The 72,089-nt window shown below is 44.9% G+C and overlaps 2 protein-coding genes and 1 long non-coding RNA gene across 3 annotated transcripts; 1 reads left to right on the top strand and 2 right to left on the bottom strand.

Moving 5' to 3' along the window:
- Positions 1–31,708: 31,708 nt before the first annotated feature.
- Positions 31,709–33,516, bottom strand: LOC123411397 (exopolygalacturonase-like). Its single transcript, XM_045104335.1, has 3 exons — positions 33,242–33,516; positions 32,838–33,146; positions 31,709–32,732 (listed from the first exon to the last, which is right to left on the bottom strand). The coding sequence occupies exons 1-3, from the start codon at positions 33,437–33,439 to the stop codon at positions 31,980–31,982; spliced, it is 1,260 nt and encodes a 419-aa protein (XP_044960270.1). The 5' UTR covers positions 33,440–33,516; the 3' UTR covers positions 31,709–31,979.
- A 5,973-nt stretch (positions 33,517–39,489) lies between these two features.
- On the top strand, positions 39,490–46,238 carry LOC123412099. The gene is made up of 3 exons (XM_045105047.1): positions 39,490–39,915; positions 40,001–40,263; positions 45,906–46,238. The coding sequence occupies exons 1-3, from the start codon at positions 39,810–39,812 to the stop codon at positions 45,909–45,911; spliced, it is 375 nt and encodes a 124-aa protein (XP_044960982.1). The 5' UTR covers positions 39,490–39,809; the 3' UTR covers positions 45,912–46,238.
- A 21,122-nt stretch (positions 46,239–67,360) lies between these two features.
- LOC123412828 lies at positions 67,361–68,142 on the bottom strand. The gene is made up of 3 exons (XR_006613615.1): positions 68,100–68,142; positions 67,690–67,756; positions 67,361–67,478 (listed from the first exon to the last, which is right to left on the bottom strand). It is a non-coding gene; the product is annotated as an uncharacterized LOC123412828 (long non-coding RNA).
- Between the last annotated feature and the right edge of the window lie 3,947 nt (positions 68,143–72,089).

Genomic DNA, 72,089 nt, shown 5'->3' on the forward strand with positions numbered 1-72,089 from the left:
TTGTGGCAGCGTCGGTTGGGGCGGGGAGGCGAGTGGTGGCGCGGGGGTGGCGAGGTGTTTTCCTACTGGAGCTTTCTCCGGCGAGGCAGTGGTGGGCGAGGCGGCATGGGGAGGAGGGGCCGAGGGGGGGGGGGGCTGGGGCGACAACTTATATAGGGGGGGGGGGGAGGGGCTCGAGAGGGGAAAGGAGGGATGGAGATCGGGGAAGCATCCCGTGATGCAGGGGGCTCGCCATGAAAGGGGTAGTGGCGCTGGGAAGGAAAGTCCCGTGGGCAGAAAGAAGGAAGGAAGAAGAAAGAAGGAAAAAAAGGAAAGAAAAGAAAGAAAAAAAATAAAGAAAGGAAGAGGGGTGCGCTCGAGGGGCTGGTTCGTGGAGATAAGTGGCGGTTTGCGAGGGATCTCGCTCCGAGCGATGAGGATCTGGCCCCAAAAATCTCCCTTTTTTTGTATTTCTTTTAAAATAGCAAGAAAAGAATAAAAGGAAATAATTTATATGGAGTATTATATACCAAATCGATCAGAAAAATATTTCCTAATTGATTACCATTTTTCCAAAACCAAAATAAAAACGTTTTAAAAATGTTTTTTCCGAAAAATCCCTAAGGCTTTATTTTCTTTTTGGCAATTAATTTCTCCATAAAACTTGGGCTCAAAATATTTAAGAAATTCCTCACATTTTGGAGGGTCATTTTCCTCCGCTCTTTCTTGCGTGCAAGAATTTTGTCGGGGGCATTTTCTCGGGAAAGATAAATATAGAGAAGCAAAAGGAATTTTTTTGAAAGAATTCAAATGCAAACTCCATTCAAATTATTTATAGTTGAAGAAGTCATGTCATCTTCTCTCATTGCTTTTAATTGCATAAATTTGAATTTACCGGAGAAGGGGAAAGTCATTTTATTCCCTCTCATTCAAAAGTTTTGAAAAGTTTCAAATTTCACTCAAGTTTCAATCACTCAAGCAAACAAACAAACAATATAATAATTATATTAACATTCCAAAATTTGGGATGTTACAAACCTACCACACTGAAAATGAATCTCGTCCTCGAGATTCGAAGAGGCTAGAAAGAAAGGTTAGGGTTTGGGGGTCTTCTAACAAATCCAACTTCCGGCAAAGTGGGATGCTACCACACTTAAAATGAAGATTACTGGTCCCTCAAAATGTTTTAACGATCCTCTCGGGTTTTGGCAACTAACTTCGCACAGTCTTCATATTAAATCCTTTGGTGATGCTCTCCCGTTATATTCATAACGTTTCCATCAAAATCGAGGGTTCGTCTGTGGATATAAGCTGCTTCCGTTACTGGGTCTTCTTTAACTCACAGTCTCGTGATCAATTCTAAATAACCTATCGATGATTCTCATGGTGGTCTACCATTTGTGGCTATCCTGTAGAGAGAGGGGTCTTGTCTTCATCCTCACCGTAAAATTTCCTACGCGTGACAACAATTGCCATGTACATTGGGCTTTCATCATACCATTCTAAGGCTTAAACAAAAGCTTCAAAGAACGTCGTCTCTCACTATGGGTAAGTCTTTCAGATTTACCATTCCGAATAGCAAGAGAATGATAATAGTAAGTCGTCATGGTGGCCAAGCCATGTCGCACTGAAATCATTACCTTGTATAAGGCTTAGTGAATCTCGTATTCGAACACTTGGGCATCCTCACAAGCGTTGCAGAGTTCTCTTGTCCACGGACGAAGTTCGGATAAATCCAATGATTCTGCAAGCTGAACAAACGTCTATCATTTCTTCACAACTCTCAGGTTTTGGTATGCTCCTAAGAAAACATTTGCTGAAACAAGTTTCCTTCTCCAAAAAGATAGTACTTGATCCTTGTTAGTCCCGGGTTCTGTGGGTTTCACGCATACTTGGAATCACTACGCCTTAAATCCTATAGTGTTTCCTCCATCATACTCTTGGGGTAACCATCATATAATAAAAATCCTCAGACCTATTTTTGGTACACACCCCACTCTGTGGGATACTCAGTGTTTCTCTCCATTGGTCTGTTTACCATGAAAAGGTATTGGTTCATCCAAAAATCATATTCATTTCATAATAAATCCTTTATTACATCCTTACTTTCTTCAAAATTCCAACTCAAAAGTAATTTATTACAAATGCTGCCATCCACATTGTTCGGTATGGTCGAGCATTTCTGCCAACATTATTCATTCATCTCTCTTGGAGGTACTTTAGTTCCACACGAAATTTCCAATGTGCTCCTTGAAATCATCCATCTTTTGCTTCATCATGGTGGTCATGAGCTTCATCTCCATCATCTCCGCATGTACCTCACTCAGGTATTCCTGGGTATGACGGAGTCTTGCTTCAAGTATTTCTCCAATCTGACGTATGGCTTCCATGGCTGCTTCACGAACAACATCAAAGAAGGTTGCTCGTGGTACACGTGAAATGAAAAAGTATTGCTCCATAGTCTTTGGACAAACTCCTTTCACATGGTGGAGGTGTACTTCCACATACCAAAGTTCCGCTCCATTTTCCATGAATGGGTAGCCTTTGTAGACTGCATCTCCTTCAAGGTGAATGTGCTTCATCATGTCCTTCAGGATTTTCGGGTAATCATGATCACTGGTCAGGGTCATGATCGTTTCTGGGCCCTTGAGGAATGACTTGTAGAGAGTTGTCATCTGCAGGTGTCAGTAAATAGGTACTCAGAGGAATGTATGTGTCTCCTTGGTAATCATGGTACATTCCTACTTAGTGGATCCTGTGGGTTTACCGATTACTACCACACTTAAATGAATTATACTCATGCCTGCATAGACCATATTTTCTCATATCCTCATAATTGTTCAGACATCTTTGTTCGAAGAGAAACAACACATACATTTTTAACATAGGCAATCATGAGACAATAAATTCCATTTATTCATGATGTTATTACAATCTCGGGGACTTGTGTTACAAAAAATTTCACTCCATGATCTCATGAAAAACAAGAGTTCTTCACATTACACTAATTGACGCGGTCAAAACTTAACTACTCCTTTTTAGCTTTCTTCCTTTGTGGACAATCGCTAGCGAAATGTCCTGCTTCCTTGCAACGAAAGCAAATGAGTTCTGACAAGTATAGAGGCGTCTTAGTGTTTTCTTTTGCTCCTTGGGTTTCCGGCTTCCTTCCTGAGCACATGTACTTGTGGTCGCCAAATTCCATGCACTTGTAACATCTGACATGACTCAGGTCTATATCTACAGAGATTTGGCTCTTCCGAGGGTACTTTTTCTTCTTTCCGGACTCCTTTATTTTGGCCAGTTCTTCTATTTCAAGTGGATCAAACTCCACTTTTTCCGTCGGGAAGTTTCCCAGATACTCTTGGCTTCTCTTCTTGCAATCCTGTGAATAATGTCCTTCTTCTCCACAAGAGTAGCATGCATTGGAGAAAAATCTGGTCAGATCTTGTCCATCAGGGTCTTCAATATTTCCGTTCATCACCGGTTCTTCTAGAATCTTCTTCTTGAGGGTTTCCTTCACTGCATCTTTCTGCTGCTTGACAACTTGTTGCACCTTGGGGTAAATGTGACACTGAGCTGGGTAGTGGGTGGTTCCTTCACAAAGGAAACAAGTAACCTCACTAGTTGGGCATTCCTCAGCTGGGTGATTTTCTTCACAATGAGTGCATCCATCCTTGTGTTCTTCCTGGGTGTGTCCTATTTCTCCACAGATCTTGCATGCACAAGTCTTCTCCTTCGGATTATCATAGCACTTCTGAATAAGTCAGGATCTTAACAGATTGTTCTTGAATTCGTCCCAAGTTTTTGCTCCACTAAATCCATGTATGGCATGGTGCATTTTCCACCAGATAGCAGCACTTTGGGTAATGTACTGGAGAGCGTGTTCCACTTCATACTTCCTTGAGATCAAGTTGCTCCCGAAGTGGTTCTCCATGTTCTGAATCCATGTTTCAGCCTCCAGCCGGGTCATTGGTCCAGAGACTACAAGTCCAGCTTCATACTCCATCTGGTAGGGTTGAGGTTTTGGGGATGAGACGGGTAAGAGAGGGAGGAAGATACACACAATACAAGCAATATTTTTTAGAATAGGTTTTATTTGTGGCCGTCGGAAAACACACACCAATGACGGCTCACAAATCATCGTATCTAACGTGAGTATATAAAAGGGGTTTGGACTACTAATGGTCATATAATTATTCGAACACTTCAGGGTCTTAGAGTTCTTCGGGTCTTGAGAGACTTCAATGGGTGTAGCTTCCATTCTTCAAATGCATGGTGAAATCCTCTTTACTTTGAAGTAGAACTCCGTTGATTCTTCATGAGGTCAAAGGGGTAAGGGGATTGTATAACTATTTGAGGTGAGAGGGAACATTTGATGAAATCAGAAGAGATGAGAAGTGAAAGGTGTTCTCGAAAATAAGATTTTTTGAGAGATCCTATCCTAAGAAATTCCAGTTTCTAGGGTCACGTCCTACAGTCAACATGTGCTCTCATACCATTTCTGTAGCGACCCGAGTCAAAACGAGTCAAGCCTCTGTGTTTCTGTGCCATCACTGGATCAGTATGTTGGCACACACAGTACATCAATGTATATATCAAAGTGCAATCACATGTAAAATAGCGTAAAACTGATATATACCTTAATATCTCAGCGGAAGCTGTCAAGGGAGTGGAGTCCCAATAAATACCAACGGCAAGTTGAGTGTAGACCATAACCCTGAATCGTACTCTTACTCATCGAAGAAAAATATCTGCAACATAAGACGTTGCAGCCGTGTAGGTCAGCATATTGAATATGCCGGCAAGTCACATAAGAGAGGGGTGAAAAGTAATCATCTATACTATATGCATATATGGCAGGTGGGGCTATAAGTTTTTAGCGAAAAGCAAGTTTTCTCCTACATCAAGAGAGGCTTAAAAGCAAAATGTTACTACGTTGTTCGTTGTTAACGAGATGGTTCCGCCAACCAATTCTCGTACCCGAGTTGTCAATAATCCCCACATCAATATTATTATTTGTGTTGAGAATTTCAGATAACTTCAGTTCCTTTGGCTCAAGTTGTCCATGACCGTGGACACGGCTAATCGATTAGGTTTGAGTACTCTGCAGAGTTTTGCACACGTTCCCCACAAGATTTGATCGCCTCCGAGTATGTCCTCGCACTTCAGGGTGTTTGAAGACCGGATGATCAAAACATGGTCTTTCAACGGGTCCCTCTGAATCCCTGTCGGTGCCCATCCAATCCTACCGTTCTTCGACATCTGCGAGCACCGCCTGTCCAGAGTCGCCGCGTTGTCCAACCAAGCCAGAGCCCATAATGACTTGTGACTGTGCAGGTAAGCCTTGGGTCTTGAAAATATCCGTCCATCTCTTTGAGCCTGGGTGAAGCTTTCCGTAAGATGTCATGGCCTCTCCAGCATCCCGAGTCATCCACTGGTTTCTCCATGGAGCCGATCAACCGTCCTTCACCCAGAGTTGCATTGCATCACGAGGTCTTGAAAAGTCTTGACTTAACCGGTCTTGGTTATTAAACTATCCTCGCATCACTCGTGATAAATTCTCAACCAGAATCCCGTCTACTCAAGCATAGCAATATAAAATTTGTCATCCCGGGCCTAGTAACGGGGTTGTTGGGTGCCTACCACATGATACTACAACATGTAACCATAATTTCCAAGTACCTAGTGAGCATGCAAATGGGCATAGGATGGTAGAACTACGATGCATAAAACATAAGTGATACATGATCAAATGACTTGCCTGGCGATGTTGACGAAGAAGAATTTCTCGAGAAATAACTTGATAGACTACTCGTCACTCTCCGATGAAATCTATATAACAAACATATCATTCACATAAGCACTCATACTAGCAATCATTCTAGCAATCAAAACAAAAGAGAGAGTGAATAAGAATCCGAAGGAAACTTCAAATAAGACTAGGGAGTCTTCTACTACATCAAACACTAAATAGTTTTTTGTCCAACGGAAAATAATAACAGGGAACTAAAATATAAATTTAACTAAGATAAAATAAAGTATTTTTCACAAAACTATTTGAAATTATTTCCAAACGGGATTTGAAACAGTGGAGAAACCAATTGCAAGTTATTAGAGAATCAGAATTGATTTCATGATAACATATAAAAATAAAAATCAAAACTTGTTGCAAACCTACTGTAAACTAACAGAAACAAAACATAATCTTTCTGAAATATAAAATAAAAATAATTTAAAAACAACTAAAGAAAGGAAATTAGTCACAATCCTAAGAGAGGTGAAACAGAAATTGTTTCACAAGAAACAAATAGCTAAATTACTCAAATAATTCTGAACTTTTAACCACTGATAACTAAGACCACTAGTGATCAGTAGCAAAAAGAATCAAATTAAAAGCTATTTTTAAACTCCTGGAATAGGCAAAACAAGGTTTAAACAAAATCGGATCTAATTCAAATTTGAAAATTGTGTGTGCTGCGGGGCTATCTAGCAAACGACCAGTATGTAAGCAAAAGCACCGGCTAACTAATAAGTGACGGAAAAACCATTCGGTTTTAACTAGAAGACCGAAGGGGTACTCGGGTTATATTCTCGGGCGTTGATCTTTGATCTAACGGCTACAGGAAAGTTGGGGGTCTCACCGTGAGTTGTTGGGGCTCCTTCTTCTCAGGCGAGACAGAGAAGAGGTGCTCGTCGTCGGCGTCGCGGCGGTGGTCGGTGACGGTGTCCGAGGTGTTGGGGAGGTGGCGGCGGGTGTCCTCCGTCGAACGACGTCGTCGGCGAAGCGAAGGGGAGTCGGGGCGGTCGGGGAAGCACCCGGGGAGTTCCTATCCGGCCGAACTCCGGCGAGGCGAGGGAGTGGCGAGGAGCGGCGAAAGCTTGGGCTAGGGGCAAAAATGAGTTGCGGTGGACGAGGGGGTGCTTGTGGCGGCGTCGGTTGGGGCGTGGAGGCGAGTGGTGGCGTGGGGGTGGCGAGGTGCTTTCCTACTGGAGCTTTCTCCGGCGAGGCAGTGGCTGGGCGAGGCGGCGTGGGGAGGAGGGGCCGACGGGGGGGGGGGGGGGGGGGTGGGGCGGCAGCTTATATAGGGGGGCAGAGGCTCGAGAGGGGAAAGGAGGGAGGGAGATCGGGGAAGGATCCCGTGATGTAGGGGGCTCGCCATGGAAGGGGCAGTGGCGCTGGGAAGGAAAGTCCCGTGGGAAGAAAGAAGGAAGGAAGAAGAAAGAAGGAAAAAAAAGGAAAGAAAAAAAATAAAGAAAGGAAGAGGGGTGCGCTGGAGGGGCTGGTGCGTGGAGGTAAGTGGCGGTTTGCGAGGGATCTGGCTCCCAGCGATGGGGATCTCGCCCCAAAAATCTCCCGTTTTTTTTGTATTTCTTTTCAAACAGCAAGAAAAGAATAAAAGGAAATAATTTATATGGAGTACTATATACCAAATCGATCAGAAAAATATTTCCTAATTGATTATCATTTTTCCAAAACCAAAATAAATACGTTTTAAAAATGTTTTTTCAGAAAAATCCCTAAGGCTTTATTTTCTTTTTGGCAATTAATTTCTCCATAAAACTTTGGCTCAAAATATTTCAGAAATGCCTCACATTTTGGAGGGTCATTTTCCTCCGCTCTTTCTTGCGTGCAAGAATTTTGTCGGGGGCATTTTCTCGGGGAAGAAAAATATAGAAAAGCCAAAGGATATTTTTTGAAAGAATTCAAATGCAAAGTCCATTCAAATTCTTTATAGTTGAAGAAGTCATGTCATCTTCTCTCATTGCTTTTAATTGCATAAATTTGAATTTACCGGAGAAGGGGAAAGTCATTTTATTCCCTCTCATTCAAAAGTTTTGAAAAGTTTCAAATTTCACTCAAGTTTGAATCACTCAAGCAAACAAACAAACAATATAATAATTATATTAACATTCCAAAATTTGGGATGTTACATTCACTTATATCATTTGAAGTTTGGATTGCTTGTTTCCCTACACGTAGAAAACTGCCATTTGTAGAATGCTCTTTTGCTTCACTTATATTTGTTAGAGCGGGGCATATCTTTTGTAGAAAGAATCAAACTCTCATGCTTCACTTATACCTATTTAGAGAGTTAACAGGAGTTGGTCATTCACATGGTTAGTCATTAAATCCTACATAAAACTTGTAGATCACTGAATATGATATGTTTGATTCCTTGCAATAGTTTTGTGACATGAATATGTCATATTAGAGTCATGCTAAGTGAGTAATTGTGTATTCGTAGAAATACTTGTGTTAAGATTTGTGATTCCCGTAGCATGCACGTATGGTGAACCATTATGTGACGAAGTCGGAGGATGATTTATTTATTGATTGTCATCCTTTGTGTGGAAGTAGGGATCGCGCGATGGTTAACTCCTACCTACCCTTCCCTTAGGAGAATGCGTGTAGTACCTTGTTTCGATGACTAATAGACTTTTGCAATAAGTATGTGAGTTCTTAATGACTAATGTTGAGTCCATGGATTATACACACTCTCACCCTTCCACCATTGCTATCCTCTCTAGTACCGCGCAACTTTCACCGGTGCATTACACCCACCATATACCCTTCCTCAAAACAGCCACCATACCTACCTATTATGGCATTTCCATAGCCATTCCGAGATATATTGCCATGCAACTTCCATCATTCCATTTATTATGACACGCACCATCATTATCATATTGCTTTGCATGATCGTAAGATAGCTAGCATGATGTTTTCATGGCTTGTCCATATTTTGATGTCATTGCTGCGCTAGATCATTGCACATCCCGGTACACCGCTGGAGGCATTCATATACAGTCATATTTTGTTCTAATTATCAAGTTGTAAGTAAATAAAAGTGTGATGATCATCATTATTAGAGCATTGTCCCATGTGAGGAAGTAATAGAAGAGGCCAATGAAGCCCAAATAAAAAAAGAGGTCAAAGAAGCCCACCAAAAAAAAGAGAGAAAAGAGACAAGGGACAATGCTACTATCCTTTACCACACTTATGCTTCAAAGTAGCACTATGATCTTCATGATAGAGAGTCTCCTATGTTGCCACTTTCGTATACTAGTGGGAAATTTTCATTATAGAACTTGGCTTGTATATTCCAATGATGGGCTTCCTCAAATTGCCCTAAGTCTTTGTGAGCAAGCGAGTTGGATGCACACCCACTAGTTTCTTTTTGAGCTTTCATACACTTATAGCTCTTGTGCATCTGTTGCATGGCAGTCCCTACTCACTCACATTGATATCTATTGATGGGCATCTCCATAGCCTATTGATACGCCTAGTTGATGTGAGACTATCTCCTCCTTTTTGTCTTCTCCACAACCACCATATTCTATTCACCTATAGTGCTATGTCCATGGCCCACGCTCATGTATTGCGTGAAAGTTGAAAAAGTTTGAGAACACTAAAGTATGAAACGAATTGATTGTCTAAAACCGGGGTTGTGCATGATTTAAATACGTTGTGTGGGGAAGATGGAGCATAGCCAGACTATATGATTTTGTAGGGATAACTTTCTTTTGCCATGATATTTTGAGAAGACATGATTGCTTTCTTAGTATGCTTGAAATATTATTGTCTTTATGTCAAATGATAGACTATTGCTTCGAATCCATCGTGTTTTAGTATTCATGCCATGATTAGATTATATGATCAACATTATGCTACGTAGCATTCCACATCAAAAATTATCTTTTTTTTATCATTTACCTACTCGAGGACGAGCAGGAATTAAGCTTGGGGATGCTGATACGTCTCCATCGTATCTATAATTTTTGATTGTTTCATGTCAATATTCTACAACTTTCATATACTTTTGGCAACTTTTTATATGATTTTTGGGACTAACATATTGATCCAGTGCCCAGTGCCAGTTCCTGTTTGTTGCATGTTTTTTGTTTCACAGATTATCCATACCAAACAAAGTCCAAACGCAATAAAAAACCTACGGGATTTGTTTTGTATATTTATGATTTTTGGAAGAAGAATCTACGTGAATCGATGCCCGAGGAGGTCACAAGCCCAGGAGGCGCGCCCCCTAGGCCGCGGCTGGTAGGCTTGTGACCAATTCATAAGGCGGTTGGGGCCCTTCTTTCTCCGCAAGAAAGATGATATCCGGAGGAAAATTGTGTTAAAATTTCAGCCCAATCGGAGTTACGGATCTCCGGGAATTTAAGAAACGGTGAAAGGAAAAATCTGGGAGCACAGAAACAGAAGGACACAGAGAGAGAGAGAGAGATCCAATCTCGGAGGGGCTCTCGCCCCTCCGCCACCATCAAGACCATGGACCAGAGGGGAAACCCTTCTCCCATCTAGGGAGGAGGTCAAGGAGGAAGAAGAAGAAGAAGGGGGTTTCTCCCCCTCTCTCCCGGCGGCGTCGGAACGCCGCCCAGGACATCATCGTGTGACGGCGATCTACACCAACACCTCCGTCATCTTCACTAACACCTCGATCACCTTCGCCCATCTATATTCAGCGGTCCACTCTCCCGCAATCCTCTGTACCCTGTACTTGAACATGGTGCCTTATGCTTCATATTATTATCCAATGATGTGTTGCCATCCAATGATGTCTGAGTAGATTTTCATTGTCCTATCGGTGATTGATGAATTGCTATGATTGGTTTAATTTGCTTGTGGTTATGTTGCTGTCCTTTGGTGCCCATCATCTGAGCGCGCGCGTGGATCACACCATAGGGTTAGTAGTATGTTAATAGGACTATGTATTGGAGGGCAAGGATGACAGAAGCTTCAGCCTAGCATATAAATTGATGCATACGGGATTGAAGGGGGACTAATATATCTTATTGCTATGGTTGAGTTTTACCTTTATGAACGTTAGTAGTTGCGGATGCTTGCTAATAGTTCCAATCATAAGTGCATAGAATTCCAAGTAAGGGATGACATGCTAGCAGTGGCCTCTCCCACATAAAACTTGATATCTTTCTAGTAACGGAGCCAATTGCTTAGGGACAATTCTGCAACTCCTACCACCACTTTTCCACACTCGTTAGACTAACGTAGTTGTTCCTTTATCTAGCCAGCCCCTAGTTTTTAGTTACGTGTTCTTTACTTTCTTGCAAGCCTATCCTATCACTCCTACAAAGTACTTCTAGTTCCATTCTTGTTATAGGAAAAGTGAACGTAAAGTGTGCGTAGAGTTGTATCAGTCGTCGATAGAACTTGATGGAATATTTGTCCTACCTTTAGCTCCTCGTTGGGTTCGACACTCTTACTTATCGAGAAAGGCTACAATTGATCCCCTATACTTGTGGGTTATCAATGTTATAGTTCAACACAAAGCTCTTGTAGCTAGGTGGCAGTGATTGAAGAATTCTGTCAGTGATAGCCTCTTGCGGGAGTTGAATCCCGAGCTCAGCTAAACGGTTTTAGTACGCAGACATTTTGAGCACATGTTCACTGACAGACGAATTCTCCTCCATTTTGCAAGCATAGAATTTATCGGAGTTCTCATACCTCTCGATCTGGGCATTCTTCTCAAAGATAAACTTCTACTCCTGGAACATGTCAGATGCTCCATGATGTTCAAAGCGTCGTTGAAGTCCCATTTCTAAGCCATACAAAAACTGCACATTGAACTACTCAGTAGTCCTCCTTACGCGCTTGCCAAACGTTCGAAACATCTTGATCAGCCGTAGCGGGTGGTTCATCTCCTAGCGTTGCATCAAGGATATAATTCTTTTGACCAGCTTGCAGGATAAGCCTTAGATTACGAGCCCAGTCTACAAAGTTGCTACCATCATCTTTCAGCTTAGCTTTCTCTAGGAACGTACTGAAATTCAGGGTTGCTACTTCAAGAGCCATTGATCTACAACATAAAATATTGCAAGGTTTACTTAGACTATGTTCAAAACAATTAGAGTTTAGCTAATCATTTTACTAATAAACTCTCACTAAAATAGACATCCCTCTAGTTATTTGAGTGTGGCACGATCCAAATTCACTAACTCAAGTCCGATCATCACGTGAGTTGAGTGTAGTTTCATTGGTAAACATCTCTATGTTAATCATATCAACCATACGATTCATGCTCGACCTTTCGGTCTCTTGTGTTCCGAGGCCATGTCTGTACATGCTAGGCTCGTCAAGTTTAACCCGAGTGTTCCGCGTGTGCAACTGTTTTGCACCCGTTGTATGTGCACGTTGAGTCTATCACACCTGATCATCACGTGGTGTCTCAAAACGACGAACTGTCGCAACGGTGCATAGTCGGGGAGAACACAATTTTATCTTGAAATTTAAGTGAGGGGTCACCTTATAATTCTACCGTCATTCTAAGCAAGATAAGGTGCATAAAAGGATTAACATAACATGCAATTCATAAGTGACATGATATGGCCATGATCTTGTGCTTCTTGATCTCCATCACCAAAGAACCCACATGATCTTCATCTTCACCGGCACCACACCATGATCTCCATCATCGTGTCCCCATCGAGGTTGTCGTGCTTTCTATTCTATTACTACTAAAGCTACAATGTAGCAGTATAGTAAAAGCATCTGTAGACACAAACATTAGTTTAAAGACAAGCCTATGGCTCCTGCCAGTTGCCGTAGAATCGACGTGCAAGTCGATATTAACTATTACAACATGATCATCTCATACATCCAATATATCACATCATGTCTTTGGCCATATCACATCACAAGCATACCCTACAAAAACAAGTTAGACATCCTCTAATTTGTTGTTGCATATTTTACGTGGCTGCTATGGGTATCTAGTATGATAGCATCTTACTTACGAAAAGCCACAATGGTGATGTGCAAATTGCTATTTAACCTCTCTCCAAGGACCGCCTCGGTCAAATCCGATTCAACTAAAGTTGAAGAAAGAGACACCCGCCAGTCATCTTTATGCAACAAGTTGCATGTTAGTCGATGAAACCGGTCTCTCGTAAGCGTACGAGTAAGGTTGGTAGGGCCGCTTCAATCCAGCAATACCGCCAAATCGAGAAAAGACTAAGGAGGGCAGCAAATCAAACATGAACGCCCACAAAAACATTTGTGTTCTACTCGAGATTCCATCTACGCATGAACCTAGCTCTGATGCCACTGTTGGGGAACGTTGCATGGGAAACAAAAAATTTCCTGCGCACACAAAAACCTATCATGGTGATGTTCATCTACGAGAGGGAGATCGGATCCACATACCCTTGTAGATCGCTAAGCGGGAAGCGTTAGGAAACGTGGTTGATGTAGTGGAACATCTTCGTGATTCAAATCACCGTCGTCCCATGATACGTCCCGATGTAGCACCGAACGGACGACACCTCCGCGTTCAGCACACGTACAGCTCGATGACTATCTCCGCCTTCTTGATCCAGCAAGAGAGAAGGGGAATTAGATGAGTTCTCCGGCAGCGTGACGGCGCGCCAGTGATGGTGATGATCTATTCCTGCACGGCTCCGCCCGAGCTCCGTAGAAATCCGATCTAGAGGAAGAACTACGAAGTAGAGGTTTAGGGTTGCACGTGGCAAAGTTGTGTCTCAAAAACCCTAAAACCTAGAGTATATATAGGAGGAGGGGAGGGGCTAGCCTTGAGGCTCAAGGGAGCCCCAAGGGCGTCCGCCGAAGGGAGGAGGAGGGACTGCTACTCCAATTCGGTTTGGAAGGTGGAGTCCCTTCCTTCCTTCCCACCTCCTTCTTTTTTTTCTCCTTTGATTTTTTCCCTTGGCTGAAATAGCCCTATTGGGCTGGCCTCACCAGCCCACCAAGGGCTGGTGTGCCAACCATGGGCTATTAGGTTCTCTCCCGGGTGGGTGGCCCCTCCCGGTAAAACCCGGAACCCATTCGTAACTCCCGGTACACTGCCGGTAATGCCCGAAATCTTTCCAGAAACCAAATGAAACAAACCTATATAACAATCTTTGTTTCCAGACCATTCCGTAAACCCTCATGATGTCCGTGACCTCATCCGGGACTCTGAACAAAACTTCGGTCACCAACACCTATAACTCAACTATACCGAAAACGTCACCGAACCTTAAGTGTGCAAACCCTGCGGGTTCGAGAACTATGCAGACATGACGTGAGACACTCCCCGATCAATATCCAATAGAGGGACCTAGATGTCCATATTTGATCCTACGTATTCTACAAAGATCTTATTGGTTTAACCTCCGTGCAAAGCATTCATATAACCCCGTATACCATTCCCTTTGTCCTTCGGTATGTTACTTGCCCGAGATTTGATTGTCGGTATCCCTATACCTATTTCAATCTCGTTACCGGCAAGTCTCTTTACTCATTCCGTAATACAAGATCATGTGACTAACACTTTAGTCACATTGCTTGCAAGGCTTATATGTGATATTTTATTACCGAGTGGGCCCCGAGATACCTCTCCATCACAAGGAGTGACAAATCCCAGTCTTGATCCATGCTAACTCAACGAACACCTTCGGAGATACCTGTAGAGCACCTTTATAGTCACCCAGTAACGTTGCGACATTTGAGACACACAAGGTATTCCTCCGGTGTCAGTGAGTTACATGATCTCATGGACGTAGAAATGAATACTTGACACGTAGAAAACAATAGCAACAAAATGACACGATCACATGCTACGTTTATAGTTTGGGTCTTGTCCATCACATCATTCTCCCAATGATGTGATCCAGTCATCAAGTGACAACACTTGTATATGGTCAAAAAACCTTAACCATCCTTGATCAACTGGCTAGTCAACTAGAGGCTTACTAGGCACATAGTTTTGTCTATATATCCACACATGCATTTATGTTTTTCATTTAATATAATTATAGCATGGATAATAAACGGTTATCTTGAAACAAGAAATATAATAAGAACTATTTATGATTGCCTGTAGGGAATATTTCCAGCATAAATATAGTAGTTTTCAAGGAAAGGAGTATGACATAGTTAATACTAAACTAGTTGGAGCTACTGAAAGATGTCCTAGACGCTCACGGTGAAGGCGTCGTCGTGCCGCATGCACTTGGTTATCACTTCAATTCCATCGTGGTTGAAGACGACGATATTGAGCGTGCCGGGAGTCGGGAACTTGAAGGTCACCGTGTACCCGATCTTGATCCGGTGGAAAGCGTGGAAGGTGGCCCAACCCTGATAAAGGGTGACCCTGCCGTTCATCATCCAGATAGTGCCCCTCCATGAGAAACTGTCGGGAAGTGCTTTTTGTGAAGTCTTGGGGCATTGGTATGGCCTCGAGCTTCGGGGCCATGATCACCTTGCAAAAGTGATTTGGCCCATCATCCTCAAGGTACTGCATGTAGTTGCAGCGCTTGCCACTTGGGGGGTTCGTCCAACATGACATCGCCGTCTATGAGTGACACGTGAACGAGCGTTTGCGGATCCACATCCAAGGGTGACACCTGAACGGGCGTGTGCAGCACCACTTCCAAGGGTGACACCTGAACGGGCGTGTGCATCACCACCTCGTTGCCCATGTCCATGGGCTGCACCACATCTTTGCTCCTCTCCATGGGCGCCACCACCTCCTTTCCCTTGTCCTCCATGTCGGTCTGCATTACTGAAAGAAACATATGCTCCCTTAGAGGTTTTTACAATTCATGACACCATACATTATCTCTTGGAGTAGTAATTCTACCTAGCTTGTTTCAGATTAAGTCCAAAGAATATAGGGGTTGGGGATTGTGAGGAGGATCCCCAAGAAGGAAAGGAACATCATTGGCAAAAGCTTAAAGACTCTAAATTTGCTTTATGTGAGAAATGACACTTGAGTCCATAGGAAAGCTAATACTATTAAGATGGGATGATGTATCTATCATGATGTGGCTGCTCAAAGTGCTTAGAGATCATCCACAAAAACCTCAACATTTCTCGAACAAATCATTTTCTTGAAAACCCTAAAGATCAAATTCGGTGCCACCAACATTTCACATATCGGCCACACCAACTTTTCCTTAAACAAAACCCAAGCCAAACCCTAGCAACTCGGTACAACTGAGATTCGCTTTAGTACATCAAAAAGTAGTGACCAACTTGTTGTTGCCCATTTGTAAAAATCGGAACTTCCTACTTTTTCATATCGGTGCCAATGAATCACTGGAACTGCCTAGGCCAACCCACTCGGTCTCACGGAGATGCTTTGTATCGGTCTCACCGAGAACCCAAAAGATAGAGCATTTTGCACTAGTCGGTGCAACCAAGTTTTTACTTTGGTTCCACGTAGTTGGGCAATAATGTTGTAATGGTTGGATTTTAGGAGAAGGCTATATACAACTCTACACCTCCCTCTCATTTGTAGAGGGATCACTCAGAACAAGCAAACAATTCCACCATTCATTTTCTAAGAGAGAACCACATACTCATGTGTTGATATCAAGATCTTCCACTCCAACCATATGAATCTTGATTTGTAGCCTGGTCAAGTTGCTTTCCACCTCTCTTCTACCAAGCCAAATTCCGTGAAAGAGTGGTTGAGTGTTGAGGAGACTATTTTTTCAAGCACTAGAGCAAGGAGTCCATCATCCATACTACATCTATTACCTTTTGGAGAGTGATGTCTCATAGATTCGTTAGGCGTCGCTTGGGATTCTCCAAATCATGTGGAGTAACCAAGAAGTTTGTAAGGGCAAGGAGATCGCCTACTTCATGAAGATCTACCCTGAGTGAAGCTAGTCTTTCGTGGATGTAAGCCATGGTGGAATAGTCAAGGTTGCTTCTTCATGGACCACTTGTGGGTGGAGCTCCCCGTGGACACCCGTAGCCGTTACCCTCCGTGGGTTGAAATCTCCATCAACGTAGACGTACATTAGCAGCACCTATCGGAACCACGTCAAAAGCTCCATGTCTTCATTGAGCTTCATATTCCTACCTCTACTCCTTACTTACGCTTGGACGTGATTACTTTCCGCTGCTATACTCGTAGACTTGCATATGTAGGGTGTGCTAGACTTGGTAGAATTGTTAAAACTTGCCAACCATTAATTTTGGAAAAATGTTAGGCTTTTATTTGTTCAAGTAATCTATTCACCCCCCTCTATACGCCTTAGCTCGATACCACAATTGGTATGAGAGCCTTGGTCTCCATTGCTTTGTTTTTATCACCATTGGAGGAATATGGATGTGCCTAGTTTGGTGAATCTTAGTTGTAGAGTGCCTATTCTCAATGGGGAGTACTATAGTAGATGGAAATACGAAATTCTTGATCACTTTGATGAATTCCTTTTGAGCAAATATGTTGATAATCTCTATGTGCCTCCCATTGATCCCACACAAGGAAGAAGTTGACATGCTTCGTAATCTTAGAACGGTTAATCTTATCATTAGAGGATTACCAAGAATATATTTTTATCAAATGAATTTTTTTAGTGTGCCTACACTTTGTGGAAATTTTTTGAGGAAAGATATCCACACTATTCTTTGAAAAACCTTGATGCTATGCTCCATAAAACTATTGTCTTTCACAAAATTAAGCCCGTTGATCCTAACTTTGATAAATACCTATTTGAGCTTAGTGACCTCATGCATGCTAAAGGAGATGCCATTACTATCAATAACATCACTGTTGAAGCCATTCACATTCATAATCTAAAACACTATCATGGTCACAATTCTAACGACAATCTTGATCTTTGTGACAAGGACATTCCATTCGATGATGACAATGTGGAACATGGATACTAAGATGAAGATGAGGAGTTTGGCATTGAATGTGAGAAGACTATGAAGAATCTGATTCTCATTCGAAACTTCAAACACTACATGTCCAGAGGAAAGGAATGGATTCTCGATAGTGGATGCACCAATCATATGACTAGAGATAGAGACATATTTCATCAGATCACACCAAGCCATGGACCATGTAGGTATGTTACCTTTGGGGACAATTCCACAGGTAAGATACTTGGTCTTGGTAAGGTGGACATATCTCATGATAGTTCTATTCAAAATGCCATGCTCGTAGAATCTCTTAGCTACAATCTTCCTTCCGTATCTAGACTTGCCGATTTTGGTTTCAATGTCCCATTGACTAAAATTAGATTGCCAAGTGTTTCGTAGAGACAATCGTAACATAGTATTTACGGTTTCCATAAAGGTGATGTATATATTGTTGACTTCACTAAGAGATCTCAACCTCGCACTTGTCTTATTGCAAAATCTTCTAATGGTTGGCTATGACGTAGAAGGTTAGGACATGTTGGTATGCATAATCTAGACAAGCTCATTAAAGGTGATCATATACTTTGTGTTAAAGATGTTATCCTTGTCAAAGATAGACTTTGTAGTGCTTGTCAAGCATGAAAACAAGTTGGGGGAACTCATCCCGTAAAGAACATCATGACTACTAGGAGACCACTCAAATTGTTTCATATGGAAGTCTATTTGTTCCCAATGCTTACAAGAGCCTCGGTGGAAATTCTTTTGGTGTAGTAATAGTTGATCAATTTTCCATATTTATGTGGGTATTACTTCTTGATGACAAGTCGAAGGTACAAAAGATCATCAAGACTTTGCTCGGAAGGCCCAAATCAATTTGAAGTGAAGATCAAGAAATTTCGGAGCAACAACACATCGGATCTCAAGAACACTAATATGGATACCATTCTTGACGAAGAAGGACTCTCACATGAGTTCTCAACTATGTACATGCCTCAACAAAATGGAGTTGTTGAGAGGAAGAATCGAACTCTCATAGAGATGGCTAGATCGATACTCGATAAGTACATAATTCCAATACACTTTTGGGAAGAAGCCTTGGAAACATCTTGTCATGCAACAAACCGACTCTATCTAGACAAGCTTCTCGGTAAAACGACATATGAGCTACTCACCAGTAACAAACCCCAAGTTGTAGAATTTTGGATATTTGGCTCAAAGTACTACATTCTTGATAATCATCGTCGTTCTAAATTTTCTCCTAAATCTCAAGAAGTCTTCTTACTTGGCTAAGGATCAAACTCTCATACTTACCGTGTATACAACAACTTCACTCAAAAAGTTGAAGATACTGTAGATGTGAGTTTTGATGAGTCTGATGGTTCGCAAGTCGAAAATTTTCCTAATGATGTAGGAGATAAGGAACCTTTGGAAGCCATCCAAGACTTGTCCACTAGCAAGATTCGTCCCATGGAGGTGAACGAAAGTACTTCATCGACACAAGTGGAAGCTCCGACCTTGTGTCAAGGCAAACCACACAATGACATAAAGGCATCCATAAGTGATACACACCAAGATTAAGAGGAAGAAGAAGTACATCAAGATGATCCACCTCAACCTCCTTCATCACCTCCACAAGGAAACGACACCGTCAACAACAACAAAGAAGAAGATGATGATGAGGAAGCTCCTCCTCCCAACAAGCAAAGGCTACCTCAAGTTCGAGTAAGAGGGAGAAGAATCATCGAGTAGAGCAAATTCTTGGTGACATAAGAATGGGAGAATCACTTGCTCTAAAACTCATATAGCTAAAATTTGTGAGCATTACTCATTTATATCTAATATTGAGCTGATGAAGGTGGAAGAAGCACTTGAAGACCAGGATGGGGCGAATGCCATCAAGAGGAGCTACACAACTTCAAGAGGAATGAAGTGTGGACACTGGTGGAGAAAACCAAGGATGAGCACAAGATTATTGGAACAAAATGGGTGTTTCGCCACAAGCAAGATGATGATGGAAAAATAGTATGCGACAAGGCTCGTATTGTGGCTCAAGGCTACACACAAGTTGAAGGTGCGGACTATGGTGATACTTACGCCCATGTTGCTAGAGTTGAGTCCATTCGCATACTTCTTGCTTATGCCAATCCACATGATATCACTCTTTACCAAATGGATAATTACGAAATCGAGGAGTAAGTCTATGTTAAACAACCTCCTCTTCGTGAACCCTAATAAACCTAATCATGTTTATGAACTTTGCAAAGCTCTTTATGGTCTTAATCAAGCCCCTCAAGCTTGGTAAAACTTCTTAATGAAGTTTGTCTTATACAAGGATTTTGAAATTGGTAAAATTGATGCAACCATGCTCACTAAAATAGTTGATGGTGAATTATTTGTGTTCCTAATTCATGTAGATGATATTATATTTGGATCTACTAACCCACATTCTAGGGAGAAATTTGAAAGGTTGATGTGTGAGAAATATGAGATATCTATGATGTGTGAACTGAAATTTTTCCTTGGTTTGCAAATCAAGCAAACGAGAGACGGTACACTTATCTCTCAAACCAAATACATGTGGACTTTTTCAAGAAGTTCAACATGCAAGAGTGCAAAGGTATGAAAACTCCCATACCAAAAACTAGACATGTTGACCTCACCAAGGAGGAAAAACCGGTTAATCAAAAGGTTTATCGATCAATGCTTGGTTCATTGTTATATCTTTATGCCTCTCATCCCGATATCATGCTAAGTGTGTGCATGTGTGACCAACATCAAGGGTCACCCAAAGAGTGTCATCTTAAGGCCATGAAAGTAATTTCGAGATACTTGATACATACACCAAACTTTGACATTTTGTTTCCCAAGGGATCTTCTTTTAATGTTATGGGCTATTCGAGAGATAAGGTTGATAGAAAATCCTCCTTGGGTACTTGTCAATTTCTCTAGAGATCTCTTGTGTCAAGGTCATCGAAGAAACAAAATTCAATATCTCTATCTACTTCCAAAGTGGAATACATTGCCACCGGATAATGTTGTGTGTTATTCCTATGGATGACTCAAACTCTTACAGATTATGGAATAGATGTGAAACGTGTTCCATTTTTTTGTGACAATGAGAGTGTTATTAAGGTTTCTCTCAACCCCGTGCGATATTCTCGAACTACGAATATTCAAGTTCATCATCATTTCATTCATGATCATGTTGCCAAAGGAGATATTAATATCAAACATGTTCATATAGAGCAATTGGCAGGTATCTTTACTAAGACACTTGATGATAAAGTGTTTTGTCATTTGAGGAGTGAGTTGAATATCATATATGCTTCAAACTTGTTCTAGGGACTCACTCTGATACATGTTAGGTCATAAGCTTGCATGGTATTCCTTCATACTATTGACATAATACCATTTCATATATTGGAAAACTATGCTCCCTTTTATTGCATCTAATCTTTAGTAGGTACTAGGATGAACTATACTCCACAAGATTTCCATCAACTCAAATTATAAGTGATCTTGTCATAACCGAGTATTAACAATCACCCTTTGAGATGAACGAAGAAGACAATACCAACCATATCCTTGACAAACATTTGATGAAATCTTCACTCTTGTTATTTGGATATATTCATATTATTCATTGCTTGACTAACCCATGTAGGAAGACCTACTTCAAAAGAAAGAAGGCATGCTCCAAACTGCAACCATTGAGCATCCACAACAAGTCCACCTACATGCCATGTCATCTACATCATTCAAAGGTATGTAATCATATCGTTAAAGAATCTTTACTCCAATCCATGAGATAAAGAAATTCCAAGTGATATGAAAACATTAACATGCTTAAACAAAAAATGGTAACCCCCTTTTGAGATAACGATGAGTATGACGTATGATCAAGCATTCTTCCTTGGCTTGTTAAGTCAATATACTCTAATATAGGTGATTGATGACCCGCAAATATAGGGGATCAATCGTAGTACTTTTGATACGTAAGAGTGTCAAACCTAACGAGGAGCAGAAGAAAATGACAAGCGGTTTTCAACAAGGTATTCTCTAAAAGTGTTGTAAGTAACAGTAATAGATAGTTTTGTAGCAAGATAACTCGTAACAAGTGACAATTAACAATAGTAGCAACGATGCAGCAAGGTATCCCAATCCTTTTTTATCAAAGGATAGGCATGCAAGTACTCTTATATTAAGAAAGTGCTCCCGAGGACACATGGGAATTTTTGCCTAGTCATGTTCATCATGTTGAGTTCATTCGCGTTCGCTACTTTGATAATTTGATATGTGTGTGGACGAGTGCTAAGGTGTTGTTCTTAAATGAACAAACAACCAACTTAAGATTACCCTCTCTCGCAAGATTCCGCAACTACGAAAGAACAATTAAGATAAATCTAACCATAACATTATACATGTGTATCCAAATCAGCCCTCATGAAGCACCGCATAAACTAGGGTTTAAGCTTCTGGAACGCTCGCAATGCACATATACTTGTTACTCCATAATGACTTCCCTTAATTAGGCCCATAACATGGTGAAGTGTCATGTAGTCGACATTCACATGACACCACTAAGAGAAGTAACAGCATACATATCCTCAAAATATCAAATGAATACCAACTTTACATGATTACTTGCAAGAAGACTTCTCCCATTTCCTCATACAAAATAGTTAGTACTCACACCTCATCAACATGTTAAAGATCATAGGTATAATAAAAATTATTAAGGATCTGAACATAAAATGTTCCACCAAGTAATCCAATAAGCATCAACTACAAGGTGTAATCAACACAACTAGTAACCCGCAGGTACCAATTTGAGGTTTTGAGAAAAAGATTGAATACAAGATATGAACTAGGGTTGGACATGAGATGGTGTTGATGAAGATTGGTCCTCCCATGAAGGAGGAAGCATCGGTGATGACGATGGCTTCGATTTCCCCCTCCCGGAGGGGAATTCCCCTGGTAGAATCTCTCTATCGGAGAGCAAAAGGGCCTCTTCCTAGGTTTCTGCCTCGAGACGGCGACATTTCATACCAAAAGGTTGCTTGATTTTTTTCTTGTTCAAAACACACCATATATATAGGAGAAGAGGGGGGTTGGGAGACCTGCAAGGGGTCCACAAGCCATCAGGGTGCGCCCAGGGGGGTGGGCTTGCCATGTTGGCTTGTGGCCAGCAGGTCGCCCCCCTCTGGTATTTATTTTCCAAATAATTCTTAAATATTCCATAAAAAATCTGAGTGAAGTTTTACATCATCTGGAATCTGGTGATTTTTCTGCCTTTTTCTCGGTTTTCCGGTCTAGAAATCCAGTTTCCATATATTTTTGTCTTTGTAATGTACCATGCTTATTCAGAGATTAAATGCATAAGAATTGTATGATAATAGGGGATAATGGAAAAGGATAACAAAAATATCAATAAATAATCATGATGAAAATGGACGTATCAGTGACCGAGTCGCCGACCAAAATCTAGATAAGGGAAATGAATGGATGGTCTTTTATCCATGTTTTGTTGCCACCATTCAATCCACACCTAGATCAAAATTCCTTGCAAATCTTATTGCAAATTACTTGAAAATTTTGTTGAATATTATTTGCAAAGCCGTTAAGTCTTTATGAAATTTCATTAACAAAATTGGCGAAAAATGCCTTTGCCAAATTTTTGTTTGCATCTCGGACACTTTGACATTGGAGAATCGGCATCACTCATGTAGCGGAAAATCTTCTCATAGCTTCTTCGATGCAACCTACATGAGATTTCTCGGCAACACCGATTTTACCAAGAACCCTAACTTCCTTATGGGTTTCATTGATCAAGCTTATCTCGGAGCCTCCAACTTTGCTGCCACTTGTGTTCTTTGCCAAATTATTGACATTTTCAGACAAAGCTCTCCATGAAACTTACTCTATAGGATCCCTTACTCTCTGACCCTTCCTGGAAATTGATGCCAAAGGGGGAGAAAATACCAAAGCTTAAATTCAAAGCTTTAGGGGGAGAATCATCAAAGCTCAAGGCCAATCATTAAGGGGGCAGATCAATTCATATCATATAAGGGGGTGAGTTCAATTCATATCATATCAATATCTTTAAAATGGAAAGGGTGAGACCAAGTATCATGGATTTGACTTATATTACTGATGATCAGGAGTTGATATTGTGTTTACATTCTAGATTTGTTGCACCCTACCTACTCCCAATATATACATGCTAAAAGATTCAGGGGGATATGAAAACTCATATTCTAGGAGAAAGTTCTACAACTATTCTTGGAGACATGTCAATCTTAAGATAATACTATTTTCAACATGTCATTCAAATCTTGGTATATTTGAAATCTTTTTCATTAGTGTGAAACAAACATTCTTGTGTCATCTAACCGTGTTTTCTCAAGTGTGTTTCTCCAGTTAAGATGCTCCAACATTTCAAGGCAAGTATATGCATCATACCCATGCTCAGGATGATCTCTTGTTTCTTGCACATACTATTCGCAATAGCGAGTCTTGAACATTCATACACTTCACTCTCATATATCTGACGTATATAGACAAGGTACATATGACTTGTCATTTCTTCTCTATTGTGTGCATGATCATGCATTCCAAAAGAAGATCATGCATTCCAAAAGAAACCTTTCCCTAAGGGATTGCACACATGTATGGGGAGCTTGCGTTAGTCATATGTCTCTCAAAGCTATTATATATCACTGCTTATTTCAATTGAAAGCTTTGATTGTATCTTGCCATCAATTACCAAAAAGGGGGAGACTAAAACCACATGTGCTCCCTTGGAGGTTTTGATAATTCATGACAACATACATTATCTCTTGGACTAACAATTCTACTTAGTTTGTTTTACATGAAGTCCAAAGATTATAGGGGCCAGCAATTGTGAGGAGGATTCCCAAGAAGTAAAGGAACATCATTGGAAAAAGCTTCAAGACTCTAAATTTTGGTTTATGTGAGAAAACAAATTTGAGTCCATAGGAAAGATAATACACTAAGAGGGGATGAGGTATCTATGATAATGTGGTTGCTCAAACTACTTAGAGATTAGCCACCAAGAACCTCAACATTTCTCCCATAAATCATTCATTCCAAAACCCTAAAGCTCAAATGCGGTGCCACCAACAATTCACATATCGGCCACACAGAGTTTTCCATACACAAAATCCAAGCCAAATCCTAACAACTCAGTACAACTGAGATTCACTTTGGTACATCCGAAAAGAAGTGACCACCTAGTTGTTGCCCATTTACAAAAATCAAAATTTTTGAGTTTTTCATATCAGTGCCACCTACTCACTGGAACTGCCTAAATCAACTGAATTGGTCTCATCGAGATGCTTTGTATTGGTCTCACACAGAACCCAAAAGTTAGGCATTTTGCACTAGTCGGTTCAACCGAGTTTTTACTACGGTTCCATCAAGTTGGGCAATATTTTGTAATGGTTAGATTTTTCGAGAAGTCTATATATACCCCTACACCCCCTCTCATTTGTAGAGAGAGCAGTTAGAACAAGCAAAGAATTCCGTCATTCATTTTCTGAGAGACAACCACCTACTCATGTGTTGAGATCAAGACCTTCCACTCCAACCATATGAATCCTGATTTGTAGCCTCCCCAAGTTGCTTTTCACCTAATCAATCTCTTGTACCAAGCCAAATTATGTGAGAGAGTGATTGAGTGTACTGGAGACTATCTTTTGAAGCATTAGATCAAGGAGTTAATCATCCATACCACATCTGTTACCTTTTGGAGAGTGGTGTCTCCTAGATTGGTTAGGTGTCTCTTGGGAGCCTCCAAATGGTGTGGAATTGAACCAAGAAGTATGTAAAGGCAAGGTGATCACCTACTTCGTGAAGATACCGAGTGAGGCTAGTCCTTTGTGGACGTAAGCCATGGTGTAATAGACAAGGTTGCTTCTTCATGGACCCCTTGTGGGTGGAGCCCTCCATGGACTCGCGCAAACGTTACCCTAAGTGGGTTGAAGTCTCCATCAACGTGGACGTATGATAGAACCACCTATTGAAACCACGCCTAAAATCTCCGTGTCTTCATAGCATTTGATTACTCATATCTCTACTCCTTACTTACACTTGCATGTGATTACTTTTTGGTGCTATACTTGTAGACCTGTATGTGTATGGTGTGCTAGACTTGATAAAATTGCTAAAACATGCCCACCTTTAAATTTGTGAAAATGTGAGGTTTTTCTTTGGTCGAGTAGTCTATTCACCCCCCTCTAGATGCCTCTTCTAAATCCCACAATTATGAAGGGCACAAAGTTCATAGGTTGATCTCCATTAAAACCTATCGTCCAGAACCCCTATTTTTACCCAGTCCGACTGCCACTACTCACCCATCACCTACCTCTGTTAATCATATATGTCTCTCACTTTTTCTCCTATCCATCGCCATGAACTTCAACATCAACTCCAACCCCATCCCCTTCCCTTGGGGCATTGGATGGAGTGATTTCTTCCGGGCGTGCTCGCTCGATCATTGCACCAAGTTTGAGAACACTATGAAAGTGTGCTCGAACTTCAGCAGCATGGAATACATGTACAAGGAGGCACACACTGTCGTGAAGAAGTCGACAACATAGGAGTTGAAGACGTTGATTCCTGACCCAACGAAGTGTGCTATGTCAGCCGACATCCTTCGCTTGGCCATGAACCAGGCCGACTCCGGCAACGCCGGACAGAGCGCAAGGTGGGCCAAGTACATGGATTGCATGCGTCCTTGTGACCAGCGTGCCACAACTTACTAGATGAAACGGACTATGATGAAGCCAGAGGAGGAATAAGAAGCGGTGCCAATGGTTGTTAGGACGTTGTTGCCACGACACCTTAGTTTGCCAAACAATCTGAACTCTCACGAGGAAGAAGAGACAATGGTCCAACACAAGGACAAGAACAAGGCCAAGGGAAACTGCCGCTCCAACAACCTCCAGGGATGTCAGGGCTAAGATTTGGTACTACCGTGTAAGATTCACCCCCAATCCCCGTTCCCCTTGCACTCAATCCAGATCGAAACCCTCAAATTCATCGCTACTATGAATTCATGGTGGTGTTATGATCAGTCCCATGGCTATCTACCCGATTCCTCATTCCCCTAGAACGTGGATCTAATCTAAACATGTATCGAATGTGAAATGGTAAGTGGGGAAGTGGAAAAAGTGTTTATCACCATTTCCGAAGTGATGCGGGTGTTGCTGCAGATGCCACTGATGGAGGCCAGTGGTCGCCTTGCTATTTTTGACCCCCCGAATGGTGTCGCCGCCCGTGGGAGTTGGAGAGTGGAGAGAGAGAGAGAGAGAGAGAGGTGCGATAAGGTGAATGTAATTATTGTCGATTCTTTGGGAAGCAACACATATTCTTGATTGTGGATCCTCGCATGCACCCACCACCGCCCATGTGCATCGCGCGGACTTGGTGTTGAAAAAACTGCTGATTCCAGCATTCCCGACCGGCCTGCTTGGGAGGTGCTTTGAGGTCCATGCAATGCGGGCCAAACAATGAACGACGGGTAAACAAACAACCCTTTTTTTCATGTGCCGTCTGGTTGGCCTATATACACGCTAGCAAATATGCCCCTAATGTGTGACGTGTGTGCTCGTGTGCGTGAAGGGGTGTGTGTATGCTATAATTTAGTTTCCAGGAATCAAGGGGCTTTTTTGTGAATCGTCAGCATTCTTATTGCATTGTTTCAACATAGAGTATAATATGGAAGTATATATGTGTAAATTATACAACTATAACATTATTCTTGCATATTCTGGATTAGTGTAAATTTTATAAATTTGTGTGTGAGTATGTTGTTATTATATTTAAATATTCCTTTTTCATTTTCTTTCTTCTGACAGGGTAATATCAATGCCCTTAATTTATTCTTTCTTATAATAATTTTATTTTATTATTTTTCTATATATTTTTTATTTCTGTTTATGTAAAACAATGGCTCAAAGAGAAAAAGGCATAGTACCATATGCATGGTTTTTGCACATTATGGAATGCTGCTACTTCAATGAAATGTGTATGCATATTTTTGTCATCATTTGGTTTAAAGTCTTTTCCTTTGGTTTTACAATTTATCGAGCAACTGAAATTTCTTTTTAGTTTCACTCTAATTTGTGACCATCTGTTTAGTTACACCGTGATTCGTGCTGGCCTTATTTCTACGCTAACCTTTTTTTCATATATGTATTTTTTTATTAATATTAAAATGTGGTTGTTGTGATTTTTTTCTCAGTTGTACTATTTCATTTCTTCTAGTTTTTGTTGTTGTTGTTGTTGTTGTTGTTGTTGCTCTATTTACAATTGTTAAATTTTCTTCTATGTTTTTGCATGCGATAACGGTTTGATCCTGCTAATCATGTGAGCTACTTAATTTTGAAGGACTTCAAATTTTGTAGAATATCTATTTAATCATGATAATTAATATTCAACATGAAAACTTTATAACCAAACATATATGTACTCAAGTTTTAAGCACCCAATATGTGAAACTTGCACTACTATATACTTATTTTGCATATTATGAGATACTGCAATTTCTGTATAATTTGTGTGCAATTTTTGTCAAATTTGTTTTTGATTCTTCTTTATGGTAATACCATTTCCCTTAATTCATTCTTCCTTAAAACAATTTATGATTTTTTTTCTAGTTTTGGATCTGGTTTAGTTTTAACTTTAATCACTCTTTACTTAAAGTTTTCTTGCTTCGTTTTCTTTCTTATTTAGGGTAATACAATTGCCATTAATTTCTTATATTTTAGATATCATTTTTTTATTTTATATTCTCATCTTTCTTATTTATGCCAATTTTTTTTGCTCTAATTGTTATGGCTCAGTCGCTTTTTGGTTGTTAGGTCTTCTCCTATATTTGCGCATGTGACAATGTTTCCATGTTGTAGTGGTGTGACACTATATCATTTTCTATTGAGAAATTAAAATGAATTTTTGTAATTCAAGTAATTACTTTTATTCCTTCATTTTCTTTCTTTTTTAAGGATAATAGAAATTTTCATATTTCATTCTATCTTATAAAAAAATGTTTTCTCGCTAGTGCTAATGCTTGTATCATGAGTTTTTGCTTTTGTTTTTGTTGCTTAGTTGTCTGTTTTTTCTTATAGGTTATCTATTTTATTTTTGCATATTGTGTAATTTAGGTACTTTTTTGTTTTTATAGTATTGCCTTGGTCCTGCCAAAGCTGTCTTTGGGCCTAATAAATCCGTACGGAGGGAGTAGAATACAACACAATACAACACAATATGAATATTGTAGCCATCCTAAAATTTATGCATTGCATATTCCATGTCTTGTTGTCGTCCTATAGACATATTCGACACAATTGTAACACATCAGTCGCAAAAAACCATAGATTCTCAACTAGTGATTTATCACGCTTTATGTATTCTGATCCGGAATGATTATGATAGCATCTATTACATATAAGGAACCGAAACGCCATCATCAATTAAATGGGGTATGACCACATGAATCTGGCCACACACTGCAGAGCTCACTTACTAATAACTGCAAGCATATCCACCGAGGTGTTGAACAACAATGGAACAACAATGGTCTCAATTGCGTATGAGCGTGGAAAAAAAATCCTACAAATCATTGTTCAGTTTCACACAAACAAGTTCAATTATTGAGTATTAGGGTAGTTTTTGGAGTCACAATGATGATGGCCCAACAGAGTGGAAACAATGTGTTGTTTCCCGCGGGGTTTAGCGATACAAGATTCAACAAGACAAATAAAATCCAAAAACTACACTAAAAAAATAAAAAAATAAAAATCCAAAAACTACCCTAAAATAATAAAAATAATAATTCGTGTTAGCTTTTTTTTCGAGAATCGTTCATGTTAGCTACATGAAGGCAGGAGAGAATAACCCAGAAGGAAAACTAATGTACGATCTCCTGGCGTGGTCTGTATCTTCTATTCACATAGAAACGACCAGGATCGCAAAAATAAGAAGAAAAGAACAAAGAGGATTAGTACACTAGGTGGATTCAAAAATCGAAATATCGAGAAAAGAAATCACACCGCGTTGATTCGTTTAAAGATAGATAGATAGATATAACAGATAGATAGATAGATAGATAGAACTAGCACAAGGACCCGCGCGTTGCAACGGAGAATACAAATTTTAGTTATTTTTACTTATTTTTTGTATGAAATGCATGGACAGTTTTTTATTTAGCAAACATGTTTTGAATCGATGAACTTTTTTGAAATTAGAGAACAAATCTTGAAATTAATGATTTTTTTAGTTTCTATGAACATTTTTTTAAAATTTCAAAGAAATTTTCTTCGAACTCATGAATATGTTTTTAATGCATGATCATTTTCCGAGTTATCAATGTTTTATATTTGCTAAATATATTTTTGAACATCATGAATTATTTTATAATATGCGAACAATTTTTAAAAATCGTCCACATTTTTTTGAATCCGTAAACATTTAATGATTTCCCAAAGCATTTTTTGAATTATAGAACAATTTATGGTTTCATGATTTTTTTTTTCAAATTTTGCAACTTTTAAAAATTGGGTTTCTGAAAATTCCCTATTTAATTTATAAAGAAAAATCAAATTGAAAAAAATAAAATATGGACGGCCTCATGAACTTTTTTTTGAATCCGTAAACATTTAATGATTTTCCCAAAGCATTTTTTGAATTATAGAACAATTTATGGTTTCATGATTTTTTTTTTCAAATTTCGCAACTTCTAAAAATTGGGTTTCTGAAAATTCCCTATTTAATTTATAAAGAAAAATCAAATTGAAAAAATAAAATATGAACGGCCTCATGAACTGGTGCTAGGACAAAGGAGGTGCATGCTGCTATTAAAGAGAAAAAAAGAAGGGAGAAGAAATTGTAAGTAAGGGGGATCGAACCCAGCTTTCCTGGGTGCACAAGAGCTGCTCGAGCCACTACACCAAACGGAAGGTAATGATAGATTCGGGTCTCAGTCCTTAAGAAGGATAGCTTTGACAGGAAAAAAATATGAACTGTTTTTTTTATTATGGGTGGCATAGTGGGTAATTTAAGCCAACTTCGAGAACAATTTTAATGATGTACCACAAAAGCAATATGTGCTTTATTAATAGGTATAGATAGATAGAAGATAGATATTCATGTTCCACAGAAGTAAGTGTGATCTAAACATATCGCAAACAAGCTCATTATGTCTTGATCTAGGCTGTGAATTATCTCATACGGACACAAAGTTGTACAAAAGATCGGAGATAGTACCAATTTTCATGCCACCGCCTCCACTCAATTCATGCCTATTTCTTTTTTTTCCTCGAATATGCATGAGTGTGCATATCATATATTGATAGAAGAAAGGCGAAGAACGCCTTCACCAGTTATTTACATCACATCGTGATAAACCACACGAAAACACAAACAATTCATGCCTATTTCTGAATATCTTAAGGGAAATACTTACCTTCAGCCGGCAGATCACACACGAGCGAATCTGCCGCCTCCTCTGTACATGTACGTACTTTATACCTATTTTTTCGTAACATCATGTGTGCTACAAATTTATCCTTTACAACAACACCTATGTTGCAAAAAAAGAAAACAAAGAAAAACTGCAGATATTTTTTTGCAAGATTGCCTCTGTTTTTTTCGAAACAATGCTCATGTTGCAAAAAAAACCGCAACTCAGTCATTGTTGCAAAAAAAAAATCCGCAACACAACCTTTGTTGCATAAAAATTCTGTAACAAAACCTTTGTTACAAAAATTTCTGCAACAAAGTTCGTGTTGCAAAGTAAAAAGATGTGCACCCTGTTGAATCTGACGGCTCGCAAGACGGCGGATCTTTTAAAAAGATCCGTCGACCGACGCGTAGCAATCTATCTTAAAGGTAAATGAGAGATAGGAAATGAGGTGATACTGTTGAATTTGAGTAGAACACTTTTGGAATAGAGTAATGACTTCTCAAGGAAGGCCAAATAGAGGCAACACCTGGAAACGCAATAAATCTCAAGATCATAAAAGAACTTTGTTGATACCGGCCGGTGACAATACATGCACAAGAATCAACGAGACAAAGAAAATCGTCACAACTAGATCAATCAAATGGCTCTAAGCCGACACATACATGTATTTTCGTTCACTAGACTAGAGGTAAGCGATCAACTCAGGAAGAAAACTAAAGGATGATCTCCGAGTCTTCTCTTGACAAAGAAACGACCAGGATCTCAAAATTGGAGAAGAAGAAGTAACGGAGAGACATTAGTACACTTGGTGAATCCGAAATACCGAGAAAAGAAATCACGCCGCGCAGGATCTCTTCAACCGTGGAGGTAATGGGTCGCTCAGGCGGCGCATGCGTTGGCCTTGTCGACCCCCGTGGCGGTGACTTTGACGTTGGTGCAGACAGCCATGGTCTTGTTGTTCTTGCCGGAGTACTCGATCTTGACGTCGGACATTGTGACGCCTTCGCAGGGCTTTTTGTCGGAGCAGAGCAGGCTGACGGCCTCAGGGGTGGAGGAGGTGCCGGTGATGTTTTTGAAGGTAACGTCCTTGACGGTGACCCTGGAGGAGTCGCCCTTGGCGGTGCAGAGTTTGTTGGGGCAGTACTTCTGATCGATGATGATGGGGTAGCCCGAGTCGTCCATCTTGATGTTCTCGTAGCTGATCTTGGACGCGACGAGGGGGGACTTGGAGTCCTCGTACGACTTGATGCGGAGGCCGTTGGTGGATCCCTTGAACACGCAGTTCTTGACGTGGACGTCGGTCACGTCCTTCTCGTCCTTGTACCTCCCGAGGCTGCCAATACTGATGCCGTGGCCTGGGCCGCAGGTCACGCCGCTGATGTTGACTTGTTTGGAGCCGGGGCCGATGGAGATGCAATCGTCGCCAACGGCGATGGTGGTGTCGATGATGTTGACATTGGACGAGTCGCCCATGTGGATGCCGTCGGTGTTGGGGCTGTCCCCGGGCGCGCTCACCTTCACGTCCTTGACGGTCACGCCCTTGCACTCGTAGATGTTCATGTGGAAGAACTTGGAATTGATGATAGAGATGCCTTCGATGAGCGCGTCATCACAGAAGTCCAGCACCAAGGACTGCATTGCATGCATGCACCATGTACGTAAGAACAGCATTTCCTTGATACGGAGTACTAAGTAAAATTGATTATTATGTTATGTTATATATGCACGCGTACGTACGTTTGGCAAGATCTTGCAGTTGTAGTTCTTTTGGCAACTGTTCTTGGTCCAGACGGCCTTGCCTTGACCGTCGATCGATCCTTTGCCGGTGATGACGAGGTTCTTGATGCGCATGATCTCGATCCAGTTAGACGGGAACTTGGACAGGTCGTTGGAAGCAAGCAAGTTGCCTTCCAGCTTGATGGTGACGCCGTCGCCCTTGCATGGCCCCGTGAAATTTAGAGCTCCAGTCAGGAAATCACCCTTGGGGATGACGATCGTCTGCTTGCCTGTGCCGCCGCACGCCGAAGCCCATGCCTCCTCCACCGCCTGCATGCATGCAATACAAACCCATGACATTATTGATCGATTAGCGTGCCAAACCCATCATCATTCATACATTCTCCTTCAAGTATACGTAGTACCTTGGTGCTGTCCGTCTTGCCGTCGGGTTTCGCGCCGAGCTTGGTGATGTCGTACTCCCCGCCCGGACCGGAAGCCGCCGGACCGGAAGCCGCCGGACCATCTGCGCTCTCCTTCTTCTCCTCCTTGCCTTTGGCGTACGCTGCGCTCACCACCACCATGAGCAACAGGACTCTCATCGCAACGTTCCTGAACGCCATTCTGTCTTTGTGGAATCCTCCTCGATCTTTGATTCTTGCAGGCCAGGAGCTTCAGAGTCCAACCTTATATACACATTGGTTCACGGGGGACAAGTGTTCGGCTTAATTATTCGCTATGGTCATGGCATGCTCATTTGCTATTTTCAGGTTGTGGTTGCTGGTTAAAACGGGTTGTTGTCCACTGGTTATTTTTGGATCACCTTACTAATTTGATTCCAAGTTGCTCGTGTCTGAAAATTCAGCTCCAGCTCTTTCATAACGATCTATCTCGTATTCCATTCCATCCGTTCCAAAATATATAAGTCCTTTAGAAACTAGTGAAATCACTAAAAATACCTATATTTAAAAATGGAGGAAGTACATGGGACATTGGAGCATCTTCAACAACTCCCAAGTACTTCATCTGAAATATAGTGTGTTTTAAGCATGGAAAAATGAAAATAAAAAGGTGGAGAAAAAACAAACTCATGCATATTGATCACGTGCATCGTCTATGAAACACGCAGTTCCCGACAGCCAGACTACAAAACGCTCGTCGACACCCCTAGTTTGCAGCACGACGACGGGGCAACGCCGTGTAAGCTAACTGCTCTTTCTAAAAGCAATTAACAGACCCTGCATCCCGTCCTGATTCCGAAAATAACCGTCAAAATGCGGGTCGGGGTGGGAAAACCTATCCGATCAGAGACCCCGCATCCCGCCCTGGCCTGCAAATATTTTTGCGGGGCACGACAAAATCTCGCCCCCAACCCGCGTATTCGCGGGTTTCCACCTCGCCGTTGCGGTGCCCCGCATATGAGCGAAAACGGTTGGTGGGGGAACATTTCAGCCCGCGCTTTCTTCCACCAAAGCATATTCTGCAAATATGCTCTTTTACGAGTCCGTTTGGGATCTGCATCTGTGCCAACCCGGGCCAGTCCGCAAAATCTGTTTTACGCGAACTGCAAACACGTTTTGCGACCGGACGAATGCGGGGTCTGTTAGAGTTGGTCTAACACATGTGCATGTCATCGATGGATGGATGATCTGTATGTTCATAAAAGTGAAGAAGCTCGTCTTCTCATGCCATTAATTAACAAGCTCTTCTTCACATGTATTTAAAAAATGTTCAGTATGTATTCGTAAACTAGTCATCGTGTATGGAAAAATGTTTATCATATATTAAAAATGAGCATCGTGTATTAAAAATATATTATCTTGTGTATTTGTAAAATATTCATCGTATATTAAAAATATTCCTCACAAAACAAAAGAAATTTAGCGTTTATTTTTAGTATTGTTACTTGTGTATATTAAAAATGTTCGAGAACTTCAGAAAACATTCATCATATATTTAAATTTCCAGCGTCTTTTTCAGAATGTTTAACGACTATCTATGACAGTTCATTGTGTAATGGAAAAAATTTCACCACATATATATTTTCAAATGCTTGTCGGGTAAATTAAAAAATATCTGTCTAGTATCTAAAACATGTGCATCTTGTATTTATAAACTAACTATCCTATATTTCAAACAAAAATCATCAGTTATTAAAAAAAATGATCTTGTATTTCTGTAATGTTCATCATGTATTTAAAAATATTCATTGAGGATTAAAAAATATTCACCGCAGAAAAATATATATTTTGCGTTTATTTTATTTTATTTTTAAAAGTCATTGTCTAATTTAAAAATATTTTCCAGGTATTTACAAATGTTTGTCAAATTTCATTCAGACAAGCAGAACAAATATATGGAATATGTTCGCTGGTTTCCTTGAAGAGCTTTAAAAAGTGTGTTACACATGCACTTAAATAATGTTCAATGTGTATGTATCTTTTCATGGTGTATCTATAAAAAAATATTGTATATTTGAATATAGTTTGCTGTGTATTTAGAAAAATATTCGTCATGTAATTAAAAAAACTCATCATTGATATATACAAGCCAAGTTTTAAAAAAGAAACTAAGGCATTTGTGGAATCTCATCATTCAAATGTACAAAGCCTAGTGAGCTAAGAAATATGTGGCCAGCTTCCTGGTGTCATACCCCACTTGATTGACGATGGCATTTTTGTTCCCTGATATGCAGAAGATATCGTGCTCATTCTGGATCACAATATATAAAGCATGAGAAATCAATAGATGAGATTCCATAATGTCAGCAAGAGTCAATTACACTCATGGTATTAGAATTTGGTGCAAATGGTCATATTATTAGAACTCATTGTATGCATAGAAGTGATGCAAAAACTTAGTTTGAGTGTGCAAATATGATGCTAATAACCCCATTTTGGCTGTGTGGAATCCTCCTCGATCCTTGCTCCAGGTGCTTCAAAGCCCAACCTTTATATACACGTCGGTCATGGGGGGACAATTGTTCGGCATGCTCATTTGCTATTTTTAGGTTGTGGTTGCCGGTTAAAACGAGTTGGTGTCCACTTGTTACTTTGGGTCAATTTACTAATTCGATTTCAAGTTACTTTTGAGGACGATATGACGTTGTAGGCCTTCCGTAGCACCGCTTACATGTTGAAACCAAGGACGGGAATCAAGCGGTGCACACCGGACAACTATCACAACAAAGAAAAGAAGGCGGACGCTGAGGACTTGCTTATGACAAGAGAGCCGACGAGGATAAGAAGTATGGACGATGATACTGAGGAGGAAATAGAGTTGGAGGAACCGCAACTGGTTGTGACGGAGAAGCTACCTACTAGGAGGGGATGAGGTAAGAATATGCGAGGAAGGAAGGAATAGTGTTGTTGTACTTGTGGTTGTTTTCTTATGAAGTAAAAGTAATTGACGGTGTCTTACGTTGTTGAACTAGTAGCAATGTTAAATTTGTTGTCTTTGTTATTCGTGTTGAACTCGTAGTACCATCAAAATAGGTCGTTGGTTGAATTTAAAGTCATATTAAGCTCGTCGTATTTACTATTTTTGAAGCTGTGTTTTCTGGTTGGTAAGATTATATATTCTGTAACTTACTTGTTTGTGAAGATTACAAATTCTGATACAAGGTTTTGCACATAGTAGCTTGCGTGGGGCCTAAGACATAGATGCCACACAGATAGTGTGGCGCCTTAGACTCAGGCGCTACACTGTCACTGTGGGAGTGAGGAAACCGATGTAGCTCTTTGTTTTCCCTTTGTTTAGCTGTTGGCATTTGTTTTTCAATAGCGTGGAGCCTTGGACTCTGGCACCACATTGTCTAGTGTAGCGCCTAACACTTAGGCGTCACACACTGATTTAGCGCTCTAGAAGTAAGAAAAATGGCTATAGCTCTCTCTTTGCTCTCGGTTCAGGATTCTAGCATTTATTTTTCAATAGTGTGACGCCTTAGACTAAGGCATCACATTGTCTAGTGTGGCCCCTCACGCTAAGGTGCCATAGATTGACATAGCGCTTTGGGAGTAAGAAAAATGCCTTGTAGCTCTCTATTTACTTTTGGTAAGGCTTCTGGCATTTCTTTTTAAACAGTGTGGTGTCTTAGACTCACGCACCACCTATCTAGTGTGGCGCCTAACGCTCAGGCGTCACACACTGACTTAGCGTTCTGGGAGTCCGGAAAACAGATGTAGCTCTTTTTTTGCTCTCTGGCAAGGCTGTTGGCATTTCTGTTTCAATAATGTGGAGCACTAGTCTTAGCTCCCACAATGTCTACTGTTGCATGTGATGCTTAGATGTCATACATGGACTTAACATTCTGCGAGTAAGAAAAAGGCTTGTAGCTCTCCGGATGCTCTTTGGTAACGTTGTTGGCTTTTCTTTTTGCTAGTGTGACGTCTTTGGCTCAAGCGCCACACTATCTAATTTGATGCCCTTTTGTTAGGTGTCGCACTATGGAATTTCACAAAAATCTACAGTAAATAGCTGTTTTGAGGTGCAACACTCTAACAGTTTAGCACAACACGGTAAGCTAAAATGCATAGCATTCATGATACTTATAGCTCATCACAATTTAAATGTCTTCATAACATAGAGGAGTACACATAGAGGAGTTTCATGATAATGGTTCAGAGTTCATGGTACGACAAGTTCCAAATAGAAAAGTGTGCAAGACGACAAGCTTCGACAACACAAGTGGTTTAAAGATGAAAGCGCGCATGACGACATGAGGGTCCCACCGCTGGCGCCGGCTTGAGGGTCATGTGGAGCCTAGTTGGCCGCATCTCTGGCCAGCTTGAGGGTCCCACCACTGGCGCCGTCTTGTCCTAGGTAGGGCCCGCCGTGTGTGGGGTCCCGTCTAAGTGGAGCCCCACAAGGCTTTTGTCGCGCCCGCCCATGGTCCGCGGTACGACAGACTCCCCTGTAGCCATTCATGGGTGGTGTTAGGGAGTTGGTGATGATGAGTGCCACTTAGCCACATTTTCGCCTCGCCCTGTCGCAGTCGGCAGTGGTAAGGTCGGCTTCACTGTATCCATGCACATAACGCACCATAGAGTGGTTGGCTCTGCGTCGCGTCCCGTCGGACTGGTCGCGTCTTGTCGTATAGGTCGTCGACTGGCAGGAGGGGGGCCGCTGGCTGGCGGGTCACCCAGAGCCGGAGGGTCGAGGGTCCAGCCTCGAGCCAACAGAGCCAGTCGGACCCGGCCTGCTAGAGCCAGCACTAGAGGGGCCGAGCCGGCCCCGTTGTTTTCGAAAATGGGCATGAAGGGAGATCATGCTACCCCGGGGTTATCTCCCCGACAGTAGTCCCCGAAGCCAAAGTGTCCCGCCAACTCACATCGATGGGTCTAGCCATCTTATCTGTGAGAGCCCTTGTAGGCGACGCTTGGGAGCCGGGATCATCTGCCACGTGCCGGGCCCGGGGACCCAGGACATCGATGTCGAGTGGAACATCGTGGTGCCTCGGGGCTGGGGAGCAGGGCCGCCACACGGCGGGCGCCGCATGCTCAATCCCTAGCCAGAACACGCGGTGATGGGACGGGTCCTAGAGCTGGGGCCCACCCTACCGTGGTCTAGGCCTGCGCGCGGGATCAGCTGTGGCCGAGCAGGCTGTTGGTCGGCCACCCCGAACATCAATGCGCGTGTGCGAAGTGGGGGAGTGGAGATCATGCGCAATCGATCCACTCTCCCGCTCACCCCGTGGGGGGTTAAATGGAGGGGAGGGGGTGCGGAGCGGGCATTCTGTTCCTGCCACCCCACCCTTATTCTTCCTCGCGATGCCAGAGAGAGAGAGAGAGAGAGAGAGAGAACGGGCGACGCCCAAGCCTTGCGAGTGTCGCTCGCCGCCGATGATGCCAGCGCCCCTGTAAGGGACCTTCTTCTGCTCCGTCCGCGCCCCCACCGTGCCCGAGCCCGTCCCGAGCCATTCGACGGGGAGCAGGAGTGTTCTCGACGAGGACCATATCGACTTCCTCCTCCTCCACCGCCACCTGCCGCCGCACGGCATCGTGGAGACATGACTGCCTGGGGCCGACGGCATCCCCCGCCCAGGACAGTGAGGTGGTGGTCTTCTATGAGCATTTCATTCGCGGGCTTGGGCTGCCTGCGATCATATTCTTCTGGTGGTTCCCCACCAGATTCGGGCTGCATCCCACCACCTGGGGCCAACTCCATTTTGCAGCTCTCCACCTTTATCGCACTATGCGAGGGATATCTGGGGATCGAGCCACGGATCGATCTTTGGTGCTGCCGCTTCTACCTCAAGAAGCAGATGGTGAAAGACAAGGGCGAGATGGATGAAGGAGATGACCGCCTAGGGGCAGCCCTCGTCTATTTCCGACCCGGATTTGGTTTCCCAAGCTGTCGCTCGAGAAGTCGGTGAAGAATTGGCAGCGCTCATTCTTCTATATGAAGAACATGGATCTGGATCTGGACTTCATCAACCTGCCCCTTCGACAACCGGCCGCCGACTATATGGCTACACTAGGGGAGAACCCAGAGCAAGCCGTCGAGATGCTGAAAAAAGCGGACGGACGGCTACGGGTGCTGACTAGCATGGAGAGGTCTCAAGGCCTCGACCTCATCACCACCATGATAGCCCGCCGGATCCTGCCATTATAACATCGCCCACATTGTATCAGCTTCATGGGGGGGGGGGGGGGGGGGGGGGGGGCAACAGGACCCGTGCTTGATCAACACGAAGGAGCTGAATCGGGTCACCATCGCGTGACAGGTGAACCTTACCTCCGCCGCCCGGATTGAGGAGGTGGGGTGGAACTGGGGCAAGGCCCCTTTCACTCGTAAGCATTTGCCGCCCGAGGTACGTTACACGCCATCTTATTTTATTCTTGTTTCTTCCGCCGCCGGCTCTGACTGACCCGCGAACCGGACGGGCCACAATTGTTTGCTGGGTTGCAGAACTACGGTCTATCGGTGGCTCCGAGGGAAGACTTGGATGCCGAGGAGCCGGAGAACCATGAGGATGTTAAGTCGGCGGTCGACATGTTGGCGGACGATGAGTCGATGGTCGAGGAGCCGAAAGGCGAGGAGTCGGAGGGCGAGGAGGCCCCCGACGGAGGATGGGGAGCCGGCGACCCCGAGCCAGCCGGTGAGTTCCCTTTACCCTGTTGCTGGCGACCCCGAGCCAGCCAGGGAGAACTAGATGGATGACGATGCCTCTTATGTTGAAGTAGTCCACAACATAGAGGACATGGAGGCCATGAAGGAGGATGCCCTCGAGGTGAGAGGGTGGACCTGGCAGATGGGCCACGAGCCAACGCTCGAGTTATTGACCGCGGCCAAGTGCGCGCAAGGGAAACTATCGGCCGCTCCCAAGCTAACACCCAAGCGAGCGGCCAGGACGCAGCCGGACGGCGGCCGTGGAGGAGGTGGGAAGAAAGCATGTGTCACCCCCCTTGGGGCCGACGCCACGGCGTGCGATCCCCATGACTGCCAGGTAGGACATCTCATGTTGATCTTCTGGATTATGTTCTTACTTTTCATTGCTTCCTTATCATCATGCCACTTCTCTTGAGCAAGGCCCCTTGCACCCTAAGAGTGGCGGTCGAGGCGGGGGGGTCCTATCGGTGGCACAGACGATGTGCTAGGGGGAGGCGAGAGCGCTATAGAGGAGCGGGAGCGTGCCACTGGGCGGGAGTAGGAGGTCGCCGGGTGGGCGGGGTCGAAGGAGCAGCGTCACCGATGGGAGGATGCAATGAGGAGGTCCACGATCGCGGGGGATCGCGCCAGAGGAGCAGGTGGCTGGGCGTCGTGGGGGGATGCCCTAGCTATGTCGTCCTCGGGTGTGGTAGGACGAGCCAAGGCTGACGCCCATGCCGCGACAGAGACATGCGCCCCGTCCGAGGACGTGCCAGATGTGGAGGCCCCCTTGATGCCAGAGGGCGACCGTTCGAGGGCCCCCGACACAGGGCGGGGTAACATCGAGGCCGGGATTGGCGCAGTCGGAGGCGGGAGCGGTGCTCTGGACGTCAGAGTGCTAGAGCAGCTGCTGGCCCCTACGATCGTCTCCGTGCTGACACCAACGAGAGCTGCTGCCGGGGTGTCGAGCAGCGTGCCGCCGTCCGACACCATGTCTCGTGTGATGGTGCCGGGGTGACCGACTCGAAGGGAAGCCGGAGACGGCTTCCGAACCCAGCCATAGGAGTCTTGAGCGGTGGCTAGCGACGCCACCAACGGAAGTGCCGGTAGCATGCTGGCAGTAGTGGTGCGTACGGTCCACTCCGAGTTTGCCGAGTGCACAACGTAGGCGAAGTTGGAAGCGCACGGGGCGTTGGGCTGGCTCACTCACCTGTAGGAGTCCGTGGTGGCGAGTACTGGTTTGTTTTTGCTTTTTTGCTCTTCTTGGTTCTTTGCTTTCTAGTGAGGAAGCGCTAGCTCACCCACTAGGGGTAGCCCCCAAAACTCATGCGGTCTAAGACGTAGTCGAGTTGAGTCTTTAGGTGGCACCTTTCTCTTTCTCTCTGTTGCTTTCTTGTGGGGGCGCGCTGACTGGGTGTAGCCTCCGAAACTTGGGCCGGTTGTGAGGCAGTCAGGTCGAGTCTTTAGGAAATGCTTCTCATTACCGTGGTGTCTGGAGGGTCTCCACGACTGTCGGGTGGTCGCCTACAACGGGCTTTTGGCCCTCTATCGGGAAACTGAGAGCCGGTTGGCAGCCCCAGAGTTGGACCTTTAGCGGGCATACGGTAAGTGTCCACTACTTGTTTTTTCTTGTGGGAGAGAAGTTGTGACCGCGGCCTTGCACAGGTTCGACTCCCGAGGCGGAGAACCTTCAGCGCATGCTGGCCACGACCACCCAGTAGCACGACTACCTGTCGACGGAGTGCGACCGACTGAGTGTGGAGGCAGCCCGCCGAATGGAAGAGAGGCGGGCGCTCAAGATGGCCCATCAGGCGGAGCTGGACCACCTCGGCCGAGCCCACAGCCAGGCGCTGGCGGACAAGGAGGCGGTCCCAGAGAGGAACCTCGAGGAGGCCCGCATGGCGAGGGAGGCGTACAAGAAGCAAGCATGCACGTGGTCTGTGAAGGAGCAGGGCATGTTGCAGGAGGCGGGCGAGCTGGACCAACTCCTCGGTCGCGAGTTCCTGTTACTTGTTTGTATTTACCTTAGAATTTTGGGAACTTTGGCCACCTGCTCCTACTTCCTTATTACTTCTCCCTCCAGGGGTCTTCCCCCAAACGCAGAAGCTGGTGGATGCGGTCGGGGAGGCCTACCGAGACGGAAAATGTGCCGAGGGAATCCAGATCGGGAAGCTTGCTAGCTAGACCGTGGAGGAGGTTGGATCGGCGCTCGGGCTCACGTGAATCATGTGGTGTTCGTCATGCACCGGCTTCAGAAAACCGGCCTGGGCCTGGTCCGGGCTGTCTGGCCGGATGCGTCACGACCCAACACCGTGAGCCGGCTAGCCAGGTGGTTCGAGGCCGGGCCAGCGCGAGCCAATGCCTGGAGTGCTTAGAACGTGCGAGCCAGAGCAGAGATGGCGCCGAGCTTCATCATGTCTTGGCATCCAGGCCTAGACCTGGAGCTGCTGGCCGCCTGCCGGGAGGGCACGAAGGTGGAGCTGGCGATGACTGTCGAGCCACGAGCGGCCCAGGCAAGCGAACTTGCATCGTACGCCAGGTGGGACGTGTATGTCCTAGAATAGGCCGCTGACGATGCGTCGCTCCCAGAGGACAACTATGGGAAGGCCCTTGGCGACCCGAACGGTAGGTCAGGCAAGACGGGTGGCAAGGAGACCGGCTCCTGTGCCAGCGCGTACACCGACGCCAAGGAGGCGGACACCGGTGCCACGGTTGTAGTAGACGGTGCCTCCACCAGTTAGTCATTTTTCATGTCTTAGTTAGTGCCATTCCTCACCCACTAGGGGTGCAAAGTTTCGTTTGTGCAAAACTCTGTGGCCGTGGGACTTCTATTTTATTGTAATATATGCATGCACTTTGCTTCGAACAACGTTTGCGTGCTGACTCGCCTTTCGGTTTTGTCCCCTTATATTTTTCAGTGCCCTTCCTCCCTTGCCTTTGGTCCAACCAGTCGGACAACCAGGATCCGATTTGTGACTGGGATGGGGCCTCGGCCTTTTGGGAAAGCGGCGTAGTACTTGGGATCAGGGGACTAGAGCTTAGGGCGAACACGACACGGGCCGGCTGAAGGGAAATCGGGGGGCCCAAGGCGGCCGTCCTCCCTTGGGTGCCTTTTATATGCATGCTCTTTTGATCTCCGACTCTTTCCAGCTGGAGAGCCGGGAGCCAGCCTGTAGATGGGGCGAAGAGTGGGTCTTGGCGCATTGCACACTACTTGGCCACGTTTAGGAGGACTTACTCGGGACAGACCGGCTAGCCCCCGGCTCCGGGGTGGTGGACCCAAGGGCCATAAAAGAAAAGACAGAAATGTGCTCGAGAGAGATGATGAAAAGGTAGCCCCCAAATCTGGCTCGGGGTACCTGGTGTATTCATAAAGCCTGAAAGATGGGGTGGGTAATACATACACATGCTGGTCTAGCTATAAAACAGGGGAAGCAGTGTCGTGTTCCATAGACGCTCTGTCTCCTTGTCGGAGGCATCTCTCTTCCACTTCTGCGGCTTCTAGGCGTCTATGAGGTAGTACGCGTTGTTGTGTTGCGCCCTACTGATGACGAAGGGTCCTTCCCATTGGGAAACCAGCTTGTGCTGGCCGGCTATTCGTTGGACCCGCCTGAGCATTAGATCTCGCGGAGCACAAGGCACCACACCCTTTTCCTATGGTAGTGCCACAACTTCTGCTGGTAGATGGCCGTCCGGCTCACGGTGAGAAGGCGTGCTTATTCGAGTAGTTCGACGCCATCTTCCCATGCCTCCTTGGCTTCCACCTCCGTCTAGAGTGTCACGCGAGCGGAGTGGAACTCGATCTCTGTAGGGATGACAGTCTCGGACCATATTCCTAGAAGAACAGTGTGAAGACGGTCAACCAATTGGGGTGGTCTGAAGGCTCTAGAGCATGTCCGGTAGCTCGTCGATCCAGCAACCGGCCAAGCGCACCAGCGGCTCGACGAGCTGGGGCTTGATGCTGGCTAGCTGGGATGAGACCGTTGGCCCGCTTCGCTTGGCCGTTTGACTGAGGGTGGGACACCGATGCAAGGTCCAGGGCCGGCCCATAGGCCGGGGCAACGGGGCGACCGCCTTGGGGCCCTGTAAGGTAGGGGGCCGTCCGAGGTAGTAGTACATTGTACGTATTAGGGTATTTTCTTCTTTAGGTCAAAAAAATAAGAGGGAAAAAAGGCCCAAGCCCACTATGTAGCTGGCACTCCCGAACGGAAAGGATCGTTCGCTCATTCGCTACGCTGTTAAAGCACTCCACTGATCTCCTCCCCGGCTCCTAAAAAAACTCGCCTACTTGGCTACTCCCTGATGACCCACAAGTATAGGGAATCAATCGTAGTCCTTTCGATAAGTAAGAGTCTCGAACCCAACGAGGAGCAGAAGGATCTAACAAGTGGTTTTCAGCAAGGTAAAATCTGCAGGCACTGAAATTGTCGGTAACAAGTGATTGTGTGGTGAGATGATTAGTAGCAAGCAATAAGTAACAAAAGTAGCAACGGTGCAGCAAAGTGGCCCAATCCCTTTTGTAGCAAGGGACAAGCCTGGACAAAGTCTTATAAGAGAAAAAACGCTCCCGAGGACACACGGGAATTTCTGTCATGCTAATTTCATCATGTTCATATGATTCGTGTTCGTTACTTTGATAGTTTGATATGTGGGTGGACCGGCGCTTGGGTACTGCCCTTACTTGGACAAGCATCCCACTTATGATTAACCCCTCTCGCAAGCATCCGCAACTACGAAAGAAGAATTAAGACAAAGTCTAACCATAGCATTAAACTAGTGGATCCAAATCAGCCCCTTACGAAGTAACGCATAAACTAGGGTTTAAGCTTGTGTCACTCTAGTAACCCATCATCTACTTACTACTTCCCAATGCCTTCCTCTAGGCCCAAATAATGGTGAATTGTTATGTAGTCGACATTCACATAACACCACTAGAGGAAAAACAACATACAACATATCAAATTACCGAATGAATACCAAATTCACATGACTACTATTAGCATGACTTATCCCATGTCTTCGGGAACAAAAGTAACTACTCAGAAAGCATAATCATATTCATGACCAGAGAGGTAATGAGTAGCATCAAGGTTCTGAACATAAAATCTTCCACAAAGTAATCCAACTAGCATCAAATACAAAGAGGAATCAACACTACTAGCAACCTTACAAGTACCAATCGGAGTCGCGAGACGGATATTGGTTACAAGTGATGAACTAGGGTTTGGAGATGAGATGGTGCTGATGAAGATGTTGGTGGTGACGAGTCCCCTCTGATGAGAGGAGTGTTGGTGATGACGATGGCGACGATTTCCCCCTCCGGGAGGGAAGTTTCCCCAGCAGGATCGTCCTGCCGGAGCTATAGATTGGTTCTGCTCAAGTTCCGCCTCGTGGCGGCGGCGAAACCACGAAAAAGCTCCTCTGTGATTTTTTCCTGGACGAAACCCTCCATATAGCAAAAGAGGGGGACAGTGGGCCAGTGGGCTGCCCACAAGCCCCCATGGCGCGACCAGAATTCCAGTTGCCAGTATTCTCCCTCTTCATGTAAACCTTGCAAAATAAGAGAGAAAAGGCCTAAGAATAGTACCGTGAAGTGAAATAACAGCCAAAGAAGCGATAAATATCAACATGAAAACATGATGCGAAATGGACGTATCACTGCCCTAAATTCTTCAATCCTAGAGAACAACGCCGTCCCCCCCATGTACTTCCAAATTCGAGGTGGTGCTCCCGTGCATTCATTAATGGAGACCGATGGTGATATTCCCTTCCCCAATAATATCTTATTGCATCCTCAACGTTCCCCGTCAATAGAAGTTTGAGGCATCACCACATGAGAGATGGCACGTCTCCCTTCTTCGCTTAATCAAGTACTCTTTTTCATTCCTGTTAAACAGCCCGCCTCTCCGCCTCTAATTGCTCCATCTGACATCTTCAATTGTCCTCTTACTAGTTCCTACTCTTTTGTTGGCATGTTCTTCAAACCTTCATTCGATCTAGGGATGAGAAGGGGGGACGGCGAATGAGTGTTGCAGCCTTGCAGATCTTGGAAACTACATCGACAATTCGACATCAAACCATATGCCCGTACTCATATCCTTTTGTTTTGTGTATATATTGACAGTTTTTCTGCAATTGTTTGGTGACATGTGTTCTACCAAATGTTTATCTATGAGAAAAGAAAGTGAAAAAAGATAAATGGTTCAAGTTGCTATCAGTTTTGACAAGGTTTTCATATTTAGAAGAGTGAGATGATAGTCTCTTTGTGCAACTTATAAGAGCACTCTTTTGTAGAACTATATTGTTTCCATACTATTATGATGTAGTTCTTCAATATATGATATGTACTGAATTGCTTTCAAAATATAGAAATACATTATAATCTTAATTTTCATTTGTACACAAGGGCCCCATTTTGTCGTCTCGCCCCATGGCCCCGAATATGTATGGACCGGCCCTGGCAAGGTCGAGCCGGATGCCCTGGGTGGAGCAGAAGCGGGCCAAGGCACCCTTGGCAAAGTTGGTGCCGTTGTCGGTGATGATGCTGTGGGGAACGCCATAGTGGACGGTGATGTCGTTGATGAACGTGACGGCCCTGGGGCTGTTCAGCTTGTTTGTTGGCCTCGCTTCGATCCACATGGTGAACTTGTCGACAGCCACTAGAAGGTGCGTCATGCCGCCCCGCGCCGTAATGAAGGGCCCCACCATGTCGAGCCCCCACATGACAAAGGTCCAGGAGAACGGGATGGTCTGCAGCACTGTCATGGGCAGATGACTTTGGTTGCTGAAGTGCTGGCACCACTCGCAATTGTCCACCAGGGACTTGGTGTCATCCAATGTCGTTGGCTAGTAGAAGTTGTGGCGAAACTCCTTTGCCACCACTGACCTCGAGGCGGTGTGGTGGTCGCACTCGCCATGGTGGATGTATTTTAGGATTTCATACCCATACCCCGCCTCCACGCAGCGCACGACGATGCCTGTTGCACTGTGCTTCACGACCTTGCGGTTGATGATGGCATAGGTAGGAGCCCTACATTGCACTTGTCGCTCCTCGACCTCATCGATCGGGATTTTGCTGCACACGAGGAAGGCGAGGATGGCCTGAGCCCAGGATGGCACAGGGAACACTACTGGAGTCGGCGCCTCCTCAAAGCCGGCTCGGACTTGACTTGTGTCGGTCGCCTCCGGGTTGGCGCTTGCCGATAGTGCTTCTCCGATGGTGAGGATTGCGTCCAAATCAGAGCCGGTTGTGGCCGGATCCTGCGGTGGAGTCCCAGACTCGGTTGTGTTCGGGGCCGGTGGTGAAGTCCCCGAATTAGGTAGTTCGACAGAGGAGTCGACCTTGGTAGAGCCAGAGCTAGGCATTGTCGAGGGACTTCCGGAGTCGGAGGGCACGCTGGTGGGGTCCGTTGGGACGAAAATGGACTTTGACTCGGGAGACGGCTTGAGTAGCATTTGAGGGAGACCCCAGCCAGGATAACCTGCCGGGTGGAGCCATTCTTGGCAAGCGTGTCAGTGGCCTCGTTGTCCGCCCGAGGGACATGCTGGAACTCGCAGCCATCGAAGGAGCCGACTAGTTGTTGCATGAGTAAGCGGTAGCTCGCCATGTTGGCGTCCCGGGCATCCCATTCGCCCGAAATTTGCTGCACCATGAGGTCTGAGTTGCCGAAGCACAGGATGCACCGGATGCCGATTTCTCGGGTGAGACGAAGGCCATGGAAGAGTGCCTTGTACTTGGCCATGTTGTTGGAGGTGGTGAAGTGGATTTGCAGCGCATACCTGGGCTGGTCCTCCTTGGGGGAGTAGAGGACGATGTCGGCCCCTAGGCCGGTGCGCATTTTCGAGCCATCGAAGTGCATGCGCCAGTGCATCCAGTCGGTGGGAGGTGGCAGGTACTGAGTCTCCACCTAGTCAACGAGGAAGTCGGCCAGCGTTTGAGACTTGATGGTCGTGTGGGGCTCGTACCTGATGTCATGGTAGGCCATGTCGATGGCCCACTTGGCGATCCAGCTAGTGGCATCCTGGTTGCCCATGATCTCCGAAAGTGGAGCCGTGCTCACCATGGTGATGTTGTGCTCGTGGAAGTACTGCTTCAACTTCGTGGCAACAAAGTACACGCTGTAGCACATCTTCTTGTAGTGGGGGTAGTTATCCTTGGAGTTCGAGAGGACCTCGCTAAGGTAGTAGACGGGACGCTGCACCGGCAGCGCCTTGCCCTCCTCCGGTCACTCCATTACCAGGACAATGCTCACCACGTGGGGGATGACCATGATGTAGGCGAGGATGGGCTCCCTCTCCTTCGGCGCGGCAAGGACGAGTGTGGTGGAGAGCACATTCTTGAGGCTGCAGAAGGCTTCGTCCGCCTGGTCATTCCTCTCGAAGGGCGCCGTCTTCTTCATAATATGGTACAGGGGCAAGGCCTTCTCCCCGAGCCGACTAACAAACTGGATGAGAGAGGCAAGGTGATTCCGTAACAGCATACCTTCCCCTGCAACAGCACCAGAAGAATGCTGCTAGCACTCTCCGGCAATCGAAACTAGAAGAATGTTCTTGAAGGCCCATGAGCGCGTGGGATCATAGCAGTTTTTGAGGGTAGAGTATTCGACCCAAATTTGTTGGTTAGCCAGACAGGAGGTGAGAGGATACTCTCGAGTATTAGCAGTTGAATTTATCAGATTCAACCACACCTGAAAGATTAGTATCTGCAAGCAAAGTAGTAACAACAAAGTAGTATGATAACAACGGTGTCAGAAACGATCTGTTGACGGCAGACTATTCCTAACGATTGTATCAATGACGTCAAGTTGCCTCATTGACGGAAATTGTCTGTTCCCGTCAACGACCAGCGAACCAAAATTGTAGCAGGTAGCAGCAGTGTAACGAGTAATAGCAGCGGCAAGGAACATCAGTAGTGACAGCAGTAGCAAGTAGCAACAGTAGCAGCAGAGCAAGACAAGTAACACCAGCAGAGCAAAACAAGTAACAGCAGCAGTAGGACCAACTCGTAGGCAATGGGTCGGTGATTTGTTTGGATGATATTCATCGTGCAACAACTATAATACCGAGAGATATGTGGCTAGCTCCCGTTTGTCAATGTGATGTAGGCATGCATTCTGTGTGTCGTCATACGTGCTTAAGGAAAAGAACTTGCATGACATCTATTGTCCATCCCTCCCGTGACAGCGGGGTCCAAAAGGAAACTACGGGATATTAAGTTTCTCCTTTTAATAAAGAACTGGACCAACGCAGTAGCACTTGGTGAACACATGAACTCCTCAAACTATGGTCATCATCGGGAGTGGTTCCGGTTATTGTCACTCCGGGGTTGCCGGATCATAACACATAGTAGGTAACTACAACTTGCAAGATCGGACCTAAAACACACATATATGGGTGACAACATAATAATTTCAGATCTGAAATCATGGCACTTGGGCCCTAGTGACAAGCATTAAGCATGGCAAAGTAGTAGCAACATCAATCTTAGAACATAGTGGATACTAGGGATCAATCCCCGTGAAAACTAACTCGATTATATGATACATCTCATCCTACTCGTTCCCCGTAAATTTTCAAGACGTTCTGAGGACTTTGATTTCTGCACAAAAATAACACCAAGGCAATTCTGCTGAAAACAGCGTCAGTCTAGGTTACTTCCATTCAAATCATGCAAATTAGAGTCCAAAACAAGGGCAAAATAGTTTGGAAACTCCCTCAAGCTTAAAACCTTGCTTGTCCTCAAGCAACTCAGTTGACAAACTGAGAGAGAAAGAAAAACTTTGACAAACTCTGTTTGATCTTGTTGTTGCAACTAAGTTTAACTCATAACAAGAATTTCAGCAAGATCACAAGTTAACCACATAAGCAAGTGACACAAAGGTCTCACGGTAAACTAATATCAATGGCATAATCAGCTAACGAGCAAATAATAATGAGTTTCAAATACCAACACTTCAATCAAAACAAGCATGAAGCAATATGAATAGGTGGTATCTCGCTAGCTCTTTCTGAGACCGCAAAACATAAATGCAGAGCACTTTCAAAGATCAAGGGCTGACTAAACATTGTAATTCATAGCAACGAAGATCCAGTCATAGTCATACTCAATATCAATCAAAACCAAAGCATAAAAATGACAGAGGTTCTCTCTAATTGGTGCTTATATAAGAAGAGGATGACTCGATAGGAAAATAAATAGACAGGCCCTTCGCAGAGGGAAGCATTGATTTGGAGAGGTGCCAGAGCTCAAGCTTTGAAAACAGAGATAATAATTTTGGGTGGCATGCTTTCATTGTCAATGCAATGACCAAGAGTTCTCAATATCTTCCATGCTACTCATGCTCTAGGCAGTTCCCAAACAGAAAAGTAAAGTTTTAACTCCCCCACCACCAATCAATGACACTCCACGGCTAGCTGAATCCTCGGGTATCGTCCATACTAACATCAATCCGGGGGGAGTCTTGTTCTACAGTTATGTTTTCGATTTAAGCGTGGAACTGGGCATTCCAATTACCGGCCCCTTTCTCGTGAATGATAGTGAATAAACACATGTCGAGGATAACACTCCTAGCATGGAAGATACCAATAGCCCCCTATCACCACATGAGCGGTTCGGGCATGCAAAACAGATTATTTCTTGAAGGTTTAGAGAGTGGCACATGCAAAATTACTTGGAACGGCAGGTAGATACCGCAAATAGGTAGGTATGGTGGACTCTCATGGAAAAACTTTTGGGTTTATGGAAGTGGATGCACAAGCAGTATTCTGCTTAGTACAAGTGAAGGCTAGCAAAGGACTGGGAAGTGACCAACTAGAGAGCGACAACAGTCATCAAGATGCAATGAGTTTGACTAACATTGAATGCAAGCATGAATAGGATATAAATCACCATGAACACTAACATCATAGAGGCTATGTTGATTTTGTTTCAACTACATGCATGAACATGCGCCAAGTCAAGCCACTTGAATCATTCAAAGGAGAATACCATCCTATCATACTACATCATAGTCATCTCAAAATCTATGTTGGCATTCAAGACAAACCATTATAAACTCTCAGCTAAATAAGCATGGCATCAGAAACTATGATATCTAAGTTGTCATTGCAAACATGGTTCTCTGACAACAAAACTAAATCTGGGTTGACAAGCTAGTCATATTTACAAAAACAAAATAGATAGAGTTCATACCAGCCTTTCAGTCTCAGTCACTTCATCATATGTCATCATTATTTCCTTTCACTTGCACGATCGAACGATGTGAACAATAATAAGAGTGCTCGTGCATTGGACTAAGCTGAATCTGCAGGCAAACACAAAGGAGAAGACAAAGTAATATGGCTCTTTGAAAGCTAAACAGGTATGCATGCAAGAACCACTAAACATTGTAACCAACATCTTCTACCTTGACCCAAAGAAAATGAAAACTATTTACATGGGAAAGCTCCCAACAAGCAAAAGAAGAAAGAAAAATCTTTTTGGGTTTTCTCAAAAGGACACAAAACAAGAAAACAAAAATAAACTAGCATGGATAATACAGTGGCAAAGTGTAAACACCGGCTATCAAAGCAAAAGCATAAGCATGAATGTAAAGTCGGTAAGAACACGTACTCCCCCAAGCTTAGGCTTTCGTCCTAGCTTAGTCTACTCCCATGGATGGTCCTCGCGAAACCCAAAATCATAATGGGTATTATACGGGAGTGCTGCAGCCACTGCCTGAATAGCTGCCTCACGAAGTCGAGCAACCGTCACCTCCCTCTCATACTCCTCTGCCTCTCCTATGGTTATGTAGTATCTTCGTTTTACCTGAAAGTCAAAGAAAGCAGGAGCAGGAAGGGTAATATGGAAAACACGCTGCCGGTTAAATATCAAGCGGTATAGGAGGGATCCATGATGTCTCTCAAGGAACTGGTAGCATGTTAAAGCGACACGATCAAGGTAGGCTGTACAGAGAGGAGGGTCTTCTGAACGGATGGATACTCCAAGAAAATTTGCTAAGCGTGTAGCATAAACTCCACCAAAGAAATCCCCCTCACTGGCATTTTTATTCAGCCTCCTTGCTATTATAGCTCCCATATTGAAGCTCCTGTCACCTGTTATTGCGCTCTTAAGGATACTAAGGTCGGAAGCGCATAGGTGACAATGTGCACCCTTGCCGTTAATGCACCTACCTATGAAGAGGGCAAAGTAGTGCAAGGCAGGGAAATAGATGCTTCCTATGGTGGCTTGCATGATATCTCTGGTTTCTCCAACAGTTATACTGGAGACAAAGTCTCTGACCGAAGACTTAGAAGGATCATTAATACTACCCCCATCGGGTATCTTGCAAATCCTATTGAAATCCTCCAAATCCATGGCGTAGGATTTATCATACAGATAAAACAGTATGGACGAGTCACGGCCAATTGAAAATTTAAATCTACGCACGAAAGAGGCAGTGAGCATAGCATACTGTTCACATTTATCTGAGAGGAATTCTTCTAACCCGACATTGCGGACAAGTGTATCAAACTCATCCTTGAAACCTGTTTCGATCATGAACTCATCGGAAGGCCATTCACATGGTTGTACCGGTGCGTCCCTTAGTTGAAAAGGTTCGGGCTCCCGAAAAGAAAGAAGGGGACCCTTCTTACTTGAGGAACCACCATGAAACTTCCTCCTGAACATAATTTCCTTTTGCTGAATTTTTTGAAGTTCAAGAGAAAAGTGAATGAAGGCCAACCACACCTTGTAGCAACTACTCCTACTAGTGACTAGAGACCGTATCACGCGCTAAAACTACTTGGGACCAGCTAAAATCAACATTTCTAGCTCAAGAACAGGGTCACCAAGGTAGCAAGAATACGCGAAGGATAAAACACTAGAGCAAAAACTAATTGGACCAATGGAGGAGTCACTTACCAAGGAGTAATTTCCCCAAAACGGTTTGGAGAATGGTGCTTTGAGCAAGGAGATCGAAAATCACAGCCAAATGAGGAAGAACACGGGTTTGAGCTGTGAAACAATTTTTTCTGGAGGTGGAAGAAGAGGCTGGGAGCTGGTATGAGTGGAGGGGGTCCCTGTGGGCCCTACAAGCTTGCTAGCCGCCACCAGGGGGGTGGCGGTGGCAGGGTTGTGGCCCACTGGTCTGGCCCCCAGGCCAACTCTCAGGCCTAGTAATTTTCAAATATTCCATAAAAAATCATGCTAAATTTTCAGGACCATCAGAGAACTTTTATTTTTGAGGTATTTTTCTCTGGGACGCTAAAACAGAAAACATGAAAGCTAAACTAAATCTATCAGTTTTATTCTCAGTAATAGAAAATGAAAGCTCAAAACAGAGGTATGTGACTCTTTGATTCATCCATTTCATGGTCATCGAAAGAAATCCGTCAATGGGGTTGATCAAGTCCTCATGACAAAACCTTCTCGAATCGCAAGAGAGAACGGAGAATTTTTCGAGTAGCCACTAAGTCACCTCAATGGGGATATGTATATCCCCAACAAGCAAATCATACTTCATCTTGACACGAGGAATAGGGCATTCAAAGCTCCCAGTAAGAATCGATGAAGTCTTTTCGATAGCATTAATGCAATGTACTTGATATCGTTTCTTCCGAAAGTGCACTGTGTGCTCATTACCGTTGACATGGAAAGTGACATTGCCTTTGTTGCAATCTATAACAGCCCCTGCCATGTTTAAAAAGGGTCTTCCGAGGATGACAGCCATGGCATCATCCTCGGGAATATCCAAGATAACAAAGTCTGATAAGATAGTGGTGTTAGCAACCACAACAGGCACATCCTCGCAAATGCCGATAGGGAAAGCAGTTGATTTTGTCGGCCATTTGCAGATAAATTTTAGTGGGTGTCAACTTATCCAATTCAAGTCTACGATAAAGAGAGAGAGACATAACACTAACACCGGCTCCAAGGTCACATAAGGCAGTTCTTACGTAGTTTCCTTTAATGGAACAAGGTATAGTGGGCACTCCGGGATCACCAAGTTTCTTAGGAGTTCCACCCTTGAAAGTGTAGTTGGCAAGCATGGTGGAGATCTCCAGATCTGGTATCTTCCGTTTAATGGTCACGATATCTTTCATGTACTTGGCATACAGAGACATCTTGAGCATATCTGTTAACCGCATCTGCAGAAAGATGGGTCTTATCATCTCAACAAAGCGCTCAAAATCCTCATCATCCTTTTTCTTGGATGGCTTAGGAGGAAAGGGCATAGATTTCTGAACCCATGGCTCCCTTTCTTTACCATGCTTCCTAGCAGTGAAGTCATTCTTATCGTATCTCTTAGGTTGTGGGTTATCAGGATTAACCGAAGGTTCAATCTCCACATCCTCATCATTGCTAGGTTGAGCATTATTATGAACATCACTATCCATATTGTCACCAGGTTCATGTTCATCACCAGATTGTGTTTCTGCATCAGACGCAGAAATATCATTAGGTTCTTCAGGTGTGATAGTATTTGGTGAACTGGCATGTAGGTTCCTATCATCATTCTTCTTCTCCTTAGGATGACTGGGTGTATCAACATTGATTCCTTGAGAATCTTGATCAATTCTCTTTGGATGACCTTTAGGATACAAAGGTTTCTGAGTCATTTTGCCTCCTCTAGTAATGACTCTGACAGAGTTGTTATTTAATTCATTGAGCAAGTCATTCCGAGCTTTAAGTACTTGTTCTACCTGAGTAGTAATCATAGAGGCATGTTTACTCAGAAGCTTCAGATCATTGACATTTCTGTCTACACAAGCACTTAAATGGCTAAGCATACGAGTACTTTGTTTCAAGTGGCTGCTAACATAATCATTGAAACTCTGTTGTTTGGCAACAAAGTTGTCAAATTCATCAAAGCATAGGCTAGCAGGTTTGTCAAAAGGAATATCACTCTCATCAAACCTACACAGAGAATTTACTTCTACTACCTATATCGGGTTATCGAGACCATGGATCTCTTCGATAGGTGGTAGATTTTTGACATCTTCGGATCTAATGCCTTTTTCTTGCATAGATTTGTTGGCTTCTTGCATATCTTCGGAACTGAATAATAGAATACCTCTTTTCTTAGGAGTTGGCTTAGGAGGTGGTTCGGGAATAGTCCAAGCATTACGTTGATCAAGATGTTATTCAGTAGGGTCTCAGCCTGTTCTACAGTTTGTTCCCTAAAAACACAACCAGCACAACTATCTAGGTGGTCTCTAGAGGCATCGGTAAGTCCGTTATAGAGGATATCAAGTATCTCGTTCTTCTTAAGAGGGTGATCAGGCAAAGCATTCTGTAGCTGGACGAGCCTCCCCCAAGCTTGTGGAAGACTCTCTTCTTGGAGTTGAGCAAAGTTGTATATTTCCTGGAAGGCAGCTTGCTTCTTATGGACAGGGAAATATTTCTCACAGAAGTAATAGACCATATCCTGGGGACTACTCACACATCCAGGAGCAAGAGAGGTGAACCAGGCTTTAGCGTCATCCTTTAGAGAGAAAGGAAACAACTTAAGGATATAGTAGTGGCAGATCTTCTCCTCATTAGTGAAAAGGGTGGCTATATCGTGTACTTTGGCAAGATGGGCTACGACTGTCTCAGACTCATAACCATGAAAAGGATCAGATTCGACTAGAGAGATTATCTCAGGATCGAAAGAGAATTCATAATCCTTATCGGTGATAAAGATAGGTGAAGTGGCAAACTTCGAGTCGTATTTCATCCTAGCTTTCATAGATTTTTCCTTGCACTTGAGAAGTAATTTCTTAGCGTCATAGGCATCCTTACACGCAAGAAAATCCTCAACTATCTCTCCCTCCATAACGTAACCCTCAGGTATATCAGGCAATTCATATCTAGGAGAGCTAGATCTAGCAGGAGCAAAAGAAGGTTCTATCTCAATAGTATCGGCAGTTTGAGAAGTATCACGAGCATTGGCAGTAACTCTAGCAATATGAGCATCAAGGAATACCCCTAGTGGAATATCACGCAAAGTAGCATCTCTAGCAGTATCAAGCATAGCATCATCATGCAAAATAGCATCTCTAGCATCATCAGGCAAAGCAGTATCAAGCATAGCATCTCTAGTAGTATTGACCATAGCATCATCAGGCATAGCATCTCTAGCAGTATCAGGCAAAGCAGTATCAGGCATAGTATCAAGCATAGAATCTCTAGCAGTAGCATCATAAGCATCATCAAGCACAAGCGACATATCAAGATTTCTAGTAGGAGGTGATGTTGCAAACTTACTCATAACTGAAGGTGAATCAAGTGCAAAGCTAGATGGCAGTTCCTTACCTCCCCTCGTAGTTGAGGGCAAGACTTTGGTTTTTAGATCCTTGAGAGTCTTCATAGTGATCAGTAGATATAAATCCCAAGTGACTCATAGAATATAGCAATACCTCCCCGGCAACGGTGCCAGAAAAATGTTGATTCCGTGACAGCAGACCTTCCCCTGCAACGGCACCAGAAGAATGATGCTAGCACTCTCCGGCAATCGAAACTAGAAGAATGTTGTTGAAGGCCCACCAGCGCGTGGGATCGTAGCAGTTTTCGAGGGTAGAGTATTCGACCCAATTTTTTTGGTTAGCCAGACAGGAGGTGAGAGGATACGCTCGAGTATTAGCAGTTGAATTTAACAGATTCAATCACACCTGAAAGATTAGTATCTGCAAGCAAAGTAGTAACAGCAAAGTAGTATGATAACAACGGTGTCAGAAATGATCTGTTGACGGTAGACTATTCCTAACGATTGTATCAATGGTGCCAAGTTGCCTCGTTGAATAAATTGTGTGTTCCCGTCAATGACCAACGAACCAAAATTGTAGCAGGTAGCAGCAGTGTAACGAGTAATAGCAGCGGCAAGGAACATCAGTAGTGACAACAGTAGAAAGTAGCAACAGTAGCAAGCGACAGTAGCAGCAGAGCAAGACAAGTAACAACAGCAGAGCAAAACAAGTAACAACAGTAGTAGGACAAACTCGTAGGCAATGGGTCAGTGATCTGTTTGGATGATATTCATCATGCAACAGCTATAACACGGAGAGATATGTGGCTAGCTCCCGTTCGTCAATGTGATGTAGGCATGCATTCCGTGTGTCGTCATACATGCTTAAGGAAAAGAACTTGCATGACATCTATTGTCCATCCCTCCCGTGGTAGCGGGGTCCAAAAGGAAACTACGGGATATTAAGGTTCTCCTTTTAATAAAGAACCGGACCAACGCATTAGCACTTGGTGAACACATGAACTCCTCAAACTATGGTCATCACCGGGAGTGGTTCCGGTTATTGTCACTCCGGGGTTGCCGGATCATAACACATAGTAGGTAACTACAACTTGCAAGATCGTATCTAAAACACACATATATTAGTGACAACATAATAATTTCAGATCTGAAATCATGGCACTCGGGCCCTAGTGACAAGCATTAAGCATGGCAAAGTAGTAGCAACATCAATGTCAGAACATAGTGGATACTAGGGATCAATCCCCGTCAAAACTAACTCGATTACATGATAGATCTCATCCTACTCATCACCGCCCAACGAGCCTACGAATAGATTACTTACGAACGACGAAGAGCTTCATGGACTTGGAGAGGGAAGAAGGTTGATGATGACGATGGCGACGACTTCCCCTCTCCAGAGCCCAAAACGGACTCCAGATATGCCCTCCAGATGAAGAACAGGTTGTGGCGGCGCTTCCATATCACAAACGCGAGGAAATCTGCTCTCTTTATTTTTCTGGGACGAAAGTGACCATATAGAGCTGAGATTGGGGGCGGCAGAGCCGTGTGGGCCCCACAAGCTTGCCCATCGCCACCAAGGGGGTGGCGGTGGCAGGGCTTGTGGCCCACTGGCCACCCCCTCAGGTGGATCTTTGTGCAGGTATTTTTCATATTTTACAAAAATGTTCCCCGTAAATTTTCAGGACGTTCTGAGGACTTTGATTTCTGCACAAAAATAACACCAAGGCAATTTTGCTGAAAACAGCGTCAGTCCAGGTTACTTCCATTCAAATCGTGCAAATTAGAGTCCAAAACAAGGGCAAAAGAGTTTGGAAAAGTAGATACGATGGAGACGTATCACAAGGCAACCAACAAACTTCTGGACATCACACAGCTTGGCTGGCTTGTCCATGCGCTCGAGTTCCTTGATCTTCTCTGGGTTTGCTTTGATTCCATGGACGGAAACAAAGAAACAAAGAAGATGGCTGGCTGGGACGCCAAACACGCACTTCTCCGGGTTGAGCGGGGTCTTGTACTCGTGCAGGTTGGCGAAGGTATCCCGGGGATCTTCGACGAGGCTGAATTTATTCTTGGTCTTGACATCGACGTCGTCCACGTATACGTGCATGTTCCTGCCGATCTCGGGCAGGAGACACTTCTGCATGCAGCGCTGGAAGGTGGCGTCGGCATTCTTCAGGCCGAACGACATGGTGACGTAGCAGTAGGCCCGAGAAGGGGTGATGAAGGAGGTATTCAGCCGGTCGTCTGGTCAAGCTTGATTTGGTGGTAGCCAGGGTATGCCCCCAGGAAGGACATCAAATCGCAACCGACGGTAGAATCGATAGACTGATCGATCCTAGGTAGGGCAAATGGGTCCTTGGGGTATGCCTTGTTGAGGCTAGTGTAGTCGATGCACATGCGCCAAGTATTGTTCTTCTTCAGCACAAGGACTGGGTTTGCCAACCAGTCCGGGTGGGACACTTCCATAATGAAATCGGCCACAAGGAACTGAGCGATCTCTTCACCAATTACACGCTGCTTCTCCTCTGAGAAATGGCAGAGCGGTTATTTCACCAGCTTGACCTCGGGCCGGACATGGAGCTTATGCTCGCGAACTTCCTCACCACACCAAGCATGTCTTTGGGAGACCATGCGAAGATGTCCTGATTCTCATGGAGGAAGTCGACGAGCTTGCCTTCCTATTTGCTTCCGAGGCCACTCCCCATGGCGACACACTGCTTGAGTTGGCCGGGTCGAGAGGCACCTGCCTAGTGTCCTTGGATGGCGTGAAGGCCGCCTTGCTAAGAGACTGGCACGGCGGAGCCGGCATGGCCGGCTGGACCGTTTCATGGAACTTTTGTCCAAAAGGACCCCCTGTCGAGTGGGATTGTCAAAAGAGACCACCTGCGAGTGGAAACGAGAAAAAAGACCCCCACCCCGGGTGGCGGCAGGCGCGCCATGCGGCACGTGGCACCTGCCGCCACCGCACGAGGCGGCCGTGGGGCCTGCCGCCACCACCCCTGGTGGCCGGGGCCTGCCGCCACCGGCAGAGGCGGCCAGTGCCGGAACCCGTTCCCGCCCACTCCTGTCCGTAACGGACAAAGCCGGGTGGGCCCTGCCGCCTCGGGAGCAGGCGGCCAGGCCACTGTTTCCGCGCGGCCGACACTGTTGCTGATTGCGCTGATTTCCGTGCGGCCAGATTCCCAGGATTATTTCCCGCTCGCACCGACGAAACAGTGGGAATTTTTCCCGCTCTCCACCGACGAAACAGTCAAAATTTACTCCTCCCAACTTGCTCCGGTTCGGACCGTGCAATCCTTTTGAACAAAAATATTGTGCAAGTTGCACGGATGGCTAAGTGCATGGGAGGCATATACTATGGATATTTTGTTGGGCCGTGGTTATCCCCCATCCCTCGAACCAAACCAAGATATCCACTCCGGTGAAGGCGGGCGGTTTTTTCCGTGGTTTCACGGGGCTCTCATCTTCGGGTCAGCATTGTTCACCTCGGCGATTTCAGAGGGACTCTTTGTCTCCTGGTCGACACTGTTCATTACGGTGGTTTCGTGTGGCTTTTATCTCTAGGTCGACATTGTTTACAATAGCGTTTCTTATATTTATTTATAGAGAAAGTATGGTTAGCTCTCGATCAAATATTTTGGGAGTGAATGTTTGATTGCTATCGCAGCAGTGACACTGCCATGGAATAAAGTAGAAAACATTACTAACTAATCACTTGGTGATGATGTTCTTGTTGGTCGCCATAATATGTAATCTTAATACTTAAAATGCAACTATCATTTACATGAAAGTAAATGATTTTGAATCCTTGTTCGTATAATCACACACAATTCTCTTTCATGGTTCTATAATGATGCTCTTAGTAAAGTTGGTCTTTTTTTTATGATGCTTAGAGCTTTGTACTTGTTTCTTCTTTATCTTCTATAATGATCACACACAATTCTCTGTCATGGTTTGAAAAAAAATATCATTTATACAAAAGTAACTACAAGAGTCTTTTAAGAGTTCGTACTACAAGACTACATATGGATGTATATGGACTACACGCAATAACGACGGACGAGCAGTGCAATAGTTTCCCGCCTAATTTTCCCGCGTTATTTTCCCTCCAAAATTTCCCGCTGCAGTTTCTCGTTTTCGCGCCCTTCTTTCCCGCGTAGACATCCGGCAGAGCCTATAAAAGGAGGCAGGGAGTGAAACTCTCTTCACCATCGGACAGACTTCAAAGCACCTGCACCTCCATAGTCAGTATGAGTTTGCCTTGTTCGGATCAGAGCATTAGGCCTAGGAAAATGCAGAGTGCAAGCTTGCCTCAGGGGGTGGAAGCAGTTCGATGTTGGTGCGGAGATGTGTGCAAGGTGAAGGAGGTGACGGATTTTTCAGATTGGTTAGGCATGAAGTTTTTCATGTGCGCCAATTATGAATCTGATCCACCCGAATCTATTTCTGCATACGTCAGGCCTCCGGTATGCTCAAGTCATCCAGATTATTGTTATTTGATATTATTGTTTACTTGAATCTGATCCATCCTTTAGTCTCCTCCTCCTCTCTGCATGTACTATCGTTGGATTGACACGGAAATGCCGGACTGGGCGGTGACCGAGATTCGTGAAAGAGGTCGCCGTGCATGGGCTAGCTTGGACATGGAAGAGCGTCGTGAGAAGGCTGAAGCAGAGGAGAAAGCAGAGCAGAAGAAAGAGTGGGAAGATTACTGTATGGAGCAGAGGGATTTTCTTGATGAGATGATAAGGAAAAATCAAGAAGAGAAACTTCGGCTGGAGGAGGTTTACAGACAGCGGGAACAAGCCCGTGAAGCTGAGAGGGAGAGAAAGAGAGAAAGGGCTCGTGCCGCCAAGGCAGCAGAAGAAGCTGGTGATGGAAAAGGAAAATATCCACGTTGGACTCAGTAGATTTATTTTATTGTATGTTAAGTTGTGTTAGTTGTATCTTAATTTCTGCAAGTTGTATCTTAATTTCGGCAAATTGTATCTTATTTTCAGTAATGTGTATCTTAATTTCCACAATGAGTATCTTAATTTCAGCTACGTGTATGTTCATTTTATCCCGCCATTTATTTCCCGCCTCGCTTTCCCGCCATTTTATCCCGCGTATAGCTTTGCCACCAGTTTGTTCCCGCCTCGCTTCCCCGCCCTTGCTTTCCCGCCCTCGCTTTCCCGCCTCGCTTTCCCTCCTCGTTTTCCCGCCATTAGTTATTCGTCTCGCTCTGCTGCACCTATAAAACCCCCTCCAGACCAAGGTGGGTAAGGAGTGTGCTGAAAATGTTTCATTATCCTTTCGATCGTAGTTTTCATAGTGGTATGTCCGAGTGTCTTCTGCGCTTAGCTAGCAATTTCAAGATAGATAATAGAATAGTTTCATGCGACGAACTCATCAGTAGTGACACGCTACTGAATGAGGTTGCCCACGCATTAGCTAGGAAGGGGTGGCCTGCAAGGACATATGAGGAGATTCGGAAAGAACTTCTGCGGTTGAATGAAAGATGGAAGAAGAAAGGCCAACACATACGCGGTGGAGGTGGAGTAAAACATCCCTTCTTATGGATTGACGATAGTGAGGACGAAGACGATATCTTCATGCCGAGTACCAAGAGCGCGTCATCGACGAAGGCCAAGAGCGCATCATCATCGAAGGCCAAGAGTAGCGCTTCGTCAAAGGGCGAGAGCTCTGCATCGTCGAAGGATGACGACGACTTTATGTAGTTTTTTTTATGAACTCTACATCTTAATGTATCTTATTTTATGTATGTTATTTTATGTATGTTATTTTATGAATCTTATTTTATGTATCTTATTTTATGGAAGCAACTTCAAATATATCGTGAACTTTTATTTCATGAAACTACATAGATGTCTTGTACGTACATCTGAAAGTTTGAAACTGACATAGAGAGATGCAATTGTTCGCACACATACATAGACGAATCACCCTATGCGACGACGACCAGCTGGCCTTGCCCGACGACCGGAGGGTGACAATCGATCAGGGGGTCTGTGTTCACGAAGACCACGACCGTACTGTCCCTCGTGTTCCTGTGTCTGCGACTCATGCATAGGTGGTGGAGTCTGAAATTCATATTGAGATGATGATTCTAAATTGTAGGTGAATGGTTGTGACTCAGAATTGATGTAAGATGGACCAATAACTTTCTGCCCGAAAAAATCATTTATCATTCCTGGGAGCGTGCATTGAGTATCATGGGTTTCTGTGAGTATTTCTTTCTGTACGCCACGCTGGGTATGTTCATCTCCCCATGATGGATCATTAATTTCCTGCTCCACGAAAAAATGTTTTTATAATAAATTGTGTGTAGCAAAAAGATGTGTAAATAGAAGTTATGTAATTGCTTATTATAATTGTACATACCTGACCGCTGTTGTAGCTTTGTGCACCCTCGCTTGTCTCAGCCCAACAATTCTCCTCGGGCATCCTAATCCCTCGCGTGGGCAGATATGGCTGAGATCCTTGAATGTGTGCGCCATATGCTGTATATGCATCCTGCTCCACGAAATGAGTCTGTTCGGGTGTCGAACCTACATCTGGAGCATTTACCTGTGATGTCTGCCCATGTATTGGTAGAGACGAGTCATGTCGTGGAAGTGTCGGCGTAGTATTACGACCCTCTCCCCACCGCATGGACGACGACTGCGCCGCACTCGGTCTAGCTGACCTCGGTTCCGGAATGTTGTACGCTGCAGTGACAACGTCGTTCTCTGTACCGCATCTCGTAAACCTTGTGCTCACGAATTCGCTAATTTTTTTAAACCACGACCTGCCTTTAGGATCAATTCCCTGGGCTCGCATTCCTTCCCTCGCCATCGCTTGTACTTGGGTGCAAATATCAATCTGAAAAAAATCGTTGTTCGTTGGTTAAATTGTTCATGAAATGATGGACCTGAATAGCAAGATGTTGATTATTACCGCGGAGTCACGATAGTAAGCTGATGATGTGTCCATCCATCTCTGCAACTGTTCCATATGCATTGGATGTGTTGGCATCGTAGGTGGTTCACTCGTCAGTCTAGTACGCGTGCTCATGCGATACCAATTATAGTACGCTTCTGTCGTAGTTGCATCGTACGTTCTGCATAAATAAATTAACATTACTAAATTGACATCACATTCTGTATTTTATAAGCACATAATTAAATTAACATTAGTAAAATTACCGTTGCTGAGGCACTATATTTTGTAGAGCTTCATTATTCCACTGATTTATCCATTCAATGTTTTCTGCATTCCAGTCCACACCAGATCTGCCCATATTGCTCATCCTGTAATTATAGATAACAAAAAAAATATTCAAGAATAGTTGATGGAATATCTATTTAGCTAGGTCACATCTTACTTACTTATGAGTTTCTTCGTCGATACATCTTGGAACCGGTGGTGGAATATCTTGATATAGACCGAACTGTCTCATGACATGGTCAGGATTATACGGTTCCACAAACCATAGATAGAGTAAATTGCAGCGAGTCATCCAAAATGCACTATCTCTCACGCATTCCACTGGCATGTGTTGCGAACCAAATACCATATCAATGTGCGCCTCAGTCCACGGGTTCCATGTTATTAGTGAGTCGTTAAGAAGCTCAAACTGATCATGGTATATGGGGTAACAATTTTTTGCAATTTTAGTAGACCATTTTTTTCGACCCAGCATCCACCGAGTGGACATAGTTACAACACCCTCACCATAGTTGTACGGGGTTGCGGGTTCTACTATCTGCGGTCGTCCTACAGGTAAGTATTCCCAGGACCACAACTGTAGAAACTCGTAGGAGACACAAAGTAATGGAGCTTTAGATGTGAATGCCGTTTTTTGAGTGGCATCACACAACCCTCGGTATGTGTGAGAAAGCAAAGCAGAACCAAAGCTATATGGTGGATTTTGGGGTAAAGGTTCGTCTACTATCTTTGCGGCAAAATAGATGAGACCAGGCAAAACTACATCCCCGTGAGAATTAGGAAACATCACACCGAAGAGCCACAACAAATATGCAAACAAGTGTCTCCTCGTTGTCTCAGGATCAGCATGGGTAGATAAAATTTCGAAGTTAATACGAAGCCAGCTGTGTGGGACACCTCGAGGCGAACCAGAACAATCTGATATGGGCATTTCGAGCCTCAGACGGGCAGAGACATCTGCTGGCCAATTAGGAGAAACTCGTGGATGTACCACTCGCACACCTCTAATTGGTAAAGCTGTGATCATTGACACATCTTTTAGAGTAGGTGCAAGATCTCCACATCGAAAGTGAAATGTGTGGGTCTCCGGTCTCCATCTATCAACGAGGGATGTCAAAAGGGATGGGTCGGCAGTAAAACTACCTCGACGAGCTGCGATGTTCGCAAAATGTAGGAGTCCATAAGCCTCAAGGTGTTCAAGGAACCGATTCTCTATTGACCAGGGCGTCTTTACAGTTCGAAGCCGGAAGGTCTGAGGAGGATTTTCATGATTTGGATTTATGAAAAGCTGGCAACGGTGGTGGTTGTCGTGATAACCATTCAATAGCTGGGGCATTTCAGCCATAACCTGCAATCACGATGAAAAAAATTAAATATTCCGAATATTACATCACGATTAAATTAAAATACATATTCCGAATATTACATCACGATTAAATTAAAATACATATTCCGAATATTACATCACGATTAAATTAAAATACATATTCCGAATATTACATCACGATTAAATTATGAATACATAGCATGATTACATATCACGCAGTGTTGTTGTTACGATACGGACACTCCCTACGCGGGTGACCAGCACACCTACATACGCGGCATCGCCTTGGTTCTCCCAACTGGCTGTGGTCCATGTCATTGCGATGACGCCTAGACTGACGCCGTCCCTTGCTGGTTCGCATCAATGCGGGATCTGGAACCCATGTGGTGCCTTCTGGCCATAATTGCTTGTAGTTCGTATCAATGCCCCATGCCCAATACTCACCGTTCCAAGTGTTGTACAAATTGTGCATGTTGAAGTATGGTGATACGTATGGCTCGACACTAATTTGTTGATCTGTAGCTGCCCGCAATACGTGACTGCAAGGATATCCCAGAAGCTTGGGCTTGTTGCAAGTGCACTCACACGAGGTTGCGCCAAGCGTCACAGCTTGTTTTTTTTCTCCCCTGTGGTGGCCCTTCACAAACTTTGCTCGCACACTAACTTCCCATTTATTCCTAAGTGCATCTACCTGCCTGCACCCATGTCTTTGCGACTTCTTTGCTTTGTCATCAAGATGTCTTTGCATCTTCTCAGACCAGGTCTTGTTCAAGTCAACTAGTGCCTTGGCAACGGTGACTCTATCTGCAAAGTATGACACAGTTTGGTTCCAAGTTTCATCAATTAGTGCTGTGATAGGTAGTGCCCTCACCCCTTTAAGAACACCATTGTACACCTCGGACATGTTGCTTGTCATTATACCGTATCTAGCGCCTGTGTCATGAGACTGCGCCCACTTGTACAAATTGGGACAATTCTCATTAATCCACTGGCTCAAATTTATTGCTGTTCGACGACCCCTCCGGTCTTCTCTCGCCGGGAGGGATGCGCGCTCGATCTGACCATTGATACCTGCCCAGATAGCATTCATTTTTGATGTAGTTTTCTGCATGCACATCCTCTTGAATAGCTTGAACCAATCTTTGTTTTTTAATTTCGAATAAAAATTAGCTGCCAAATGCCTCATGCACCACCTTGTCTCCAGATCGGGCCACCCCCAATCTGGATCTTGTGAAGCCTTAATTATCTCAAGCATGCTTAATAGTCCGGTGTTGCGATCAGAGATGATGCAAACCCCTTCCCGATCTTTGATGACACCCATCTTCAGGCAACACAGGAACCATAGCCAACTATGTTTGTTTTCGCTCTCCACTAGTGCATAGGCAATAGGAAGAAGTTGATTGTTTGCATCAGCTGCCATCGCCACTAAGAGTGTGCCCTTGTACTTTCCAGTGAGAAATGTACCATCAATTGATACAACCGGACGACAATGCTTGAATGCTTGTATAGTCTGGGCGAATGCCCAGAATAAGCGGTCCAGGATTTGCTCGTCCGGGTTCAATGTATTTGGACGTTCTTTCCGGAAAACTTGAGTCCCCCTATTAGCAACTAAAATCTGATGCAACATTCTAGGGGCAAAAGAGTACGCCTCCTCATAGGTGCCATACAACCTCTGAAATATCTTTTCCTTTGCATGACGAGCCTTGCTATAGCTGACAGGGAAACCAATCAGATCAGATGCAGTTGCACGCAAAGCCCTAATACTAATATTAAGACTTTGCTGCACAATGGTTTGCATCACCTGTGACACATATTCTGCAGTCACGTTGCGGTGCTCTCAAAGAGTGCCGGTTTGCTCACAACCATGTTGCTCTATTTTTGTGACATGCCATGGCTGACATACCCCAGGCTTCTAGCGAGCAATAACTCTTCCGCGGCAACTCGCTTCGCGATGGATGCATATGAGCTTCAACTCCTTTTTATCAGACTGCTTCACTCTATGTTGCCTGTGTATAGCAATTGCATAGCTATGTATTGCTTGTTTAGCAGATTTCTTATCTGGGAAAATCTGTCCAACGGCCAGACTCCCCGCGTCTAGGCCAGCAACAGAGTTAAATTCATTGGTGATGCTCATAACCTGTAAAAACTCTGGGTTGATTGCTGCAGCGACCGCATTCTTAGGAGGAACAACTTCATCATCATCTGATTCCGAAGACGCAGAAGAATGACCATCATCGTCATCATCTAGCGCCTCCGGCAATCCCTCGACATGTTCGCTCATGTCAACGACCGCAGACCAATATCCCGTGTCATACACTTGTTGGCCACCTGTTGGTTCCGTTGGGCCGGCGTCGGGGGCTACAGTTATGGCCATATGTTCGCCACCGCTTGGTTCCGATGGGCCGGCGTCGGGGGCTACAGTTATGGCCAACTCGGCCTCACCGGCACCGCTACTGCACTCGGCGACATCACTGGCAGAAATGAACTCCACATAAACCATGGGTTGTCCATACATGGAGTTATTGGGATTGCTTGCAAAACCCATGTACGACGCCCATGCTCTTTCACCAGTAACCCGTCGCAGAACCCAACGATTTCCTCCCTCAACCACGAAAGCCTCCAGGGTCATTTTTTGTCCATTCATCGCTGAACCAAACACCGATCGGATGCACCTTCTAACTGCCGCATACTCTACATTAACCATGTCTTTCACTACAACCGTAGTCATCCCGCACCTGGACACATCCACACCAGAAGGACCCTCACGTACGATGTGCCCATAAAACACTAACAAATTTTCCATAGTACCTAACGAGCAGCCATATTTACATCGTTAGTCCATTAAAAATCATATTTTTAGATTTACATTGTAATAACAACATCCATTACTTATCTTTTTTACATATAACAATTTAACAACATCCATTACATCTACGCATAATAATTTATATTGTATCATTTATCGTGACACTACATCTATAAAATAAATAGAAGATGAATTACAATATGTCATTCACACCTCTGGTTTAAATAAGGATATCCTTCCGAATATAATATATCACCAGAATAATATCAGCGAATTCCACCTATTTTCATATGAACAAAAATATTACACACATAATTATTTCCGTGCTAGCAAAAGTCTAAAAATACATACTGCATGCATATACATATATATCACGAGTCATATTTCTACGGGGTTGACAAATTATCAAATAAACAAATATATTACACACGCGTCTTGCATGTAATAATACTAATGGAGCTAACATATTATTACATGTTTTTTACAAAAATGCTAGTTACATAGGCATTTTTCCGGCTCCTTTCCAAATACTAGTTGCATGCAAACACGAACAAATCATCGGTAATATATGAACATAGTCGACCTATTATCACATGAACACAAATATGAACAAAGTCTCATACCTTGATCTTCAACTTAGTAGTTCATATCGCATGACAAAATAGTTCCACAAAAGTGATAATACGCTCCCTAAGACAAAAGAAAACACATACTTAGAAACTAATCAAACAAAATAAAAACATCATGCATGCAACGACCAACAGAAATGGAAAGCTCTTACCTTGATCTATCTTTTCTTCAACTACAACGTCTTCAAAATAGTTCCACAAAAGTGATAATACGCTCCCTAAGACAAAATAAAACACATACTTATAAACTAATCAAACAAAATAAATACATCATGCATGCAAACACAACCAACAGATATGGAAAGCTCTTACCTTGATCTATCTTTTCTTCAACTACAACGTCTTCAAAATCTAACTTTAAACCGTCCTAAATCGCCACATAAACATTCATACGGAGTAGCTCTTGTGAGAAAGAGAAGAGAGTGAGAAAGAGAAGAGAGTGAGAAAGAGGAGCGACACGGGAGGCAACGGCAGGAGAAGAGAGTGAGAGAGGAGGCAGCGACGCGGTTCGCTTATAAAGAAGAAGTTTCGCACTGTTTCTTCGGTGGAGAGCGGGAAAAATTCCCACTGTTTCGTCGGTGCGAGCGGGAAATAAGCCTGGGAATCTGGCTGCGCGGAAATCAGCGCAATCAGCAACAGTGTCGGCCGCGCGGAAACAGTGGCCTGGCCGCCTGCTCCCGAGGCGGCAGGGCCCACCCGGCTTTGTCCGTTACGGACAGGAGTGGGCGGGAACGGGTTCCGGCACTGGCCGCCTCTGCCGGTGGCGGCAGGCCCCACGGCCGCCTCGTGCGGTGGCGGCAGGTGCCACGTGCCGCCTGGCGCGCCTGCCGCCACCCGGGGTGGGGGTCTTTTTTCTCGTTTCCACTCGCAGGTGGTCTCTTTTGACAATCCCACTCGACAGGGGGTCCTTTTGGATAAAAATTCCGTTTCATGGGCCACGAGTCGGTCGAGCTGGCGCCGCTCCTCAGCGATGACCACGGACTCGGCCGACCGTCTGCCGGCTGGGGCGCGCTCGATGGACTTCTTGTAGTCCCCATCGATGGTGGCGATACCCTTGGGACCCAACATCTTCATCTTGAGGTAGGCGTAGTGGGGGTCGCCATGAACTTGGTCAGATCTAGATGACCAAGGAGTGCGTGGTAGGGGCTTCTCAGGTCCACGGCCTCCAACCACATCGGCTCGTGCCGGAAGTGGCACTTGGTGCCGAAGAGGATGTCGATCCAGATCTTGTTAATAGGAGACCAAGACTATCCTAGCACGATACCATGGAAGACCGTCTGGGTCGGCTGTAGGTGAGTCTCCTTGAGACATAGCTTGAGCAGGGTTTCGTGGTAAAGAATGTTGATGATCTTGCCGTCGACGACTAGCACCCGTGAAAATTGGCAAGTGAGCTTCTCGGACGCGATGGTGGGGTCGAGGACGAGGGCGTAGCTGCCGTGTTTGGCATCACAACCAGAAGGTCCGCCGGACTCCAGGTGATGGGCTTTTCAAATGAGTGCATGCACTGAGGGACGGAGGGTACAGTGGCGTTCACGTTGTGTCGGCACTTGCACTCAGCATGTTTGCCATCGTCCCCGTTGTTGAAGACGACGTATGCTCCGTCCTGCTCGGGGAAGTGGTCCAGGTACCAGCCATCGTTGGGAGGCAGATCCGGCGCCGGAGCCGGAGCCCGCTTACCCGGAGGGGGAGGAACCAGAAGGCCCTCACCCCGAGCTAGCCGCTGGGAGAAGCTGCACTGGTACAGAGTGTGTGTGGCTAGCTTCGCGCTGCTATGCATCTTGCATGGTGCATCGAGCATCTTCTCGAAGGTGATCTTGGGTAGTCATGGAGAATTATCGTTGTGCTACCATTGGTCCGCGCCCTGGCGAGCCAGTTGTTGATCCTCTGCGGTCGACACCAGACGGTTGTTGTAGCGTGGCTCCAGCGGATCTTGCTTGCACTTGCCGTTGGGGTCGTTATTCTGGCCGGACAAGCTGACACAACCTTGCTGGTTGTGTCGACCTTGACATGCATGGCGGAGTCGGCGGTGGCGTACTTGTCCGCCTTGATTATGAGGTCCGCTAGGGAGAATGGCTCGGAGCACATGAGCTTGTGCTTGAGCATGGTGCCATCGCGGAAGCCCTCAGAGAAGTACTGAATTGTCTGGACTTCGTGCACTCCTTCACAAAAATTTTGCAGCTCGGTCTAGTGCCTGAGGTAGTCACGTAGGGACTCGTCCGGGCCCTGGACGTACATGGCCAGCTTGACGGGGTGACCCGGACGCTTGTAGGTGCTAGTGAAGTTGCACAGGAACGCCTCCTCAAAGTCGGTCCACATGTTGTGCCCGCTGCCAGGCTGTTGAGCCACGTTCGGGCCGAGCCGAGCAGCATGAGAGGGACATAGCGCACCGCCATGCTCTTGTTGCCCCGGGTGATGCCGACCGCGATGGTGTAGTCAACCAGCCAGTCCTCTAGCTAATGGGAACGGCTCATTGTGGATGTGGTGGCTGAAGTAGGCTGGGCCGATTGGCCCTTCTTCCTCCAGGAGGTTGGACTCGGCTAGCCGGTCGAGGCGGCGGCAAGCATCGTTCTCGTACTGGACGTGGGGAGCCTACCGGGCGGCGAGCTACGGCGGCATCATCGGTCTGGCTATGGCGGCCCTGTCCTGACGCAGGGTGCGTGCATCCAGCCAGAGCCGGCCAGTTTCCTACCGGTCCTTCCACATGCTCGTGATCGCCACCTGTTCGTTGGGACGTCGGGGGCGTGCGTCCCGGCCCCGACTGACATGGAGGCTAGAGCCGCGAGAGGAGGAAGCCTATTGTGTTGCCGCAAACATGGGGGACATGGAGCAGACATCGACCGTCTTGAACTAGGGCGTTGGCGTTGTCGATGATCTCGCGGACACGCTACTCCTGTAGCATGCGCGCCTCGTCCTCCAAGTTGGCCAAGTCGGACGTACTGATGCCGGCGGCCTTGAGGTTGGGCACGGGCGTGTCATAGGTGGGAAAGTTTCCATCAAGAATGTCGGTGACGGCATGGCCACAATAACGTACCTCATCGTGTTGGGTAGGCTCGTTGCCAGCTGGGTTGAGGCCATATACGTTGCTGTACTCCCGCTGCGCGGACTCAATCCGGCGCTGCGTAGTGGCAAGGGTGCTAGCCACCGCAAATAGCTGCTTGTGGGCCACATCGAGCTCAGCCCTGGCAGCGGCCGGGTTGGCACATGGCGTAATGGGATTTCATAGCCCTTCCAGGGGGGCATGCAAGAGGTCAGATGGGCCAGCACGAGCGACATCCGCGGGCACCGCTTCTTCGGCCTTGGCGTGCTCCGAGCTTGAGGAGGGGCCGGTGACCATCACCTTAATGTAGAGTTGATAGCGGCCAGCGTTGCCCGAAGTGCCACTGCCGAAGGCAGGCAGCAGGTCGGAGACGTCGAGCACCAACTCGGGGTAATCGTCGAAGGCGGGGGTAGTGCTGATGCGCAGCTCCGCGAGGCGGTTCTAGAGATAGATGATGTCGCTGGGAGACACGCTGTCTGCTGATGGTAGCGGGTCGGAGATGGCAAGCACCTCGTTATGGTACTCATCGTAGGCGGGTGAGTTGTTGATGTGCAGATCGCCGAAGAGCTCCCAGAGGCCGCTGATGTCAACGGACTTGCCATTGCTTGGCAGCACATCAAGGAGAATGGTGGCGCCGCCTGTGAGCCATACGGGGCCGACGCCGCATGACGCAGAATGATGGCATGAGGGTGCAGATTTGCCCAGGCACGATGTGCTCAGACGAAGTCATGAGGGGTCCATCCCGGAGTGTGTCTCCCACTGACGCCATGCACGACCCCATGGTGGGTGCCAACTGTTGTCGTTTTATCACAACAGATGCCATGGGGTGGCTTATCTCGTGTGGTTGGGGCCAATATGTGTCCACGGATTACAGTAGCAGGTTTGGGAACAAAAGGTGGTGGCACGCGATATACCCAGGTTCGGGGCCCTACGTGGGAGGTAACACC

This window comes from Hordeum vulgare, chromosome 7H, assembly GCF_904849725.1.
Source record: "Hordeum vulgare subsp. vulgare chromosome 7H, MorexV3_pseudomolecules_assembly, whole genome shotgun sequence".
Taxonomy (NCBI): Eukaryota; Viridiplantae; Streptophyta; class Magnoliopsida; order Poales; family Poaceae; genus Hordeum; species Hordeum vulgare.

Bases quoted from the DNA above. Each gene is read 5' to 3' on its own strand.
- LOC123411397 (XM_045104335.1), bottom strand. From the start codon at position 33,439: ATGGCGTTCAGGAACGTTGCGATGAGAGTCCTGTTGCTCATGGTGGTG. The intron at 33,147-33,241 runs GTACTACGTATA...GCATGCATGCAG, and splicing joins GCAAGACGGACAGCACCAAG to GCGGTGGAGGAGGCATGGGC. The intron at 32,733-32,837 runs GTACGTACGCGT...CATGCAATGCAG, and splicing joins ACTGCAAGATCTTGCCAAAC to TCCTTGGTGCTGGACTTCTG.
- LOC123412099 (XM_045105047.1), top strand. From the start codon at position 39,810: ATGTTGGCGGACGATGAGTCGATGGTCGAGGAGCCGAAAGGCGAGGAG. The intron at 39,916-40,000 runs GTGAGTTCCCTT...ATGTTGAAGTAG, and splicing joins CGGCGACCCCGAGCCAGCCG to TCCACAACATAGAGGACATG.